This window comes from Nomascus leucogenys, chromosome 17 (assembly GCF_006542625.1).
Source record: "Nomascus leucogenys isolate Asia chromosome 17, Asia_NLE_v1, whole genome shotgun sequence".
Classification (NCBI taxonomy): Eukaryota; Metazoa; Chordata; class Mammalia; order Primates; family Hylobatidae; genus Nomascus; species Nomascus leucogenys.
In genome coordinates this window covers 35930650-36000948 of record NC_044397.1, presented here as the reverse complement: position 1 = coordinate 36000948, position 70299 = coordinate 35930650, and the positions used below count along the sequence as shown (strand labels likewise).

The 70299-nt window shown below is 49.4% G+C and overlaps 2 protein-coding genes across 5 annotated transcripts; both read left to right on the top strand.

Annotated features, from left to right (window-relative positions):
* Positions 1-23435: 23435 nt before the first annotated feature.
* IFT22 (intraflagellar transport 22) lies at positions 23436-30752 on the top strand. 4 transcript variants are annotated; one of them, XM_030796768.1, is made up of 5 exons: positions 23438-23713; positions 26341-26417; positions 27149-27238; positions 28881-29083; positions 30133-30752. In XM_030796768.1, exons 1-5 carry the CDS (start codon positions 23675-23677, stop codon positions 30279-30281), a joined length of 558 nt encoding a protein of 185 aa, XP_030652628.1. In that variant the 5' UTR covers positions 23438-23674; the 3' UTR covers positions 30282-30752. The 4 variants fall into 4 exon arrangements, with proteins under 4 accessions (XP_030652629.1, XP_030652628.1, XP_030652631.1 ...); XM_030796769.1 differs by lacking the exon at positions 27149-27238 and having other exon boundaries at positions 23436-23713; XM_030796770.1 differs by lacking the exon at positions 26341-26417 and having other exon boundaries at positions 23444-23713.
* A 26390-nt stretch (positions 30753-57142) lies between these two features.
* LOC100603878 (zinc-alpha-2-glycoprotein-like) lies at positions 57143-60576 on the top strand. The gene is made up of 2 exons (XM_003282756.3): positions 57143-57223; positions 59482-60576. Exons 1-2 carry the CDS (start codon positions 57148-57150, stop codon positions 59748-59750), a joined length of 345 nt encoding a protein of 114 aa, XP_003282804.2. The 5' UTR covers positions 57143-57147; the 3' UTR covers positions 59751-60576.
* The last annotated feature ends 9723 nt before the right edge of the window (positions 60577-70299 follow it).

Below are 70299 nucleotides of genomic sequence, written 5' to 3'. Positions count from 1 at the left end.
TGCAATTTACTGTTATGGCGTGTCTGTTTGAAGTTGAAACAAGTTCTAGATAAGCCCTTTGTTGAGCAACCAGAAAATAGACAGGGAGCAAGCAGTTAGACTGGAATGCTGATTAGAGTCATTAATTAGGACCATGAAAGTCCCACAGAGTTACCTTCCATTGGAAACCTAGATGACTGCGGAATTAAAGGCTTTGGGCGGGGGGGAGTCCTTTCATGCTAAAGAGAGCCAAAGATTATTTCAAGGATTTTTAAATTAAGGCATTATTAAAGCTGAGGCTTTAGTTGTGACCAGAAGACCCTGACGATTTAATCAAAATCTTATGGGGAGGAGGGGACTAACGAGGGAACCCGTTTGGTTTCCAAGCCCCATGCAGCTGTTTGGTCCCCCTCTAACATGCCTTCAGGCTGGTCAGCATGGCCTCCCAGAGCCACCCAGAGTGACACTGCCATAGGGAGGCAGCCCTCCAGTTCAGTGTGTGCCTCTTGGATCCACCCAGAGGCTGCTACCTGCCTGGTGCAGGTGGGAGTGCCAGCCTTGTCCCACCCTAATCTCTTTTTAATAGAGACAGGGTCTTGATATGTTGCCCAGGCTGGTCTTGAACTTCTGGAGTCAAGCAGTCCTCCTGCCTTGGCCTCCCAAAGTGCTGGGATTACAGGCCGAGGCTACTGCACTTGGCCATCGACTCTCCCTCTGACTTCCCTGCTGTCCCCTCCAGTCCCTCCAGGGTGTCCTGACAGGACTCCAACTCAGACACTGACGATGGGGTGCTCTGGGAAACTTTTTTTTTTGAGACGGAGTCTCATTGCGTCACCCAGGCTGGAGTGCAGTGGTGCGATCTCGGCTCACTGCAACCTCTGCCTCCCGGTTTCAAGCAATTCTTGTGTTTCAGCCTCCCAAATAGCTGGGACTATGGACACGAGCCACCTCGCCTGGCTAATTTTTGTATTTTTAGTAGAGATGGGGTTTCACCATGTTGGCCAGGTTGGTCACGAACTCCTGACCTCAGGGGATCCACCTGCCTCAGCCTCCCAAAAGTGCTGGGATTACAGGTGTGAGCCACTGCACCCGGCCTGGGCAACTTTCTTAACCTTTCTGAACTTCAGTTTCCTTCTCTGTAAAGTGGAAAGAATACTTTCGCCTTAGGGCCACTGGGAAAATTTATACCTTGATATATTTCCATATATAATATTTGAAAAGGGGGCTGGGCACAGTGGCTCATGTCTGTAATCCCAGCACTTTGGGAGGCCAAGGCAGGAGGATTGCTTGAGGCCAGAAGCTCAAGACCAGCCTGGGCAACATAACGAGGCTCTGCCTCTACAAAAAATTTTAAAATCAGCCATGTGTTGTGGTGCCCCTGTGGTCCCAGCTACTCAGGAGGTTGAGGTAGGAGGATGGCTTGAGCCCAGGAGTTTGAGGCTGCAGTGAGCCATGATTGCACCACGGCACTCCAGCATAGGTGATAGAGTGAGACCCCATCTTGAAAGAAAGAGAGAGAGAGAGAGGAAGGAAGGAAGGAAGGAAGGAAGGAAGGAAGGAAGGAAGGGGAGAGAGAGAGAGAAAGGAAGGAAGGAAAGAAGAAAGAAAAGAAAAAAGAAAGAAAGAAAGAAAGAAAGAAAGAAAGAAAGAAAGAAAGAAAGAAAGAAAGAAAGAAAAAGAAAAAGAAAGAAAGAAAGTTTCAGAACACATGGAAAAGGGCAATAAAGAAAAATAAAGAAGGGGAAACAAAGATAGAGAAGTAAGGAAAGAGAGATAAAGAGAGAGAAAAGAGAAAAGAAAAGTATAAAGAGGCTGGGTGTAGTGGCTCACCCCTGTAATTCCAGCTCTTTGGGAGCCCAAAGTTTGCAGATCACTTGAGGCCAGGAGTTCAAGACCAGCCTGGCCAATATGGCAAAAGCCCTTCTCTATTAAAAAAAAAAAAAATACACTCGTGCCTGTACTCCCAGCTACTTAGGAGGCTGAGGCATGAGAATCTCTTGAATCCAGGAGTGGAGGTTGCAGTGAGCCGAGATTGCACCACTGTGCTCCAGCCTGGGCAACAGAGCAAGACTCCATCTCAATTAAGAACAACAACAAAAAATGGCCAGGCGAGGTGGCTCACGCCTATAACCCTAGCACTTTGGGAGGCCAAGACGGGTGGATCACTTGAGGTCAAGAGTTCAAGACCAGCGTGGTCAATATGGTGAAACCCCATCTCTACTAAAAATACAAAAATTAGCTGGGCGTGGTGGCATGCACCTGTAATTTCAGCTACTCGGGAGGTTAAGGCAGGAGAATCTGGGAGGCAGAGGTTGCAGTGAGCTGAGATTACATGCCACTGCACTCCAGCCTGGGCAACAGAGTGAAAAACGAAAAATGCAAAAATGAGCCAAGTGTGGTGCTGCATACCTATAATTCCAGCTACTCAGGAGGCTGAGGTAGGAGGATAACTTGAGCCCAGGAATTCAAAGCTGTAGTGAGCTGTGACCATGCCACTGTACTGCCTGGGCAACAGAATGAGACTCTGTCTCAAAAAAAAAAAGAGAAGAAAGAGAGAGAGAGAAGGTAGGAAGGAAGGAAGGGAGAGAGGAGGGAGGGAAGGAAGGAAGGAAGGAAGGAGGGAGGGAGGGAGGGGAGGGAGGGAGGGAGGGAGGGAGGAGGAAGGGAGAGAGGGAGGGAGGGAAGGAAGGAAGGAAGGAAGGAAGGAAGGAAGGAAGGAAGGAAGGAAGGGAGGGGAGAGAGAAAACAAAAGGCTTGATATTTGCAACTGTGAATGAAATGAAAGAATGAACTGTAAGGATTTGTGATCTCTGCTCACTGCAACCTCCGCCTCCAGAGCTCAAGTGATTCTCATGCCTCGGCCTCCCGAGTAGCTGGGATCACAGGTGCTAGCCACCATGTCCGGCTAATTTTTTTGCATTTTTAGTAGAGATGGGGGTTTCACCGTGTTGGTCAGGCTGCTCTCGAACTCCTGACCTCAAATTATCTATCTGCCTTGGCCTCCAAAAGTGCTGGGATTACAAGCATGAGCCACTGTGCCCGGCCTGTAAAGATTCTTAGACCTAATTTCCAACTCCCAGTCTCCCGATTCCCTGAGGTAATGCTTTTCCTCTGTTTGACGCCGTCCCCTGCTCCAGAGCCACTGCCTGCCCTTCTCTGTCCTGCTCAGAGCCCTGGGAGGCTGAGCCCAGTGGATGGCATCGCCTGGCTGCCTTACTCATTGCACTCTGCGGTGGATTCAGCCAGTGGGAGGGATCAAGAGAAAAGATCAGGAGGAGAGTGAGCTTCAGATTAGGGTCTTCTCCCTCCAGCCTCGGATGCCTAAGTCTCTGGCGATAGCCGCACCCCCTCCAAGACTACAGCTCTCACTGGGCCCCAACAGCACCATGCCGTTCCTCCTTTGCTTCCTTAGCTCTGTCCACACCACTGTAAGGGCCTTTTTTTTTTTTCGAGATAGAGTCTCACTCTGTCACCCAGGCTGGAGTGCAGTGGCACGATCTCAGCTCATTGAAGCCTCCGCCTCCTGGCGTCAAGCAATTCTCCTACCTCAGCCTCCCAAGAAGCTGGGATTACAGGTGCGTGCCACCACGCGTGAGCTACCGCGCCCAGCCAGGGCTTCTTTATTGAAGCTTCTTCATTTGAACCATCCAGGTTCCGTTCTTTCCTGCCAAGACCCTGCTTGGTTCAGCCAGTTTAAAGAAATGAAACTGGAAGGCGGACAGATCGCTTTGAGCTCAGAAGTTCAAAACCAGCCTGGGCAACGTGGTGAGACCCTGTCTCTACAAAAAAAATACAAAAATTAGCCAGGCATTGGTGGCTTGCGACTGTGTTCCCAGCTACTTAAAAGGCTGAGGCTGGAGAATCACTTGAGCCTGGGAAGCAGAGGCTGCAATGATCCGTTACTGCTCCATTGCACTCCAGCCTGGGCAGCAGAGTAAGACCCTGTCTCAAAAAAAAGAAAAAAAATGAAAGAAAGAAAACTGGCCTGGGGGCCAGGCGCAGTGGCTCATGCCTGTAATCCCAGTGCTTTGGGAGGCCAAGGTGGGTGGATCACCTGAGGTCAGGAGTTCAAGACCAGCCTGGCCAACATGGTGAAACTCCGTCTCCACTAAAAGTACAAAAAATTAGCCGGGCGTGGTGGTGGGTGCCTGTAATCCCAGCTACTCGGGAGGCTGAGGCAGGAGAATGGCTTGAACCTAGGAGGCGGTTGCAGTGACCTGAGATTGTGCCATTGCACTCCAGCCTGGGCAACAAGAGCGAAAATCTGTCTCAAAAGAAAAGAAAAGAACAAAAAGAAAAAGAAAACTGGGCTGGGCACAGTGGCTCACGCCTGTAATCCCAGAACTTTGGGAGGCCAAGGCAAGAGGATGACTTGAGGCTAGGAGTTCAAGACCAACCTGGGCAACACAGGAAGACCCTGTCTACACAAAAAACAAAAATTAGTCAGGCATAATAGAGCACATTTGTGGTCCCAGCTACTCGGGAGGCTGACTTCAGCCCAGGAGGTTGAGACTGCAGTGAGCTATGATCACGTCGCTACACTCCATCCAGCCTGGGCAACGGACTGAGACCTTGTCACCCAAAAAATTAAATAAATAAATGAAACTGGATTGCCCAAAGCAGGAGTTTGGGATCAGCATGAACAACATAGCGAGACCTCCATCTCTACAAAAATACAAAAATTAACCATGCATGGTGGCACATCCCTGTAGGCCCAGCTACTGTAGAGGCTCAGGGGGGAGGATTGCTTGAGCCCAGGAGATTGAGGCTGCAGTGAGCTATGATTGTACCATTGTACTCCAGCCTGGAGCGAAACCCTATCTCCCAAAAACGAAAAAACAAAAGAAACACCTGGGACCTACAGAATGTTGTATAAGGTCCCAGAGTGGCTACATACCCTTGTTCAGGTTGTAGACTGCACAACTCCAAGCATTGCCATGCACTTTGCAATCTGTGAGAATGGTGTACTCTGGATTTATACAGCACACATTGTAGCTGAGCCTTAATGGTGCCGAATTTGCCTAAGGTCAACCAGCTATTTGGAGCTACTTGGGACTTGCAACAGAGTCTTAACCCACGTCTCGTGGCTATTATACCACCCCAAGATGGCTCTCCACTCTGCCATATCACCCTTGAGATGAGTTAAGCAGAGCTGCAAAGTATTATGTTGGTGCAAAAGTAATTGCGGTTTCGGCCCTTTTCTTTTCTTTCTTTCTTTTTTTTTTTTTTTTTTTTTTTTTTTCAGACGGAGTCTCACTCTGTCACACAGGCTGGAGTGCAGTGGTACGATCTCGGCTCACTGCAACCTCTGCCTCCTGGGTTCAAGCAACTATCCAGCCTAAGCCTTCCAAGTAGCAGGGACTACAGGTGCGCATAACCACGCTCAGCTAATTTTTGCATATTTTAGTAGAGACGGGGTTTTGCCATGTTGGCCAGGCTGGTCTCAAACTCCTGACCCCAGGTGATCTGCCCACCTCGGCCTCCCAAAGTGCTGGATTACAGTCTTAAGCCATCACATTCGGCCCTTTTATTTATTTATTTATTTATTTATTTATTTATTTACTTTTATTTTTGAAATGGAGTCTCACTCTGTCACCCAGGCCGGAGTGCAGTGGCACGATCTTGGCTCACTGCAAGCTCTGCCTCCTGGGTTCACGCCATTCTCCTGCCTCAGCCTCCCGAGTATTTGGGACTACAGGCACCTGCCACCACGCCCGGCTAATTTTTTGTATTTTTTTAGTAGAGATGGAGTTTCACACCGTGTTAGCCAGGATGGTCTCGATCTCCTGACCTCGTGATCCACCCACCTCAGCCTCCCTAAGTGCTGGGATTACAGGCGTGAGCCACGGCGCCCGGCCTATTTTTATTTTTTATTTTTTTTTAAGATGGAGTCTCGCTCCGTCACCCAAGCTGGAGTGCAGTGGCGTGAACTCAGTTCATGCAACCTCCACCTCCTGGGTTCAAGCAATTCTTCAGCCTCAGCTGGGATTACAGGCACATGTCACCATGCCCAGCTAATTTTTGCATTTTTTAGTAGAGACAGAATTTCACCATGTTGGGCAGGCTGGTCTCAAACTCCTGGTCTCAACTGATCTCCCACTTGGGCCTCCAAAACGCTGGAATTACAGGCGTGAGTCACCACACACAGCCTATTGGGGTTTTTGTTGTTGTTGTTGCTGTTTGTAAGAGATGAGATATCACTCTGTTGCCTTCGCTAGAGTGCAGTGATGCAATTACAGCTCACTGCAGCCTCAAACTCCTGGGCTCAAGTGATCCTCCCACCTTAGCCTCCAGAGTAGCTGGGGCTACAGGCATGCATCACCATGCCCAGCTAATTTTTTTAAATTTTTGTACAGATGGGATCTCACTATGTGGCCCAGGCTGATCTCAAACACCTTGCCTCAAGCAATCCTCCCGCCTCAACATTGCAAAGTCCTGGAATTACAGGAGTGAGCCATCATGCGCGGCCTTCTGACCACTACTAATGAGAAAAAACTATGAATACGTTTATTTTAAGGGCCGAATGACTAGCATCAATAGTTTGCCCCAGCAAGATTTGATTAGGAAAACTTCTTAACCAGGCATCTAAAAATAAAAAGAAAGAAAGAAAGAAACTGTGTAATCCACAAACACTAATCCAAAGAGATAAAACTGGCTGGGCATGGTGGCTCAGGCCTGTAATCCCAGCACTTTGGGAGGCCAAGATGGGTGGATCACTTGAGGTCAAGAGTTCAAGGCCACCCTGACCAACATGGTGAAAGCCTGTCTCTACTAAAAATACAAAAATTAGCCGGGCATGGTGGTGCACACCTGTAATCCCAGCTACTCGGGAGGCTGAGGCAGGAGAATCGCTTGAACCTGGGAGGTGAGGTTGCAGTGAGCTGAGATTGCAGCACTACACTCCAGCCTGGGCAACAGAGCAAGACTCTGTCAAAAAAAAAAAATAAAAAAAAAGGGCCGGGCACAGTGGCCCACACCTGTAATTCCAACACTTTGGGAGGCCAAAGTGGATGGGTCACTTGAGGTCGGGAATTTGAGACCAGCCTGGCCAACATGGTGAAACCCTGTCTCCACTAAAAATAAAAAAAATTAGCCAGGTGTGGTGTCGCATGCCTATAGTCCCAGCTACTTGGGAGGCTGAGGGAGGCAGGAGAATTGCTTAAACCTGGGTGGTGGAGGTTGCAGTGAGCTGAGATCGCACCACTGCACTCCAGCCTGGGCGACAGAGTGAGATCCTGTCTCAAAACAAATAAATAAATAAATAAATAAAAACAACAACTGGAAGTGGGATCTCCAGACATTAGGAGCCTTTTAATGCAATCCAATAGGAAAAACAACAGCACCATCAACAAATAATTTTAAAAAAAAAAAAAAAAAAGGCCAGGCATGGTAGCTCATGCTTGTAATTCCAGCACTTTGGGAGGCCGAGGCAGGTGGATCACTTGAGCCCAGGAATGCAAGACCAGCCTGGGAGATGTGGTGAAACCCTGTCTCCACAAAAAAATACAAAAGTTAGCCGGGCATGGTGGCATGCACCTGTAGTCCCAGCTACTTGGGAGGCTAAGGTGGGATGATTGCTTGAGCCCAGGAGGCAGAGGTTGCAGTGAGCTACGATCATGCCATTGCACTCCAGCCTGGGCAATAGAGTGAGACCCTGTCTCAAAAAATAAGAAAAATATGGCCAGGCACACTGGCTCACACTTGTAATCCCAGCACTTTGGGAGGCCAAGGTGGGTGGATCACTTGAAGTCAAGAGTTGGAGACAAGCCTGGCCAACATGGTGAAACCCCATCTCCATTAAAAATACAAAAATTAGCCGGGCATGGTGGCATGTGCCTGTAATCCCAGCTACTCAGGAGGCTGAGGCAAGAGAATAACTTGAACCCGGGAGGTGGAGTTTGCAGTGAGCCGAGATCACGCCACTGCACTCCAGCCTGGGCGACAGAGCGAGACTCCATCTCAAAAAATAATAAGAATAAGAATAAATTATATATAAAACCTCAATCTAATCAAGCCTCTACCTCTAATCATCAATTTGTAGGAAATATAGGGGGCAGAAGAGCAAGTTAAAAAACGCCATAAGAAAGCAATTAGCCAAGTCTGGATACAGGATGTTCTATGGGCCACATGTCCTGGTTTCTCCAAACATCAAGGTCATGAAGGAAAAAACAGAGGTAGACTGATAGATTAAAAGGGACTTACTAATGCAGCATGGATTGGATCATGGAATGGAAAAAGGACATTGCTGGAAAAACTGATGAAATCGAGTAAATTCTGAAGCTTAGTTAACGGTAATGTTCCAATGTTAATTTCTGAGTTCTGACAGATGTATCATGGTTGTGTAAGATTTTAACATTAGAGAAAACTGGATGAAAGGTATACAAGAACACTCTGTACTAGCTTTTCTGTAATCTAAAATTATTCCAAAATAAAATGTTTATTTAAAAGAGAAAGATGGATTTCAAAAGTGTAACAGGCAAATGCAGTGGGTGGTTCTTGGTTGGATCCTGGTTTGAACAAATCAATTGTGAAAACATATTTAAGACGATCAGGGAAGTTTGAACATGGACTGGATATTGGATGACAGCAAGGCATTGTTGTTTATTTTATTAGGTGTGATAACAGCATGGTGGTTATGGGTTTTTAAAATGTCTATCTGGTAAACACATGTATTCACTGGTGAAATGATGTGATGTCTGGGGTTTGCTTTAAAATACTCCAGAGGAGGCGGGGCGTGTTGGCTTATGCTTGTAATCCCAGCACTTTGGGAGGCCGAGGCAGGTGGATCACCTGAGGTCAGGAGTTCGAGACCAGCCTGGCCAACATGGTGAAACCTCGACTCTACTAAAAATACAAAATTTAGCCAGGTGTGGTGTCAGGCGCCTGTAATCCCAGCTACTTGGGAGGCTGAAGCAGGAGAATCGCTTGAACCTGGGAGGCAGAGATTGCAATGAGCCGAGATAGCGCCCCTGCACTCCAGCCACCGCACCCGGCCCATTTCTATTTTTAAAAAGGGAGAATTTGGCCAGGCGCAGTGGCTCATGCCTGTAATCCCAAGCACTTTGGGAGGCCGAGGTGGGCAGATCGCCTGAGTTCAGGAGTTCGAGACCAATCTGGCCAACATGGTGAAACCCTGTTCATACCAAAAATACAAAAATTAGCCGGGCGTGGTGGCGGGCCCCTGTAATCCCAGCTACTCGGAAAGCTGAGGCACGAGAATCGCTCAAACCTGGGAGGCAGAGGTTGCAGTGAGCCGAGGTCGTGCCCCTGCACTCCAGACTGGGCAACAGAGGGAGACTCCATCTCAATAAATAAATAAATAGAATGCGAAATGAGATGTGCGAAGTACTTACAGTTGGGCATGGAACAGGGTAGGGACTGGAGTGTCAGTTGATATCATTATGGCTGATGCAGGTAGCTTTATCCCACCTACCGCCTCCTCTTCCCACATCACAACAGCTTGAGGACCTGAGTGTTACGTCTCTTTCCTCCCAGCCTGTCCTTGGATCCCTAACATGTCCCATATGAATGGAAGAATCGCCTTGAGTCATTTGGCCACAACAGGGCCTTTTAGATTTCACATGCTTCTCAATTTCACATTAGATTCTCTTGTTTTCATGGTCTTTGTCAGAAACAATTTCATGAATCCCTTTCACAACATTTTGAAAGCCTTTGGTTGGGTCAAAGGGATCTCTTTTCAAATAAGAATTTTTTTTTTTTTTTTTGAGATGGAGTTTCACTCTTGTTGCCCAGGCTGGAGTGCAGTGGTGTGATCTCTGCCCACTGCAACCTCCACCTCCCGGGTTCAAGCGATTCTCCTGCCTCAGCCTCCTGAGTAGCTGGGATTACAGGCACGCACCACCATGCCTGGCAAATTTTTGTATTTTTAGCAGAGACAGGGTTTCACCATGTTGGCCAGGCTGGTCTCGAACTCCTAACCTCAGGTGACTCACCCACCTTGGCCTCCCAGAGTGCTGGGATTACCGGCATGAGCCACCATGCCTGGCCTCAGATAAGAATTTGCCAGTCCTCTCTGCCTTTCCTTATAACTGGCTGGTGACAGACGTGAGGTGATGTTGAGCCTCAATTCCTCATTTCCCTGGGGACACAGGCCCGTCTTTTTGTCCTGTGGGGCTGGGTGCACTGTCCTGATGGCCATGTAAGACAGTGCACACTGCTGATTTACGATCTGTTCCATGGATCTGATGCAGGGCAGGCAAGCCCTCAAGTGGAGCTTAGCCCACAAGTCTTCTCAGCTTTGCCCAGGAAAGACTTTTCAAGGACAAGCCAGAGGTAGAAGAAAACAGCTTTGTTGAAGAGGCAGGGCTACCCTGTAGGCAGAGAGTAGCAGCTCAGGGCAATTCTGCAGTCATGTTTATACCCACTTTTTTTTTTTTTTTTTTTTTGAGACCAAGTCTAGCTCTGTTGCCCAGGCTGGCGTGTAGTGGGAAACCCCGTCTCTACTAAAAATACAAAAATTCGCTGGGCGTGGTGGTGGGCGCCTGTAGTCCCAGCTACTCGGGAGGCTGAATCAGGAGAATCACTTGAACTGGGGAGGCAGAGGTTGCAGTGAGCCGAGATTGCACCACTGCACTCCAGCTTGGCCACAGAGTGAGAGCCTGTCTCAAAAAAAAAAAAAAAAGTGAGTATTGCCAGGTGCAGTGGCTCACACCTGTAATCCCAGCACTTTGGGAGGCCGAGGCGGGCAGATCACCTGAGGTTAGGAGTTCGAGACCAGCCTGATCAACATGGCGAAACCCCGTTTCTACTAAAAAAACACAAAATTACCTGGGTGTGGTAGTGCAGGCCTGTAATCCCAGCTACCGGGGAGACTGAGGCAGGAGAATTGCTTGAACCCGGGAGATGGAGGTCGCAGTGAGCGGAGATTGCGCCATTGCACTCCAGCCTGAGCAACAAGAGCAGAACTCCATCTCAAAAAAATATATATATATATAGGATTTAAAGGAATCCACCCCAAATAAATTAATCCTCATATGTGCACACTAGCTATTTGCAGGGCAGGTATTTCGCTAGTCGGTTTACCTTTAATTGTACCGCACAACACAATCAAGACACTTCCTGGCTCTCCAGTGGTTCTAATTTGTAGTGCTCTTAAATGCCATTCTTTGCAAGTTTGCATGCCTGAAGAGAAAGACTGGTTCATGAAACAGCATGCGATGCTGGCGCGCAGCCAGGTTTTCACAGTCATAAAAATCTAACATTGATGGGCCCCTTTCATTGTGCCAAAAGCTGAGCTGAGCACCTTGGATGAGTTAACGCATGTATCCTCCAAATAATTCCACAAGCCGGATGGGGTGGCTCACTCCTGTAATCCCAGCACTTTGGGAGGCCAGGGCGGGAGGACCACCTGAGGTCAGGGGTTCGAGACTAGCCTGGCCAACATGGTGAAACCCCATCTCTACTAAAAATACAAAAATTAGCTGGGCGTGCTGGGGGTTGCCTGTAATCCCAGCTAGTCAGGAGGCTGAGACACAACAATCACTTGAACCTGGGAGGCAGAGGTTGCAGTGAGTTGAGATTGCGCCACTGCATTCCAGCCTGGGCGACAGAGTGAAAGACCATCTCAAAAAAAAAAAAAAAAAAAAAAGGGAATTCCACAAAACGGGTTTTTTTTTTGGTTTGTTTTTGGTTTTGGGGTTTTTCATTTATTTATTTGTTTTGTTTAGTTTCGTTCTGAGACAGAGTCTCCCTCTGTTGCCCAGGCTGGAGTGCAGTGGCGCGATCTCGACTCACTGCAACCTCCACCTCCCAGGTTCAAGCGATTATCCTGCCTCAGCCTCCAGAGTAACTAGGATTACAGGCATGTGCCACCACGCCTGGCTAATTTTTTTGTATTTTTAGTAGAGATTGGGCTTCACCGTGTTGGCCAGGCTGGTCCCGAACACCTGGCCTCAAGCAATCCACCTGCCTCAGCCTCTCAAAGTGCTGAGATTACAAGCATGAGCCACCATGCCTGGCAAGGGTGTTGTTATTATGGACATTTTACAGGCAGAAAAACTGAGGTCAAAGCACTTAAGTAACCAGTCCGGCGTCGCCCATCAGGAAAGTGGTGGAGCCAAGCTTTGAACTCAGGCCTTCTGGCTGCACAGATCCAAACCCCATGTACCTTCATCACTGCCTCTCACAGCAACCCACCCAATGACAGCTGAAACAGCCACACTCCAGCCTGAATTGTGAAGATTTTCGGATAGCACTGAACTGATTGAATTAATCCATTTTTTTATTATTGCTGCTGCTGCTGTTGGGTTTGTTTGTTTTGGGTTTTTTGTTTTGTTTTGTTTTTTTGTTTTTGAGACAGAGTCTCATTCTGTCGCCCAGGCTGGAGTGCAGCGGCACAATCTCAGCTCACTGCAACCTCTGCCTCCGAGGTTCAAGCGATTCTCCTGCCTCAGCCTCCCGAGTAGCTGAGATTACAGGCACATGCCACCACGCCTGACTAATTTTGTATTTCTAGTAGAGACAAGGTTTCTCTGCGTTGGTCAGGCTGGTCTCAAACTCTCGACCTCAGGTGATCTGCCCACCTCGGCCTCCCGAAGTGTTGAGATTACAGGCATGAGCCACCGCCCCTCGCCAAATCCCAGCTACTCGGGTGGCTGAAGCAGGAAAATTGCTCGAACCCGGGAGGTGGAGGTTGCAGTGAGCCGAGATTTCACCATTGCACTCTAGCCTGGGCAACAAGAGTGAAAACTCCATCTCAAAAAATAAAAATAAAAATAAAATATCAAAAGACTTATAGTTACCCTAAGTCACATTGGTAGTGTTTAGACTGAACGAAACCCCTTCATTGGCAATGGCTACAGATGAGGGCTTTCAGCTCGTAGACTAGGGAACGTGACTTCCAGCCCCCATTTCCACCCAGAGATTTGAAGGGAACAGGCCGAGTCCGCAACAGAGCAGGGGACTCTCCCAGGGGCAGCCAATGAGGGGAAAGTCACAGGAAACAGCCTCCTGCTCCTGGTTGCATTGTCTTGTACTGTCCTGACTTGCAGGCACCATGACTTGAGGAAAACCATCTTCCCTTCCAAAACCTGCTCTGGAGATTGATTAGATAACTGTGGCAAAGTGCTTTGAAGACAAGGGAGGTAGGAAATGTTCTGTGTGGGTGGATTCCCAGGGCGCTTCAGATGAGATTAAGGCCCACGAATGGGTCTGCTCAGTTGGCTGGGATGCTTTGTGTGGAAAAGGAGTCTTTCCCAAAACATTTCTCCTAGAGGGGCTGCCAAAATCCGCCCAGCTCTGCTCCACACCCAAGCGTGTCTTCCTTCAGCGTGGCTGTCACATGACGAAAAGGAAACTTCTACACTCCGTTCAATCGTGGACTGGTCCATGCGATGTTGACATGCACTGAGATATCAAAGTGTGTCTTTGATGAGAAACAGCTACTGAATGTTTTATTTGTGCCTGTATTTTTTAAAGTGTTTTATTTGTATATAAAAAAAAGAGATTAGGCGTGGTGGCTCAGGCCTGTAATCTCAGCACTTTGGGAGGCCGAGGCGGGCTGATTACGGTGTCAGGAGTTCGAGACCAGCCTGGCCAATATGGTGAAACCCCATCTCTACTAAAAATACAAAAATTAGTCAGCATAGTGGTGCATGCCTTTAGTCTCAGCTACTCAGGAGGCTAAGGCAGAAGAATCGCTTGAACCCAGGGGGCAGAGGTTGCAGTGAGCCGAGATCACACCACTGCACTCCAGCCTGGGAGACAGAGGGAGACTTTGTCTCAAAAAAAAAAAAAAATTAGCCGGGCATGGTGGCATGTGCCTGTAATCCCAGCTACTTGGGAGGCTGAGGCAGGAGAATCACTTGTACCTGGAAGACGGAGGTTGCAGTGAGCCAAGATGGTGCCACTGCACTCCAGCCTGGGCAACAAAGTGAGACTCCATCTCAAAAAATAAAATAAAATAAAATAAAAACAGAGATCAGGTGCGGTGGCTCATGCCTGTAATCCCAGCACTTTGGGAGGCCAAGGCGGGCAGATCACCCAAGGTCAGGAGTTTAAGACCAGCCTGGCCAACATGGTGAAAACCCATCTCTACTAAAAATACAAAAATTAGCCAGCATGAGGGTGCACATCTGTAGTCCCAGCTACTCAGGAGACTGAGGCAGGAGAATCGCTTGAACCTGAGAGGCAGAAATTGCAGTGAGCCGAGATCACGCCACTGCACTCCAGCCTGGGTGACAGAGCGGGACTCTATCTCAAAAACAAAAAATAAAAATAAAATAAAACAGCTTTATTTGAAGGCAGCAATTTTATTCAGGGAAAAAAAAGACTCTAGAATTATCCTGGTTAAATATCAGATTAAAGCCTGACTCAAGAAGGAGTAATGTGACCAATTTGAAATGGCATTAGGAAAGTAAGTGTTACTGGATATGGTGGCTCATGCCTGTAACCCCAGCGCTTTGGAAGGCCAACAGCAGGATCATTTGAGGTCAGGAGTTCAAGAACAGCCTGACCAACATGGTGAAATCCTGTCTCTACTAAAAATACAAAAATTAGGCTTGATGCAGAGGCTGTCGCCTGTAATCCCAGCACTTTGGGAGCCCGAGGCGGACAGATCACCAGAGGTCAGGAGTTCGAGACCAGCCTGACCAACATGGAAAAACCCCATCTCTACTAAAAATACACAATTAGTCAGGCGTGGTGGCGCATGCCTGTAATTCCAGCTACTTGGGAGGCTGAGGCAGGAAAATTGCTTTAACCCAGGAGGTAGAGGTTGCAGTGAGATGAGATCAGGCCATTGCACTCTAGCCTGGGCAACAAGAGAGAAACTCCATCTCGAAAAGATAGATATATATACAAAAATTAGTAGGGTGTGGTGGCGGGCACCTGTAGTCCCAGCTACTCAGGAGGCTGAGGCAGAAGAAGCACCTCTGCCTGGGAGGCGGAGTTTGCAGTGAGCCCAGATCTCATCACTGCACTCCAGCCTGAGCGACAGAGTGTCTGTCTCAAATAAATAAATAAATAAATAAATAAATAAAAGCAAGTCTTTCTGTGAATGTATAAAGTTGCAAGCCCAGTAATGCAGGTGCTCTAAGCAGTCCACAGGTGTGTCAGTCATTCCTGGGCACTATCAGATATAATTTCGTGTGCCTATAGGATCTCATTTGCCCTTGACCATAAACGCAGTGTGGAGGGTATGTATATCAAGACTTTTTTAGGTCATGAGTGTAGTTGGACTTTGCAGCTGCCTGTTTCATGTACTGTAGACTTCACTTTAAGCAGATAAAATATATAGAATTTTGAGCAAACTAAGTTGAAAAAGCAGGAAATCAGCTCACATTAGCAAGCACAGAATGGCTATATATAAATAAGTTTCAGGCCAGGCATGGTGGCTCATGTTGGGAGGCTGAGATGAGAGGATCACTTGAGGCCAGGAGTTGGAGACCAGACTGGACAACTTAGGGAGACATCATCTCTACAAAAAATGTTTTTTTAAAGAATGAGCCAGGCATAGTGGTGCACACCCTATGGTCCTAGCCACTCGGGAAGTTGAAATGAGAAGATTATTTGCATCCAGGAGCTCGAGGATGCAGTAAGCTGTGGTCTCGCCACTGCACCCCAGCCTGGGTAACACAGTGACACCCTGTCCCTAAAAGAAAAAAGAAATTGGCCGGGCGCGGTGGCTTACGCTTGTAATCCCAGCACTTTGGGAGGCCGAGGCGGGCGGATCACGAGGTCAGGAGATCGAGACCACGGTGAAACCCCATCTCTACCAAAAATACAAAAAATTAGCCGGGCATGGTGGCGGGCGCCTGTAGTCCCAGCTACTCGGAGAGGCTGAGGCAGGAGAATGGCGTGAACCCGGGAGGCGGAGCTTGCAGTGAGCCGAGACTGCACTACTGCACTCCAGCCTGGGCGACAGAGCAAGACTCCATCTCAAAAAAAAAAAAGAAAAAAGAAAAAAGAAATTTCAGCAAGCATGCATCATATGTTAGAGACATTAATTTATCTGCAGTAAGTTAAACATATAAGTGTTTTTTCCTGGGAGGGCAATGAAGGGAGGCAGAAAAAACCATAAAGTTTTAGTGCTCAAAAGATATAATCAATGTAGCAGGACAGCCCGGCGCAATGGCTCACGCCTGTAATCCCAGCACTTTAGAAGGCCAAGGCAGGCGGATCGCTTGAGTTCAGGAGTTTGAGACCATCCTGGGCACCATGGCAAAACCCCATCTCTACAAAAAATTTAAAAATTAGAAGCTGAGGTGGGCGGATCACGAGGTCAGGAGATCGAGACCATCCTGGCTAACATGGTGAAACCCCGTCTCTACTAAAAATACAAAAAATTAGCCGGGCGTGGTGGCGGGCGCCTGTAGTCCCAGCTACTCAGGAGGCTGAGGCAGGAGAATGGCGTGAACTCGGGAGGTGGAGCTTACAGTGAGCCGAGATTGCACCACTGCACTGCACTCCAGCCTGGGGGACAGAGTGAGACTCCGTCTCAAAAAAATAAATAAATAAATTAGCTGGGCATGGTGGCATGTACCTGTGGGAGGCTGAGGCACAAGGATTTCTTGAACCTGGGAGGTGGAGGTTGCAATGAACTGAAATCACGCCACTGCACTCCAGTCTGGGTGGCAGAGACAGACCCCAAAAAAAAAAAAAAATGCAATGGGAAAATTCTGTGGGTGTGGAGACATTAGTCAAAAGCATCGTGAGGCCGGTCATGGTGGTTCACGCCTCTAATCCCAGCACTTTGGGAGGCCAAGGCGGGCAGATCACCCGGGGTCAGGAGTTTAAGACCAGCCTGACCAACATGGAGAAACCCCATCTCTACTAAAAATACAAAATTAGCAGGAGTGGTGGCACATGCCTATAATCCCAGCTACTCAGGAGGTTGAGGCAGGAGAATCACTTGAACCCAGGAGGTGGCCGTTGCAGTGAGCAGAGATCGCGCCATTGTATTCCAGCCTGGGCAACAACAGCAAAACTCCACCTCAAAAAAAAAAAAAAAGCATCACAAAAATATTCTAAAGGCCTGTGAGTGTATAAGTGATCATAGCTATCAGATATCAACCATCTGTCATGTGCTGGGAATTAGACTAAATAACTTGCATGCCTCAGCACATTCAGTCCTCATAACCACCCTATAGGATTTGTTTTAGGATCCTTATTTTATTTTATTTTATTTTGTTTTATTTTATTTTTGAGACAGAGTCTCACTCTATTGCCCAGGCCAGAGGGCAGTGGCACTATCTTGGCTCACTGCAACCTGTGCCTCCTGGGTTCAAGCAATTCTAGGATCCACATTTTAGTGAGAGAAAAACTGAGGCTTGGCTAATTTTATAATTTTTTCTTTTTTTGAGAGGAAGTTTTGCTTTTGTCACCCAGGCTGGAGAGTGCAGTGGTGCAATCTTGGCTCACTGTAACAGTTGCCTCCTGGGTTCAAAAGATTCTCCTGCCTCAGCCTCCTGAGTAGCTGGGATTACAGATGTGTGCCACCAGGCCCAGCTAATTTTTGCATTTTTAGTAGAGACAGGGTTTCACCATGTTGGCCAGGCTGGTCTTGAACTCCTGACCTTGTGATCTGCCCACCAGCCTCGGCCTCCCAAAGTGCTAAGATTACAGGCGTGAGCCACTGTGCCAGGTCTAAACCTCTTTTCTTTATAAATTACCCAGTCTCAGGTATGTGGTTGTTTGTTTGTTTTGTTTTGTTTTGTTTTGAGACAGGGTCTCACTCTTGTTGCCCAGGCTGGAGTGCAATGGTGCAATCTCGGCTCACTGCAACCTCCACCTCCTGGGTTCAAGCGATTCTCCCGCCTCAGCCTCCCGAGTAGCTGGGATTACAGGCATCTGCCACCACACCTGGCTAACTTTTGTATTTTTGGTAGAGACGGGGTTTCACCATGTTTGCCAGGCTGGTATTGAACTGCTGGCCTCAAGCGATCTGCCCACCTTGGCCTCCCAAAGTTCTAGAATTACAGATGTGAGCCACCACACCCGGCCTCACTCACCTAATTTCAAATTGTCTTACTCCAAAATCGGTACTCTTTCCATGGCACAACACTGCCTCCCAAAATCCCTTCTACAGGACACGGCCAAATGCAGGCTATAGGCTGCTGGTCCAGCCATATCCCTGTTTCACTGCTTTGCCAAAAGCTTTACCTTCAGTCGGCTGGGAAATATTTTTTATATGGAAAGCATAGCTCAGGCTTTCTAATGAGAATTGATGAAAAGTAATTTTTACATCATTGATTTTGTCCTAAACCAAACTTGCTGGACATCATCTCTGGCTAGAGCTTTATTCCTTTCTTTAAATTAAAAAAAAAAAAAAGATGACAGCATTCACAGGGGACAAAATATTTCCAGGTTACAAACCATTTTGTGAAATTCCTGTCTTCAAGAGTTGAACGGAGAAGATTCAAATCCTCCCACTGCAGGAGAAGGTAATTGAAGGGCATTTGATTCCCTTGAGTCACGGGAAACCCACAATTTATTCTTTAGTAATAAAAACTGCATGTGTAGTCATTGAGACCATGGAGGGTCAACTCAAATTAAAGATTTTATGGCTGGAGGTTATATTAAATCTTTTCAACAATTTATAGAAGGGATTTGAAATATGTCAAACTTATTTCTTTAGGTTTTTTGCAAGAGAAAGATTTTATTGCATTGAATCACAGAAGGAGGAGAAAAATGACTCTGAGTTCATCCAGTTCTCACCCCCGCTAATGATCTATTGCTCACTTTACAATCAAAGCCTGGGTATTAAGCTGTCTGAAGTCAACCTCTTCTAATTAAAATGAAAGTCATAAAGCAAAACTATTTCAATAATTTACAATAATCATCCCAAATGTATACAGCACATATATTGAAGAAATGTAAAGCATTTCATATTTTTTATTTCTCTCACCTGGACCAAAAACTAAAGGTTCTTGGCAAGATTAAGGGAACATTCATTAACTTAAATATTTATAGAGTAAATGAATATGTATGTGTTTCTATGTGTGTGTTATGAAGGGGAAGATGAAACTGACACTTCTTTTATCTTTTTTTTTTTTTTTTTGAGATGGAGGCTTGCTCTGTTGCCCAGGCTGGAGTGCAGTGGCATGATCACAGCTCACTGCAACCTCTGCCTCCCGGGTTCAAGCGATTCACCTGCCTCAGCCGCCTGAGTAGCTGGGACTACAGGCGTGCACCACCACACCCGGCTAATTTTTGTATTTTTAGTAGAGACGGGGTTTCGCCATATTGGCCAGGCTGGTCTCAAACACCTGACCTCAGGTGATCCACCCACCTCAGCCTCCCAAAGTGCTGGGATTACAGGCATGAGCCACCGCACCTGGTTTTATCTTATTTTTTTGAGTCAGGGTCTCGTTCTGTCGCTGAGGCTACAGTGCAATGGCATGATCTTGGCTCACTGCAGCCTCAAGCTTCTGGGCTCAAGCGATCCTCTCACCTCAGCCTCCCCAGTAGCTGAGACTACAGGCATTCCACCATACCTGGCTGAGTGTGAGAGAGAGAGAGAGAGAGAGAGAGAGAGAGAGTGTGTGTGTGTGTGTGTGTGTGTGTGTGTGTGTGTGTGTGTGTGTATAGAGACAGGGTCTTGCTTATTGCCCAGGCTGGTCTCAAACGCCTGGTGTCAAGTGATCCTCCCACCTCAGTCTCCCAAAGTGCTGAGATTACATGTGTGAGCCACTGCACTGGCCCAGAACCAGCACTACTGAGCATCTGTGGTGTACCAGGCTTAGAGTTGTGATCAGTGGACCCAAACACCAGTGAGACCCTTCAGTGAAGGCATGTGTTGTTAGGAAATGTAGCACACAAACTACCTCCCAGTGCAATGAAGTAAACACTGAGGTGAGGAAGCCTGGACTCTGGACCTGGCAAGAGGCAAAACCATTACTGTACATAGAGGGGAAATGGCATCTTTACACATAGAAAGGAGAACCGGGCTGGGGGCGGCAGCTCACACCTGTGATCCCAGCACTTTGGGAGGCCAAGGCGGGCAGATCTCATGAGGTCAGGAGTTTGACGCCAGCCTGGCCAACATGGTGAAGCCCTGTTGCTACTAAAAATACAAAAATTAGCCAGGCATGGTGGTACGTGCCTGTAATCCCAGCTACTCGGGAGGCTGACGCAGGGTAATCACTTGAACCGAGGAGGCAGAGGTTGCAGTGAGCCGAGATCTCGCCACTGCACTCCAGCATGGGCGACAGAGCAAGACTCCATCTCAAAAAAAAAAAAGGAAAAAAAGAAAAGAAAGGAGAACCGGAGCTGCTGAAAGCCCATGGTTCCTGCCTCCTCCCTGACATCAATTTAGGATACTCATCACTTTTTCCTTACTGTAATAGCTCCATTTGCAAATGAAAATTAAACTGTACATGGGGCTGGGCTCCATGGCTCAGGCCTGTAATCCCGGCACTTTCAGAGGCTGAGGCGGGCAGATCAGAGAGGACTTGAGGTCAGGGGTTCAAGACCAACCTGGCCAACATGATGAAACCCCGTCTCTACTAAAAACACAAAAATTAGCTGCACGTGGTGGCACGTGCCTATAATCCCAGCTACTCAGGAGGCTGAGGCAGGAGAATCACTTGAACCTGGGAGGTGGAGGTTGCAGTGAGCCGAGATCACACAACTGCACTCCAGCCTGGGTGACAGAGGGAGACTCCATCTCAAAAATAAATAAATAAATAAATAAAATTAAAATAAAAATAATAAAAAAAACCTGTGCATGGGAATGTGCATGGGAAAACATTTGACAAGCTGCATTCTGCAGGTTGGTCTCCCCATCTGGCCTAGAATCTACCAGCACGAAGGGACTGTGCAGAACCACCTCCAGAACCCAGCACCTACCTCTGTGTCTGGCACCACTTCTCCCAAAGCCAGAGCCAGAGACCTAAGAGTGTATGTCTCATGCCAAAAGTAGGAGGGGCAAAATTTCCCCCAATTTTCCCAGGTGTGAAAAGGAACAACTTTTTTTTTCATTTCCTTGGATTTCTGACACTAATTTTTTTAATACATAGAAAAGAATGTATACAGTATATGGTGATTATGAAGCAATAGTAATAAAATAACCCCCTGGGAACACATAGGGGCGCCAAAAAAGAAAGGAAGAGCTCACGGAAAGATATTTCAAAAAGATGCAGAAACTGGCCTGAAGACATTCCCAGTGGCCATATCAACGGCAATTTGAGCATTAAAGTGAACCCAGATTGTAAACCAGTGTATAAAACAGGAAAGCAGAGCCAGGCGAGGTGGCTCACACCTGTAATCCCAGCACTTTGGGAGGCTGAGATGGGAGGATTGCTTGAGGTCCGGGAGTTCGAAACCAGCCTGGGCAACATGACAAGACCCCATCTCTACAAAAAATAAAAACTTAACTGGATGTGGGGCACATGCCTGCAGTCCCAGCTACTTGGGAGGCTGAGGTGGGAGGGTCTCTTGAGGCCAGGAGGTCGAGACTGCAGTGAGCTATGATTGCACCGCTGCACTCCAGCCTGGATGACACAGCAAGACCCTGTCTCAAAAAAAAAAGGGGTACATTTCAAAATGAGGACTGGCGGGCCAGGCACGGTGGCTCAGGCCTGTAATCCCAGCACTTTGGGAGGCCGAAGCAGGTGGATCACGAGGTCAGGAGATCGAGACCATCCTGGCTAACATGGTGAAACCCCGTCTCTACTAAAAATACAAAAAATCAGCCAGGCGCGGTGGCGGGCACCTGTAATCCCAGCTACTCGGGAGGCTGAGGCAGGAGAATGGCGTGAACCCGGGAGGCGGAGCTTGCAGTGAGCCGAGATCGCGCCACTGCACTCCAGCCTGGGCGACAAAGCGAAACTCCGTCTCAAAAAAATAAATTAATTAAATTAAATAAATAAATAAAAAATAAAATGAGGACTGGCCGGGCATGGTGGCTCACACCTGTAATCCAGCACTTTGGGAAGCCAAGGCAAGTGGATCACGAGGTCAGTAGTTCAAGGCCGGCCTGGCCAACATGGTGAAACCCCATCTCTACTAAAAATACAAACATTGGCCTGGCATGGTAGAGTGTGCCTGTAATCTCAGCTACTCGGGAGGCTGAGGCAGGAGAATCGCTTGAAACCAGAAAGTGGAGGTTGCGGTCAACCAAGATGGCGCCACTGCACTCCAGCCTGGGCAACAGAGCAAGACTTTGTCTCAAAAAAATAAAATAAAATAAAATAAATAAAATAAAAATAAATATATATATATAAATTTAATCAATCAACAACGACATCTTGAAATTGAGAACTCTTCCTTACTGTTCACTTAGCAGTTATTTTTATTTATTTATTTAGAGACAGAGTCTTGCTCTGTCACCCAAGCTGGAGTGCAGTGGTGCCATCTCGGCTCACTGCAACCTCTGCCTCCTGGGTTCAAGTGATTCTCCTGCCTCAGCCTCCTGAGTAGCTGGGATTACAGGTTCGTGCCACCACACCCGGCTAATTTTTGTATTTTAAGTAGAGACTGGTTTCACCATGGGAATGTGCATGGGAAAACACTTGACAAGCTGCACTCTGCAGGTGGGTCTCCCCATCTGGCCTAGAATCTACCAGGACGAAGGGACTGTGCAGAACCTCAAGTGATCCATCTGCCTCGGCCTCCCAAAGGGCTGGGATTACAGGCCTGGGCCACCGCGGCCAGCCAAGCAGTTCTTTTCAATACAAAGACTATGTAACTATGTTACCGAAGGTTAAAGATTTGATAGGGGGTTGACTAGAAATTTTTGTCATTTCAGCCCTTTTGTGGGCTAGCATATTTTGAACCGGCACTCTCGGCACATAGACATTTAATATAATGGCTTATCCGAAATTCTGACTTGACTCTGTATTTTCAGACTGACCTAACCGATTGAATTTAGCAGCAATGTTTCTAGACACCTGCACTGACTAAACGATTCCAGTCATCATCTCTTTGGTTTCTCCTAGGTCAGACGAATGATAATGAGCGGTGAATCCTTTTACAGAAACCAGACTTTCACCTGATTTTTTCTACGCTGTGCCACGGCAGTGATAAATCGGCTCCCAAGTGGACGGCCACAGTGATATCATGCCACAGTGATAAAGGAGTCAAGGCCTGGTTCCAAGGCCAGCTTGGCACTTGTATGGCCTGTCTGAGCTCTCGGGATTACTGGGAGAAACAAAGGTTTGGAAACGGCCATTCCGCCCCCTCCTGGAGTCTTGCCTTCCGCGTCTCTGCCGAAACTGGTGGAGCGGGCCTGCAGTCCCAGAATTTTGGGAGGTGGAGGTGGGAGGCTCGTTTCAGCCCAGGAGTTCGAAAACAGCCTGGGCAACACAGCAAAACCCAGTCTTACAAATAGAAAAATTTCAAAAATTAGTCGGACGTGATGGCGCGTGCCTGTAGTGCCAGCTACGCGGGAGGCTGAGGCAGAAGGATCGTTTGAGCCCAAAAGTTGGAGGTTGCTGTGAGCCGAGATCGCGCCACTGCGCTCCAGCCTGGGCGAGAGAGTGAGACCCTGTCTCTAAAAGAAATACAGGCCAACCCTGCAGAACCGCGTCTGCAGCCCGGGCTTTGTGGCTTCTCTCCGACCCCCTCCCAGTAGCAAACGCGCCCGCTTTCCGCCCTGCGCGCCGGAAGTGGCCGAGTCCCGTCGGCCCCTGCGGGCCGCTCGCCGTCGCCATGGAAACGAAAGTGGCCAAGTAGCGCTCCGCCCTGACACGCTGGCTCTGGTGGGCTGCGGCCGGCTACGCCGCGGCGGACAACGATGCTGAAGGCCAAGATCCTCTTCGTGGGGCCTTGCGAGGTGAGTCCCGGCCCGGCACGGCAGAGGGAGCGGGGAGCAGGCCTCGGGACCTGGGCGAGCGCAGGTCCCCACCGGTCTGATCTGCGGCTTGCTCCAGGAGGCGGGAACCCGGGCCCACCGCGCCCATCCCGGCTGGCGCCCCTGCCCTTTCCGTGAACTCCGTGCTTTCAGACCTTGATTCCAGAGGAGGTAGTGGAGGCGAGCCCGGTGTTAATGAGCCCCGAAGGCCCAAGGTACTGAGTGGCATCATTGGAACCACAGCCTAGGTTTCGTGACTCTTTCTGTTGCCCCCGAGATCCCCCTAATGAATGCGTCTGTGGGTCTGGACTTTTGTTTGAGACAGGTTGTCGCTGTGTCGTCCAGGCTAGAGTGCAGTCGTATGATCATAGCTCACTGCAGCTTCGACTTCCCTGGGCTCAAGCAGGCCTCCTGCCTCAGCCTCCTGAGTAGCTGGGACTACAGGCGTGCACCACCACGCCCGACTAAATTTGTTGTTTTTGTTTTGTTTTGTTTTGTTTGAGACAGTCTCACCCTGTCACCCAGGCTAGAGTGCAGTGGCATGATCTTGGCTCAGTGCAAACTCTGCCGCCCGGGTTCAAGCGATTCTCCTGCCTCAGCCTCCTGAGTAGCTGAGATTACAGGCCCACACCATTACCCCTGGCTAATTTTTGTATTTTTTGTAGAGATGAGTTTTCACCTTGCTGGCCAGGCTGGTCTCTAACTGCTGACCTCAAGTGATCCGCCCGCCTCGGCCTCCCAAAGTGCTGGGATTGTAGGGATGAGCCACCGCGCCTAGCCTTAATTTGTTAATTATTTGTAGAGACAGGATCTTGCTAATGTTGCCTAGCACCTAGGCTGGTCTCCAACTCTTGGGGTCAAACAGTCCTCCCGCCTCAGCCTCTCAAAGTTCTGGGAATACAGGCGTGAGCCATTGCTCGAGGCCTGGGCGTTTTACTATATGGTCCTGGAACCACTGGCTATTAATGTGTGTGTTGGGGGCATGGTAGTGGGGATCACATCTACATGTATACTTCACATCATCCACAGAATAAAGCTCAGATGGACTAAAGCTAAATGCGTTTAAAAAAAAAAAAAAAAAAGGTCGGGCACGGTGGCTCACGCCTGTAATCCCAACACTTTGGGAGGCCGAGGCGGGCGGATCACAAGGTCAGGAGATCGAGACCATCCAGGTTAAACATGGTGAAACCCCGTCTCTACTAAAAATACCAAAAAATTAGCCGGGCGTGGTGGCAGGGGCCTGTAGTCCCAGCTACTCGGGAGGCTGAGGCAGGAGAATGGCGTGAACTCGGGAGGCGGAGCTTGCAGTGAGCCGAGACCGCATCACTGCACTCCATCCTGGGCAATAGAGTGAGACTCCGTCTCAAAAAATAATAACAATAAAAAAAAAACAGCCGGGTGCGGTGGCTCACGCCTGTAATCCCAGCACTTTGGGAGGCCAAGGCAGGTGGATCACCTGAGGTCAGGAGCTCGAGACCAGCCTGACTAACATGGTGAAACCCCAGCTGCACTAAAAATACAAAAGTTAGCTGGGCTTGGTGGTGCATGCCTGTAATCCCAGCTACTCGGGAGTCTGAGGCAGGAGAATCACTTGAATCCGGGAGGCAGAGGTTGCAATGAGCCAAGATCACGCCATTGCACTCCAGCCTGGGGAACAAGAGCGAAACTCCATCTAAAAAAATAAATAAATAAAACCTGTAGAAGTCTTAGGCCAGGCGCAGTGGCTAACACCTGCCAGCACTTTGGGAGGCTGAGGTGGGGAGACCACTTGAGCTCAGGCATTCAAGACCAGCCTGGGCAACATAGGGAAACCCCATCTCTACAAACAATACAAAAATTAGCCGGTCGTGGTGGTGCACACCTGTAGTCCCAGGTGGCTCAGGAGGCTAAGGCAAGAGGATCATTGGAGCCCTACAGATCAAGGCTGCAGTGAGCTATGATCACGTTGCTGCACTCCAGCCTGGGCAACAGAGCAAGACCTTGTCAAAAAAAAAAAAAAATCAATGCGTATTACTCATATAATCAAGATGGACAAACAGCTCCATGTGAGATTATGAGACAGCTAGCCACGAGTCCCCAGGCTGACTTTGATCCTCTCTGTGACCTAAAAGAACTCCTTGGCTGGGCGCAGTGGCTCATCCCTATAAACCCAGCACTCTGGGAGGCCCAGGCGGGTGGATCACCTGAAGTCAGGAGTTCGAGACCAGCCCGACTAACGTGGTGAAACCCCGATCTCTACTACAAATACAAAAGTTAGCCGGGCGTGGTGGCAGGCACCTGTAATCCCAACTACTCAGGAGGCTGAGGCAGGAGAATCGTTTGAACCCCGGGGGTTACAGTGAGCCTAGATCACAGCCTGGGCAACAAGAGTGAAACTCTGTCTCAAAAAAGAAAAATAAAAACTCCTTAATCCCATGCTCCCTGGACCCAGACCAGGGTGTGCCCACTGTACTAGAGCAAGACAGTGAGGTCGTAACCACCCCATTGATCTCAGGGTGCCCATGACCTATACTGCACCATACCGGGTTCCAGGCCACCTCTTGGTGTCATTTTTTCAGTTTCCTTTTCTGCCTTTCAGCAAAGACCTTTGTTTGCACTCATTTTCACAGAGTGGAAAGACTGTTTTGGCCAACTTTCTGACAGAATCTTCTGACATCACTGAATACAGCCCAACCCAAGGAGTGAGGTGAGCCCTGACAAATCTGTGTCCCAAAGAGTGTCCAACTGGCTAGGCAGGGAGGCTCATGCCTCTAATCCCAGTGCTCTGGGAGGTCAAAGCGGGAGGATCACCTGAGCCCTGGGCAATATGGGGAGACCCCATCTCAACTAAAAATAAAACATTAGCCAGGTGTGTTGGAATGTGTCTGTAGTCTCAGCTACACGGTAGGCTGAAGCAGGAGGATCGCTTGAGGCCAGGAGTTGGAGGCTGCAGTGAGCTATGATCGTGCCTGGGTGACAGAGGTGAGACCCTGTCTCAAAACAAAATTAAAATAAAACAATTTAAAAAGACTGCCCAACCATCACCCACCTCCTACTTTTGTTGCTGTTGGCATTCCAAAAGTGTAATGCAGCCTCATTATTGGTGCTGCTGCTGCTCTTCTTTTTTTTTTTGAGATGGAGTCTCATCCTGTCGCCCAGGCTGGAGTGCAGTGGTGCAATCTCGGCTCACTGCAACCTCCGCCTCCCAGGTTCAAGCGATTCTCCTGCCTCGGCCTCCCCAGTAGCTGGGATTACAGGTGCACACCATCATGCCCGGCTAATTGTTTTATTTTTAGTGTAGCGAGGGTTTCACCATGTTGGCCAGGCTCATCTCAAACTCCTGACCTCAAATGATCTGCCCGCCTTGGCCTCCCAGAGTGCTGAGATTACAGGTGTGAGCCACTGCACCCAGCCTACTGCTCTTCTTTTTCCTTTCAGGATCCTAGAATTTGAGAACCCGCACGTTACCAGCAACAACAAAGGCACGAGCTGTGAATTCGAGCTGTGGGACTGTGGTGGCGATGCTAAGTATGTTTCCTTTAAAGAAAGTCACTTCATCAAATGGTTTAAAAATCAGCTGCCCAGGCCAGGGGTGGTGGCTCACACCTGTAATTCCAGCACTTTGGGAGGCCAAGGTGGGTGGATCACCTGAGAAGAAGAGTTCAAGAGCAGCCTGGCCAACATGGCGAAACTCCGTCTCTACTAAAAATACAAAAAATTAGCCAGGCGTGGTGGCGGGCACATGTAATCCCAGTTACTTGGGAGGCTGAGGCAAGAGAACTGCTTGAACCCAGAGGCAGAGGTTGCAGTGAACCCGGGAGGTTCAAGTGGAGGTTGCTTGAACCCGGGAGGCAGAAGTTGCAGTGAGCTGAGATCGCACCATTGTACTCCAGCCTGGGTGACAGAGCTGAACTTCTATCTTAAAAAACAAAACAAAACAAAAAAATCAGTGCCCACCAGGCACCATGAAGTTGGGCCTAGCATGTTTCCTGGCACGTTTGAGGAGCTTGATAAATTATTTGCTGACATGCATTGCTTTATATACTTTGGTGATTAGGTTATGATACAGTTACAAGTCATCAACCTTGGCCAGGCACAGTGGCTGACGCCTGTAATCCCAGTACTTTGGGAGGCCGAGGCAGGCAGATCACCTCAGGTCAGGAGTTCAAGACCAGCCTGCCCAACATGAGGAAACCTCATCTTTAAAAAAAAAAAAAATAGGGGCCAGGCACCGTGGCTCACGCCTGTAATCCATTGCTTTGGGAGATGACCAGAGCTCAGGAGTTGGAGATCACCAGAGCTCAGTAGTTTGAGACCAGTCTGGCCAACATAGCGAAACCCCGTGTCTACTAAAAATAGAAAACTTAGCCCAGTACAGTGGTGTGTACCAATAATCCCAGCTACATCAGGAGACTGAGGCATGAGAATCGCTTGAATCTGGGAGGTGGACGTTGCGGTGAGCCAAGATTGTGCTACCGCACTCAAGCCTGGGTGACAGAGCCAGACTCTTGTCTCAAAAAATAATAGTAATAATAACAATTTTTTTTAATGAAGAAATCATCAACCTTTACCAAAAATAAGATTGACCTGATGTGGTGCATACCTGTAGTCCTAGCTACTCAGGAGGCTGAGGCAGAAGGATCACTTGGGCCCACATTGGAGGCTGCAGTGAGCTATGATCCCACAACTGCACTTAAGCCTAGGAGACAGAGCAAGACCCTTTCTCTTAAAAAAAAAAAAAAAAAAAAAAAAGGAAGTCATCCACCAACTTTTATTTTTTTATTTTTTTGAGACAGAGTCTTGCTCTGTCACCCAGGCTGGAGTGCAGTGGCGCGATCTCGGCTTACTGCAAGCTCCGCCTCCCAGGTTCACGCCATTCTCCTGCCTCGGCCTCCCGAGTAGCTGGGACTACAGGCGCCCACAACCACACTTGGCTAACTTTTTTGTATTTTTAGTAGAGACGGGGTTTCACCATGTTAGCCAGGATGGTCTCGATCTCCTGACCTCATGATCGCCCGCCTCACCCTCCCAAAGTGCTGGGATTACAGGTGTGAGCCACCACACCCGGCCATCATAGACCAACTTTTAATACTAAGATATTATTTTTAAAGTCCACAGTTAGAAACCAGAATGACCTCACTTTCCCTCTTGTTCCTTTTCTTCCTCGCAGGTTCGAGTCCTGCTGGCCGGCCCTGATGAAGGATGCTCATGGAGTGGTGATCGTCTTCAATGCTGACATCCCAAGCCACCAGAAGGAAATGGAGATGTGGTATTCCTGCTTTGTCCAACAGCAGTCCTTACAGGACACACAGTGTATGCTAATTGCACACCACAAACCAGGCTCTGGAGATGACAAAGGAAGCCTGTCTTTGTGTAAGGAAACTGGAATTTCTCTTCCTCTTTTGTCTTGAATGTTTTGGACACCTACATATTGCCCCACGTCCTAGAAACCAGCAGGTCTGTCCAGTTACTGAGCACCTACTGTACCCTAGGCAATTGTTGCCCTCTCCACGTGAATCTACTCCGTCTCTACTAAAAATACAAAAATTAGCCAGGCATGATGGCAGGTGCCTGTAGTCCCAGCTACTCTGGGGGCTAAGGCAGGAGAATTGCTTGAGCCCAGGAGGCGGAGATTGCAGTGAGTTGAGATCTCACCACTACACTCCAGTTTGTGTGACAGGGCGAGACACCATCTCAAAAATAAAAAAGAAAAAGGCCGGGCATGGTGGCTCACGCCTGTAATCCCAACACTTTGGGAGGCTGAGGCGGGTGGATCACTTGAGGTCAGGAGTTCTAGACCAACCTGGCCAACATGGTGAAACCCCATCTTTACTAAAAATACAAAAATTAGCCAGGGGTGGTGGTGCATACCTGTAATCCCAGCTACTCAGGAGGCTGAGGCAGGAGAATCACTTGTACCTGGGATGTAGAGGTTGCAGTGAGCTGAGATTGTGCCATTGCACTCCAGCCTGGACAACAAGAGTGAAACTCTGCTTCAAAAAAAAAGCAGAATACAGAGTGGGAAAATCCTGTTTGTAGCTATTCTTGGGTACAACTAGGGGGGCACTCTTTCTGAAAGAACTTTTCTGGAGAAAAACCACCGATTCACATAACACACATCCCAGAGGTGACACAGTAATCCTGAAAAAGAACTCACAAAATATTCAGAAGCAAAATGAGAATAATAGAGAATCTATTCCTTTCTGGTTTAAGAACAGAAGACCTGGAAAGTGGTTTGTAAGGTTTTCATCCTGTCGCCAGGGGGCAGTATAGCAAACCCATTCTCTGTTCTCTGGTGTCAAGGAAGACAACTTGATCTGTGAACTTCAGAAAGTTAAATTTCTTCTAGAAGTTTCACTGGGAGCTGTAAAGGGCCCCTCATTGAAACTCTTTGCCTAATTAACCTTCTCTTCATTTTCAAGTGCCACCCTTGAACAAGCTGAAGCTGGTGCACTCGAACCTGGAAGATGACCCTGAGGAGATCCGGATGGAATTCATAAAGTATTTAAAAAGCATAATCAACTCCATGTCTGAGAGCAGAGACAGGGAGGAGATGTCAATTATGACCTAGACAGCCTTCACGTGGGACTGCCACAGCCCCAGTGAAATCAGCATGTTTCTCAGTGCAGATCTGAAATCACATCCAGCTCCTGATGTTTTCTTCTCCCTGTGACTGCAGAGGAAGTGTTCCTACGTGCAGGAAGGCACCTGTCACACAGGGCGTTCACTCAGACCATCTGTGCTCTGTCCTGAGTTCAGCTGAGAAAATCCGATTATCGAATTTGGATTTCCTGGCCCCAGAACTTCCCAAAGACCTGTAAAATGGAGGGATTTACCACCTCACATATGTCCAGTTATACAATTTGTGGAGTTGTAACTGTTGCAGCCCAATGATACAACAGTAGTTTAATCCTGTGTATTGGCTTGAATGTGATTTTCATTCCTTGATTCACCCAACGAATACCGACTGGCTGAGCACCTGCTGTGTGTGCACTGCTGTTCTAGCTGCTGACCGTAGACAGCATAAATGAAAAAGACAGAAATCCCCACAGTCATGGAACTCATTCCATTTTCCTAAATACTAGGTTGGTGCAAAACTAATTGTGGTTTTTGCCATTTTTAATTTTTAATGGCAAAAGCCACAATTACTTCTGCACCAACCTAATAGGCAGATTCAGAAACTTGAGTGCAATATCTTGGATATGCAAAAAAGAAAATCAAAACGCATTCTTCATTCTCTATAAGAGTTCTAGGTGGGGCATGGTGGCTCACACTTGTAATCCCAGCACTTTGGGAGGCCGAGGCGGGCGGATCATGAGATTAGGAGATCAAAACCATCCTAACCAACATGGTGAAACCCCATCTCTACCAAAAATAGAAAAATTAGCTGGGTGTGGTGGCACGTGCCTGTAATCCCAGCTACTTGGGAGGCTGAGGCATAAGAATTGCTTGAGCCTGAGAGGCAGAGGTTGCAGTGAGCCAAGATTGTGCCACTATACTCCAGCCTGGGCAACAGAGCAAGACTCCGTCTCAAAAAAAAAAAAAGTTCTAGCCCGGGAGCGGTGGCTCACACTTGTAATCCCAGCACTTTGTGATGCCAAGGCAGGCGGATCACTTGAGGCCAGGAGTTCAAGACCAGCCTGGCCAACATGGCAAAACCCCATCTGCTAAAAATACAAAAATTCACAAGATGTGTTGGCACATGCCTGTAATACCAGCTACTTGAGTGCCTGAGGCATAAGAATTGCTTGAGCCTGGGAGGCAGATTGCACTGAGCCGAGATCGTGCCACTGTACTCCAGCCTGGGCGACAGACACCCTGTCTCAAATAAATTAAATTACATTAAATGTTTAAAAAGAGGTCTAAATAAGTTTCATGTGCTGCCCTCCCTCAGATAATGAGGGAACCTGGGGTACTTAAAATGCCAAATGAACGTATACTTGATCCTTATTCATAGATTTTGTATTTGAGAATTTGCCTACTCACTAAAATATGTTTGTAACCCCCACATCAGTACTGTGGGACTTTCTCAGTTATTCGCAGACACACAGAGTGACAAAAAATTTGAAGTGCCTGGCTGGGCGTGGTGGCTCACACCTGTAATCCCAGCACTTTGGGAGGCCGAGGCAGGCGGATCACAAGGTCAAGAGATCGAGACCATCCTAGCCAACATGGTGAAACCCGGTCACTACTAAAAATACAAAAATTACCTGGGCATGGTGGGGCATGCCTGTAGTCCCAGCTACTCAGAAGGCTGAGGCAGGAGAATTGCTTGAACCCGGGAGGTGGAGATCACAGTGAGCTGAGATCGCACCACTGCACTCCAGCCTGGTGACAGAGCAAGACTCCGTCTCAAAGAGGAGAAAAAAAAAAAATTAAGTGCCTGACAAGTTGCAGTGGGTCACGCCTGTAATCCCAACACTTTGGGAGGCTGAGATGGGAGAACTGCTTGAAGCCAGGAGTTCAAGAACAACCTGGCCAACATGGTGAAACCCAATCTCTACTAAAAATACAAAAATTCGCCAGGCGTGTTGGCACACACCTGTAATAACAGTTACTCATGTGGCTGAGGCATAAGAATTGCTTGAGCCTGGAGGCCAGGCACAGTGGCTCATACCTGTAATCCCAGCACTTTGGGAGGCCAAGGCAGGTGGATCACAAGGTCAGGAGATCGAGACCATCCTGGCTAACACGGTGAAACCCCATCTCTACTAAAAATACAAAAAATTAGCCGGGCATGGTGGTGGGCGCCTGTAGTCCCAGCTACTCGGGAGGCTGAGGCAGGAGAATGGCGTGAACCTGGGAGGCAGACCTTGCCGTGAGCTAAGATCGTGCCACTGTGGTCCAGCCTGGGCGACAGAGACTCCGTCTCAAAAAAAAAGAATTGCTTGAGCCTGGGAGGCAGAGGTTGTAGTGAGCCAAGATCATGCCACTGTACTCCAGCCTGGGCAACAGAGTGAGACTGTCTCAAAAAAAAAAAAAGGCCGAGTGGGGTGGCTCACACCTGTAATCCCAGCACTTTGGGAGGCAGAGGCGGGTGGATTACTTTAGGTCAGGAGTTCGAGATCAGCCAGGCCAACATGGTGAAACCTTGTCTCTACTAAAAGTACAAAAATTATCCGGGCGTGGTGGCGGGCGCCTGTAATCCCAGCTACTCGGGAGGCTGAGGCCAGAGAATTGCTTGAACCCAGGAGGCGGAGGTTGCAGTGAGCCGAGATTGTGCCACTGCGCTCCAGTCTGGGTGGCAGAGCAAGACTCGGTCTCAAAAAAAAAAAAAAGAAAGAAAAAAAAACACGATTGTCTGGGAAATCAAGAATGTGGCAGGCTAGAAAAAGAATGTGGCAGGTGAATATTTTTTAAGTAGTTACAATAAGAAATGCGTTGCTATTTTCATTATAAGCCTAAAAGATTTACCTGGTCACTCGGGATTTTCTCAAATTTTAAGTTACCCTGTTTTTAATGACCCTGTTTTCGTTATCCTGTTACGTAATTATCTATAAACTATACATAACAAAGTTTACCATTCTAGCCATTTGGAAGTGTACGGTTCAGTAGCATTCAATACACTCACATTGTTGTACAGCTATCACCACCGTCCATCCCCAGAACCCTCTATGATCCCTAACTGAAACTATACCCACTTACCAGCTCCCCATTTCTCCTTCCCCAGCCCCTGACAACCACCATTCTGCTTTCCGTCTCTATGACTTTGCCTCCTCTAAGTCCCTTATATAAGTGGAATCCTACAATATTTTTGTCTTTTTGTGACTGGCTTATTTCCCAGAGCCTAATGATCTCAGGGCGCACCTGCCTTGTAGCATGTATGAGAATCTCCTTCCTTTTTAAGGTGGTATAATATTCTATCCTACAGATAGACCACGTTTTGTTTATCCATTCATTTTTTGATGGACATTTCAGTGTTTTTTCACCTTTTGGCTCTAGCGTATACACTGCTAGCAGCATGGGTGTACGGTTCACCCAAGATACTTTGGAAGGTTAAAAGCATTTAATTTCTCCAAAAGGCCGGGCGCGGTGGCTCACGCCTGTAATCCCAACACTTTGGGAGTCTGAGGCGGGCGGAAATCCTGAGGTCAGGAGTTCAAGACCAGCCTGTCCAACATGGTGAAACCCCATCTCTACTAAAAATACAAAAATTAGCTGGGTGTGGTAGCGCTCGCCGGTAATCCCAGCTACCTGGGAGGCTGAGGCAGGAGAATCACTTGAACCCGGGAGGCGGAGGTTGCAGTAAACTGAGATTGTGCCATTGCACTCCAGCCTGGGCAACAAGAGCAAAACTCCATCTCAAAAAAAAAAAGTGCTGAGCGCAGTGGCTCATGCCTGTAATCCCAGCACTTTGGGAGGCCAAGGCAGGTAAATCACAAGGTCAGGAGTTCAAGACCAGCCTGTCCAACATGGTGAAACCCCGACTCTACTAAAAATACAAAAAATTAGCTGGGCATGGCGGCGGGCACCTGTAATCCCAGCTACTCAGGAAGCTGAGGCAGGAGAATTGCTTGAACCCAGGAGGCAGAGGTTGCTGTGAGCCAAGATCGTGCCACTGCACTCCAGCCCCGGCAACAATGCGAGACTCCATCACAAAAAAAAAAAAAAAAAAAAAACTCTCCAAAACATTATATTTATTTAGATGACCTTGATATGGACACTATATCCAGTTGGAAAGTGGAGTACAGACACAATTTTTTTTTTTTTTTGAGACATGATGTCACTCTGTCATCCTGGCTGGAGTGCAGTGGCATGACCACAGCTCACAGCATCTTCAACCTCCTGGGCTCCACTGATCTCACCAGCTCAGCCTCTGAGTAGTTGGGACTAAAGATACACACACCAGAAATGGTCCAGCCCACTAATTAGTGCACGCCTGGCTAATTTTTGTACTTTTTGTAAAGATGGGATTTCGCCATGTTGCCCCAGCTGATCTCGAACTCCTGTCCTTGAGTGATCCGCCCGTCTCAGCCTCCCAAAGTGGTGGGATTACAGGCATGAGTCATTGTGCCCAGCCCATACACAACCTCTAAAAAATTTTTCATAGCACCAAATTGGTAAACATGGTCAAAAGATTTAATGTACAGAATCATTAGATATGGTGAGTTTATGGTTTATTGTAGAAGCAAGTTTGTTTTAATCATCTTAGGAGATTTGTTTTGTTTTGTTTTTCTTGAGACGGAGTTTTGCTCTCGTTGTCCAGGTTGGAGTGCAATGGTGCGATCTTGGCTCACTGCAACCTCAACTCCCGAGTTCAAGCGATTCTCCTTGTCTCAGCCTCCCAAATAGCTGGGATTACAGGCATGTGCCACCACGCCCGGCTAATTTTATATTTTTAGTAGAGACAGGGTTTCACCGTGTTGGCCAGGCTGGTCTCGAACTCTGATCTTGGGTGATCCGCCCACCTCGGCCTCCCAAAGTGCTGGGATTACAGGCGTGAGCCACCGCGCCTGGCCCTGTTTTGTTTTTTTGAGAGTCTCACTGCAATTTCCACCCTCCGGGTTCAAGCGATTCTCTTCCCTCAGCCTCCCAAGCAGCTGGGATTACAGGTGCCTGCCACCACACCCGGCTAATTTTTGTATTTTTAGTAGAGACGAGGTTTCACCATCTTGGCCAGGCTGGTCTTGAACTCCTGACCTTGTGGTCCACCCACCTCAGCCTCCCAAAGTGCTGGGATTACAGGCGTGAGCCACTGCACCCGGCCATGGAGTTATTTTTCATTCATAATTGTTATGTTTGTAATTTTTTAACATAGCCAACAAGAAAATACACTAAGTAGATCAAATGGTAGATGTAGCTCTTTTCAGCTGAGAGCGGGAGAAAAAGTTGAGGCACCTAAGGGAGATGAATAAAAATGCTAGGGTGTCTGTCACTTTCACAGTGAGGAGGGCTGACATGTAGCTGTGTGAGCAGTCTACTGGAGAGGGTGGCCTTTCTAGACCATGACAATTCCCTGGCAATTTAGTTTGAACCACATTCACCTGTTAGGATTACCATGCGTACTATTAATGTCAACTGAACTAAATCATCTTTCCATGACTGCTGCCTAACAAGAATCCATCTCGCAAAATTGACCACCTCAAAAGGAAATTATTTTCATTTCACCTTTAATGATCATTCAAGACCCCAGTATAACAACCCAAAGCCAGGCGCGGTGGCTCACACCTGTAATCCCAGCACTTTGGAAGGCCGAGGCGGGTGGATTACGAGGTCAGGAGATCGAGACCATCCTGGCTAACGGTGAAACCCCATCTCTACTAAAAATACAAAAAATGAGCCGGGCGTGGTGGCGGGCGCCTGTAGTCCCAGCTACTCGGGAGGCTGAGGCAGGAGAATGGCATGAACCTGGGAGGCGGAGCTTGCAGTGAGCCGAGATCGCGCCACTGCACTCCAGCCTGGGCGACAGAGAGAGACTCAGTCTCAAAAAAAAAAAAAAAAAAAACAATTAACCCAGCAGATTTTGTTCACATGAATGGCTAGAGTACAACCCTTTAAATATTTGAATTGAGAAAAAGGCTTCAGATTTTAAGTTTTGAGAGTTTTTTTTCTGCTTGATCTAGTCTATCATTGAAGCTTTTGAGTGTACTTTGTATTTCATCCAGTGATTTCTTCAGTTCCACATTTGCCATGTGCTCTGGAAAACTCTGTATCTGGTTGGTAAATACCTCAACCATATCCAGAATTGCTGTTGACATTTCCTTACTTTCTTTTTCAAAAGTCTCTCGAATCCCCCTAATCTTGGTTAAAATCAGTTTCCACAATTCTCTATATGACATTTCTTGAATTTCTTTTGGATGGGGATGTGTTGCTGGAGAATTACTGGGTTCCTTTGGAGGTGTCCCACTTCCTTGCTTTTTCACCTTTCCCGTGTCCTTCCGTTGAGATCTGTGCATCCTGCGTAAATTGCTTCTTCCAAGTTTGTGAACTCACTTTGTAGGGGAGGACTTCTTCCTGAAAATGTAGATAAGGTGTTGGTTAGGTGGGGCACTGTGGCTTTGATTTGGAGAAGTACTGTAGGCTCCGCATGATTTCTTGGGTGGCTTAGGGTGTGGTTATTAGTGGAGGGTGTGGTTGCTGGGGACTAGGAGACTAAGGTGGGCCAGTCTTTGAGCCCCAGTGGTGAGCTGAGCTTGCCTCTTCTTGAACCCAGGAGCGGTGTAGGCTGGCTCTGGCATTAATGGGTTCAGGGGAGCAATTTGGGGTCCTCTAGGTGCCCTGCTCAAATCCTGGTAGTGGCAGCCCCAGCTAAGCTCGTGGTTGATCTCAGGCCCCGGACCAGCAGGTGTGATGTGGATGAGGACAGTTGCAGTTGGGGGGCAACCCACCAGAACCCAGGCCTTCTCTGCTGGTGTTGGAGGTGGTTGCCACAGGTTGGTCAGGCAGGTGACTCCCCTGGCCTGCAGATGGCCTGTGATGGTATCCCACAGGCTGGGCCCCAGACCCCAGACCCCGGGGAGGAGTGTTCAGGCGCCAACAGCGAGAGAAGGGGCAGAACAGCCACCAATCCCCAGGCCCCTGGCCCGCGTGCTCAAGGTCCTAAGGGGACGGAGGGAGCCGCCAGCGGACTGTCCTCAGGCCCCCGAGGTTTGGGCTCTGGCTGTGACAGGGAAAGGCTGGTCCCCAGGCTGCCGGCGGAAAGCTCAGGCGGGGCAGGGCGGGCGCGCAGTTGGCTGGCGTCTGGGTCCCTCGGCAGTGGCGGGGTTATTTGTCCTTTGGGACTCCTGAGAGCGCCCGGCCTCCCCTCTCCCTCCCTGGCCCTCAGCCAGCGGCGGCGGTTACCGCAGGCAAAGCAGGAGCTGCCTTCGGGGCTGGACTCCAGGTGGCCGGGGCTGCAGTTGCAGCTGCTCAGGGCAAGGAAGCCCGTGAGCTCCACGTGGGCTCCTGCAACGCCGCTGGGGAATCTCTCGGCCGCTGTCCCCTATTCTGGAGGTCTGCGAGGGTCAGGGGGCTGTGGAAGTCCGTGGGGGTACTGCGGAGCCCCGGAGTCTCTCACTCACCCTTTCTCCGCCGATCTGATTTCTCTGCGCAGGCTGCCTGGGTGCCTCTGCTCCGCTCTTCGGGCTCCCCGTGGCTTCTCGGCTGAATCCTGCGTTCTCTTAGCAGATCTGCTGCAAGTGTGAAAACCTACCGGCTCCTTCGGTTCCCGTCAGAGGAGAGGCGCGTGCCGGCTGCATCTACCAGGCCATCTTGAGCCTGTGGTCCTGGGTGGAAACGGGTCCCAAGTGCGGGAGTTACTCAAGTGCGTTCCCTGGAGGGTCTGGGTCGGCCACGCCCCCTTCACTCCCGGGAAGGCCCCGCCCTCCCCTTCCAGACTGGACCGAAAGCTCCGTGTGCACACAGGTGTGTTAGCTGATAGAAATGGGAGCAGACTACACTTTTCCACAAAAGTGTTTTTCACTTTTTTTTTTTTTTTTTTTGAGGCGGAGTGCAGTGGCGCGATCTCGGTTCACTGCAACTCGGGTCCAGGATCAAGCAATTATCCTGCCTCAGCCTCCCTAGTAGCTGGGTTTGTAGGCAAGCGCCACCACACCCAGCTAATTTTTGTATTTTTAGTAGAGACGGGGTTTCACCATGTTGGCCAGGCTGGTCTTGAACTCCTGACCTCGTGATCTGCCCTCCTTGGCCTCTCAAAGTGCTGGGATTACAGGCGTGAGCCACCGCCCCCAGCCATTTTTCACTTTTTATACTGGGGATTTGTGTCAGTACTCACAGAGCCACCTTATTCTTTTTCTTTTTCTTTTTTTTGAGATGGAGTCTGGCTCTTGTTGGTCTGGCTGGAGTGCAACGGCACGATCTCGGCTCACCGCAACCTCCGCCTCCCGGGTTCAAGCAATTCTCCTGCCTCCGCCTCCTGAGTAGCTGGGATTACAGGCGCATGCCACCACGCCGTGCCTAATTTTGTATTTTTAGTAGAGACGGGGTTTCACCATGTTAGCCAGGCTGGTCTCGAACTCTTGACCTCAGGTGATCCGCTCACCTCGGCTTCCCAAAGTGCTAGGATTACAGATGTGAGCCACTGTGCCCAGCCTGCCTTATTATTTTTTACAGCTAAATAATATCAACATAATCATGTATAGTGGAATGTCACATTGTTAGATGTTTGAAAAATCATTTATGTTGAAATATGCATTTTTATAGATGGCCTTTGAACAGTATTGAAAAACATGATTTGGGGGTATAAATATGTTTAAATATGAAATTTCAGAGAGATGATTTCAACAATCATTCCTTTCAAAGGTAAAGATGGGGCTGAGCGCAGTGGCTCACGCCTGTAATCCCAGCATTTTGGGAGGCCAAGGCGGGCAAATCACCTGAGGTTGGGAGTTCGAAACCAGCTTGACCAACATGGTGAAACTCCATCTCTACTAAAAACGCAAAATTAGCCGGGCATGGTGGCACATGCCTGTAATCCAAGCTACTTGGGAGGCTGAGGCAGGAGAATCTCTGGAACCCAGGTGGTGGAGATTGCGGTGAGCCAAGATGGCACATTGCACTCCAGCCCTGGCAACAAGAATGAGACTCCATCTCAAAAAAAAAAAAAAAAAGAAATTTTTTTTTATATTATAAACCTAAAAATTTTAGTCACTCAGGATTTTTTCAAATTTAACAATACTGCTATCTTGTGACAAACTATCCGTAACTTAAAATTTGCCAATCTAACCTTTTTTTTTTTTTTGACGGAGTCTCACTCTGTTGCCAGTCTGGAGTGCCGTGGAGTGCCACCACACCCGGCTCATTTTTGTATTTTCAGTAGAGACAGGCTTTCAACATGTTGGCCAGGCTGGTCTCGAACTCCTGACATCAAGTGATCTGCCCACCTCAGCCTCCCAAAGTGCTGGGATTACAGGTGGGAGCCACCATGCCTGGCCTAAAAAATTTCATAACATCAAATTGATAAAAATGTTTAAGACTTAATGCTCAGAATAACCAGACATGGTGAGTTTATAGTTTTTTGTACAAGCATTTGTTTTCATCATCTTAGGAGTTATCTGTCATTCAGGCTCACTGCAGCCCCAGCCTCCCAGGCTCAAGTGATCTTCCCACATGTGTCTGAATAGCTAGGACTAGAGGCTCACGCCCACCATACCTGCCTAATTTTTGTCCTATTTTTGGTAGAGTTGGAGTCTTTCACTTTGTTGCCGAGGCTGGTCTTGAACTCCTGGCCTTAAGCAACCCTCCTGTCTCAGCCTCCCAAAGTGTTGGGATTATAGGCATCAGCCGCTGTGCCTGCACAATCTTTTTTTTTTTTTTTTTTTTTTGAGACACTCTTTTCTGTCACCCAGGCTAGAGTATGGTGGCATGATCTCGGCTCACTGCCATCTCAGCCTCCTGGGTTCAAGCGATTCTCCTGCCTCGGCCCCCTGAATAGCTGGGACTACAGGCATGTGCCACCACACACAGCTCATTTTTGTATTTTTAGTAGAGATAGGGTTTCACCATGTTGGCCAGGCTGGTCTCGAACTCCTGACCTTGTCATCCACCCTCCTCGGCCTCCCAAAGTGTTGGGATTACAGGCGTGAGCCACCACGCCCACCCTACAATTTTTATATCTATAATTTTTCAACATAGCAAATGGGAACATCGACTAAGTAGATCAAATGGTAAATGTATCTCTTTTCAGCTGGGAGTGGGAGAAAAAGTTAAGGTACCTAAGGGAGATGAATAAAAATGCTAGGGTGTCTGTAACTTTCACACTGAGGAGGGCTGACATGTAGCTGTGTGAGCAGTCTATTGGAGACAGTGGCTTTTCTTTTTTGTTTTGTTTTTGTTTTTGTTTTTGTTTTTGAGACAGAGTCTCGCTCTGTCACCTAGGCTGGAGTGCAGTGGCGAGATCTCGGCTCACTGCAACCTCCACCTGCTGGGTTCAAATGGTTCTCCTCCCTCAGCCTCTCGAGTAGCTGGGACTACAGGCATGCACTACCACACCTGGCTAAATTTTTTTTTTGTATTTTTAATAGAGACAGGGTTTCAGCATGTTGACCAGGCTGGTCTTGAACTCCTGACCCTAGGTGATCCACTCTCCTCAGCCTCCCAAACTGCTGGGACTACAGGCCTGAGCCACCTCACCTGGCAGAGTATCTTTTCCAGACTACGACAATTGCCTGGTAATTTAGCTTAAATTACATTCACCTGTTAGGATTACCATGCGTACTGTTAATGTCAACTGAATCAAATCATCTTTCCATGACTGCTGCCTAACAAGAATCCATCTCAGCCAGCCCAGTGGCTCATGCCTGTAATCCCAGCCCTTTGGGAGGCCAAGGCGGATGGATCAGCTGAGGTCAGGAGTTTGAGACCAGCCTGGCTAACATGATGAAAACCCATCTCTACTAAAAATACAAAAATAAGCCGGGTGTGGTCGTACACGCCTGTAGTCCCAGCTACTCGGGAGACTGAGGCAGGAGAATCTCTTGAACCTGGGAGACAGATTGCAGTGAACCAAAATCATGCCACTGCACTCCAGCCTGGGTGACGGAGCAAGACTCAGTCTCGTAAAAAAATAAAATAAAAACGATCTCACAAAATTGATCATCTCAGAAAGAAATTATTCTCGTTTCACTTTAATGATTATCCAAGACCCCAGTATAAGAATTAACCCAGATTTTGTTCACATTAATGGCCAGAATATAACCCTTTAAATCTTTAAGAAACATGCTTCAGATTTCAAGTTTTGAGAGTTTTTCTTCTACTTGTTCTAGTCTGTCATTGAAGCTTTTCAGTTTACTTTGTATTTCATCCAGTGATTTCTTCAGCTTCAGAAGTGTCGTCAGGTTGCATTTAAGAATATCACTGGAGTTGATAATTTTTTCCTGCAGAATGGTAACTACTTCCATATTTTTTCTCTGTTATTTTCCAAATGATGCTTGTATTATGCCCATCAACTGTATAATATGTATGTTCAATTCTCTCTCCAAAATATCTTCTGTTTCTTTTGGATGGGGATCTGCTGCTGGAGAATTACTGGGTTCCTTTGGAGGCGCCCCATTTCCTTGCTTTTTCATGTTTTCTGTGTCCTTCCGTTGAGATCTGTGCATCCTGTGAAAGTGGCTTCTTCCAAGTTTGTGAACTCGCTTTGTAGGGGAGGACTTCTTCCTGAAAATGTAGATAGGGTGTTGGTTAGGTGGGGTACTTTGGCTTTGATTTGGGTAGTACTGTAGGCTCTGTATGATTTCTTGGGTGGCTTAGGGTGTGGTTATTAGTGGAGGCTGTGGTTGCTAGGGACTAGGAGGCCAGGTAGGCCAGTATTTGGGCCCCAGTGGTGGCCTGATCTTACCTATTCTTTAGCCCCAGAGCAGTGCATTGCTGCTTTGTTATTAGCGGGTTGTGGGGAGTGATTCCTGTGCCTCTAGGTGCCCTGCTCTAATGCTGGCTGGGGGTGTGGCTGATCTCAGGCGTTGGGGCAGTGGGTGTGATGTGGGCAGGGTAGTTGCAGCTGGGTGGGGGGCAACCCTCCGGAATCCAGGAGGTCCCTGCTGGTGTTGGAGGTGGCTGCCCAGCTTGGGCGGGCACGCGAGTCCCCGGGCCTGCAGGTAGCCTTAGGTAGTATCCGCAGGCTGGGCCCCTAAACTCAGACACCGGGGAGGAGTGTTCAGCCGCCAACGGTGGCGGAAGAGGCAGAATAGTCACCAATCCCCAGGCCCCTGGCCCGCGTGCTCAAGCCCTCAGGAGGCAGAACCACCAGCGGACTGTCCTGAGGGTCCCGGGGTTCGGTCGCTGGCTAGGGCAGACAGGGAAGGGCTGGTCCCCAGGAAAGCTCAGGCGGGGTAGAGCAGGCAAGCGGTTGGTTCGCGTCTGAGTACCGCGGCGGTGGTGGGATTATTAGTCCTTTCGGACGTACGAAAGCGTCTGGCCTACCCGCTCCCTCCCTGGCCCTCAGCTGGCGGCGGCGGCGGCGGCCGCTGCTCAGGGCAGGGAAGCCCGTGGGCTCCACGTGGGTTCCTGCAACGCCGCTGGGGAATCTCTCGCCCGCTGCCCCCTACTCTGGAGGTCCACGAGGGTCAGGGGGCTGTGGAAGTCCTTGGGGGACTGCGGGGCCCCCGGGGTCTCTCACTCACCCTTTCCCCGCGCGCAGGGGCTGAAGGCTGTCCCCGCCGATCCGATTTCTCCGCGCAGGCTGCCTGGGTGCCTCTGCTCCGCTCCTCGGGCTCCCCGTGGCTTCTCGGCTGAATCCCGCGTTCTCTTAGCCGATCGGCTGCAAGTGTGAAAACCTACCGGCTCCTTCGGTTCCCGTCGGAGGAGAGGCTCGTGCTGGCTGCATCTACAAGGCCGTCTTGAGCCTGTGGTCCTAGGTGGGAATGGGTCCCAAATGCGCGAGTTACTCAAGGGCGTTCCCTGGAGGGTCCGGGTCGGCCCCGCCCTCCCCTTCCAGACTGGTCCGCAAGCTCCGTGTGCACCCAGGTGTGTTTGCTAATAGAAATAGGACTATTCGGCCGGGCACGGTGGCTCACGCCTGTAATCCCAGCACTTTGGGAGGCCGAGGCGGGTGGATCATCTGAGGTACGGAGTTCGAGACCAGCCTGGCCAACATGGGGAACTACAAATATCAGCCGCGCATAGTCGCGGGCGCCTGTAATCCTGGCTACTTGGGAGGCCGAGTAACGAGAATCGCTGGAACCCGGGAGGCGGACGTTGTAGTGAGCAGAGATCTCGCCACTGCACTCCTGCGTGGGAAACAAGAGCGAGACTCCATCTCAAAAAAAAAAAAAAAAAGAGAGAGAAAGAAACAACAACAAAACAATCATTTACGTTGATGTGTGAATTTTTATGGATGCGTTTTTTATTTTTATTGTTTTTTTTTTTTGAGATGGAGTCTAACTCTGTCACCCAGCCTGGAGTGCAGTGGCGAGATCTCGGATCCTGCAAAGCAAAAACTCCGTCTCCAAAAAAAAAAAAGAAAGATGAATTAACATGCTAGGGTGTGCTTGGCACAGTGTGGTTCACCCCTGCAATCACAGCACTTTGGGAGGCTGAGGCAGGCGGATCACTTTTAGTTCAGGAGTTCAAGACCAGACTAGGCAACATGGTGAAACCCCGTTTCTACAAAAAGTTACAAAAAGTAGCCAGGAGGCTGGGCACGGTGGCTCAGCCCCTGTAATCCCAGCACTCTGGGAGTCCCAGGTGGGCGGATCACCTGAGGTCAGGAGTTCAAGACCAGCCTGACCAACACTGGGAAACCCCATGTCTACTAAAAATACAAAAATTAGCTGGACATGGTGGCAGGTGCCTATAATCCCAGCTAATCGGGAGGCTGAGGCACGAACCTGGGAGGCGGAGGTTGCAGTGAGCCATGATCACACCATTGCACTCCAGCTGGAGCAACAAGAGCGAAACTGATCCAAAAAAAAAAAAAAATTAGTCAGGCATCGTGGCTCATGCCTGTAGTCCCAGCTACTTGGGAGACTGAGACTGGATAATTGCATGAGCTGGGAAAATGGAGGCTGCAGTGAGATTGCACTACTGCACTCCAGCCTGGGATACAGAAAGACCACATCGATAGATAGATAGATAGATAGATAGATAGATAGATAGATAGATAGATAGAATCGACCATCTCTAAAGGAAATTATTTTTATTGCATTCTAACGATTACCCAAGACCCCAGAATAAGAATTAACCCAGCAGGTTTTGTTCACATTAATGGCCAGAGTACAACCCATTAATCTTTAAAGTGAGAAAAATGCTTCAGATTTTATGTCCTGAAAGTTTTTCTTCTATTTGTTCTAGTTTATCATTGAAGCTTTCGACTTTACTTTGTATTTCATCCAATGATTTCTTCAGTTCCAGAAATACTCTTCTGTTGAATTTTAAAACCTCTTTCTGGCAGGTAATCATCTCATATGTCTCCCCAACTCTTTTCCTCATTTCTTTATGTTCTTGTTCAAAAGATTCTTCCATGTTGATGACCTTCTTTACAATCAGTCGGGTCAATTCTCTGCCCAATTCTCTGAGCTTTCCTGAATTTCTTTGGGATGGGGATCTGTTGCTGGAGAATTACTGGGTTCTTCTGTAGGCGTCACATTTCCTTGCTTTTTCATGCCTCCTGGGTCCTTCCGTTGAGATCTGCACATCCTGTGGAATAGTCACTTCTTCCAAGCTTGTGAATTCGCTTTGTAGGGGAGGACTTCTTCCTGAAGATGTAGATATGATGTGGTTAAGTAGGGGACCTTGGCTTTGGTTTGGGGTAGAAGTGTAGGCTCTGTACATTACTTGGGTGACTTAGGGTGTGGTAATTAGTGGAGGCTGTGCTTGCCTGTTCTTGAGCCCCAGAGCAGTGTACGCTGGCCCTGGCGTTAGTGGGTTCAAGGGAGCGATTCGTGGGCCTCTAGGTGCCCTGCTCGAATGCTGGTATTGAGAGTCCCTGGCTGGGCATGTGGCTGATCTTAGGCCCGGGGGCAGCAGGTGTGATGGGCAGGAGGGGCAAGTGAGTCCGTTGGCCTGTCCGTGGTGGTATCGGCAGGCTGTGCCCCAGACCTCAGACCCCGGGGAGGAGTGTTCAGCAGCCAACGGTGACGGACAAAGCCCGCAGCCACCAATCCCCAGGCGCTTGTGCTCCAGTCCTCGGGGTACGGAACCGCCAACGGACTGTCCTCAGGCCCCCGGGGGGTTTGGGCTCTGGCTGTGACAGACAGGGAAGGGCTGGGCCCCAGGCTGCGGACGGAAAGCTCAGGCGGGGCAGGGCGGGCGCGCAGTTGGCTGGCGTCTGGGTCCCGCGGCAGCGGCGGGGTTATTTGTCTTTTGGGACTCCTGAGAGCGCCCGGCCTCCCCTCTCCCTCCCTGGCCCTCAGCTGGCGGCGGCGGTTACCGCAGGCAAGACAGGAGCTGACCTCGGGGCTGGACTGTCGGGGTGGCGGGGGCTGCAGCTGCAGCTGCTCAGGGCAAGGAAGCCCGTGGGCTCCACGTGGGCTCCTGCAACGCCGCTGGGGAATCTCTCGGCCGCTGCCCCCTATTCTAGAGACCCGCGAGGGTCAGGGGGCTGTGGAAGTTAGTAGGGGGACTGCGGAGCCCCGGCGTCTCTCACTCACCCTTTCCCCGCGCGCGGGGGCTGCAGGCTGTCCCCGCCCATCCAGTTTCTCCGCGCAGGCTGCCTGGGTGCCTCTGCTCCGCTCCTCGGGCTCCCGGTGGCTTCTCGGCTGAATCCCCCGTTCTCTCAGCCGATCTGCTGCAAGTGTGAAAACCTACCGGCTCCTTCGGTTCCCGTCAGAGGAGAGGCGCGTGCCGGCTGCATCTACCAGGCCATCTTGAGCCTGTGGTCCTGGGTGGAAACGGGTCCCAAGTGCGGGAGTTACTCAAGGGCGTTCCCTGGAGGGTCCGGGTCTGCCCCACCCCCTTCACTCCCGGGAAGGCCCCGCCCTCCCCTTCCAGACTGGACAGAAAGCTCAGTGTTCACACAGGTGTGTTTGCTAGTAGAAATGGGAGCAGACTATTCACACTTCCACAAAGGTGTGCTTTTTTCACTTTTTATGCTGGGGATTTGTGTCAGTACTCACAGAGCCTCGTTGTTCTTTTTCTTTTTCTTTTTTTTTGTTTTTGAGACAGAGTCTAGCCCTGTCGTCCCAGGCTGGAGTGCAGTCGTGTGATCTCGGCTCACTGCAACCTCCGCCTCCTGGGTTCAAGCGATTCTCCTGCCTCAGCCTCCCGAGTTGCTGGGAATACAGGCGCACGCCACCACGCCTGAGTAATTTTTTTGTGTAATATTTTTAGTAGAGACAAGATTTCGCCATGTTGGCCAGGCTGGTCTTGAACTCCTGATCTCAAGTGAACTGCCCGCCTTGGCCTCCCAAAGTGCTGGAATTACAGGCGTAAGCCACCAGGCCCAGCCTGCCTTGTTCTCTTTTACAGCTGCATAATATCAACATAATCATGTGTATTGAAATGTCACATATTGTTAGATATTTCTAATAATCATTTATGTTAAAATATGCATTTTTTGTGGATGGACTTTTTTTTTTTTTTTGAGACGGAGTCTCACCCTGTTGCCCAAGCTGTAGTGTGATGGCACCATCTCGGCTCACTGCAACCTCTGCCTCTCAGGTTCAAATGATTCTCCTGCCTCAGCCTATGGAGTAGCTGGAATTACAGGTATCTGACACCATGCCCAGCTAATTTTTGTATTTTTAGTAGAGACGAGGTTTCACCATGTTGGCCAGGGTGGTCGCAAACTCCTGACCTTGTGATCTGCCCGCCTCAGCCTCCCAAAGTGCTGGGATTACAGGTGTGAGCCACTGTGCCTGGCCTGGATGGACTTTTCATGATATTGAAAAACATGAGTTGAGGTACAAATATGTTTAAATGTGGAATTTCAGAGTCATGGTTTCAACAATCAGTTCTTCTAAAGGAAAGATCCTGACCTCAGGTGATCCTCCTGCCTCGGCCTCCCAAAGTGCTGGGATTACAGGCATGAGCCACTGCGCCTAGCAGCAGAACCATTTTCTATTCCATGCTGAACAAACCAGTTTTTGCCACACATGTGTTGAGATGAAACAACTTTCTTTCTATGAGAGATGTCGCAGGAGCTCGTGAAACTCACAGAAGTAAAACAGCCCAATCACAGGGACTCTGTAGTGCACCATGGCTCAAGTGAGTGTGAGTGTGTATGTGAGAGCGATTGTGAACATAGGAGGGTCAATGTGGGCATGTATGTTTGTGTACTTGAGCATGAGGGAGAAGATGAGGGACCAGACGGTGAAGAGCACCTCAGGCCAGGCAAGGAGTTTGGCATCATCTTACAGGCATTAATGTGCCACTGACAGATTTTTTTCATGGAAAATTAATGTGGCCAGATCTTTATTTTATTTTATTTTTTTATTTTTATTTTATTTTATTTTATTTTATTTTATTTTAGAGACAGAGTTTCACTCTTGTTGCCCAGGCTGGAGTGCCATGGAGCGATCTTGGCTCACTGCAACCTCTGCCTCCCGGGTTCAAGCGATTCTCCTGCCTCAGCCTCCCAAGTAGCTGGGATTACAGGCACGTGCCACCACGCCCAGCTAATTTTGTATTTTTAGTAGAGACGGGTTTTCTCCATGTTGGTCAGGCTGGTCTCGAACTCCGAACCTCAGGTGATCCTCCTGCCTCGGCCTCCCAAAGTACTGGGATTACAGACATGAGCCACCGCCTGCTGACTTATATTATTTTATTTTATTTTATTTATATATATATTTTTTGAGACAGAGTTTCACTCTTTTTGCCCAGGCTGGAGTGCAATGGCGTGATCATGGCTCACTGCAACCTCTGCCTCCCGGGTTCAAGCGATTCTCCTGCCTCAGCCTCCCAAGTAGCTGGGATTACAGGCACCTGCCACCATGCCGGGCTTTTTTGGTATTTTTAGTAGAGACAGGGTTTCACCATGTTGGCCAGCGTCGTCTCGATCTCTCGACCTCGTGATCAGCCCACCTCAGCCTCCCAAAGTGCTGGGATTACAGGAGTGAGCCACTGCGCCCAGCCTTATTATTTTATTTTTGAGACAGAGTCTTGCTCTGTTGCCCAGGCTACCATGCAATGGCGTGATCCCAGCTCACGGCAACCTCTGCCCCACGGGCTCTCAAGCAGTTCTCATCCCTCAGCCTCTTTTTTTTTTATTATTATTTATTTATTTTGAGATGGAGTCTCGCTGCATCACCCAGGTTGGAGTGCAGTGGCGCAATCTCGGCTCACTGCAAGCTCCGCTTCCCGGGTTCACGCCATTATCCCGCCTCAGCCTCCCACGTAGCTGGGACTACTGGCGCCTGCCACCAAGCCAGCTAATTTTTTGTATTTATAGTAGAGACGGGGTTTCACCGTGTTAGCCAGGATGGTCTCGATCTCCTGACCTCGTGATCCGCCCGCCTCGGCCTCCCAAAGTGCTGGGATTACAGGCGTGAGCCACCGCGCCTGGCCTCAGCCTCTTGAGTAGCTGGGATTACATGTGCCTGCCACCACACCTGGCTAATTTTTGTATTTTGGGGGGTTTCGCCATGTTGGTCAGGCTGGTCTCGAACTCCCAACTTCAGGTGATCCATGTGCCTCAGCCTCCCAAAGTGCTGGGATTACAGCGTGAGCCACCACGCCCAGCTCCCACATTGCCTTCTCTAGGTATCTGTCTCAGATCTCCTTCTCACTCTCTTATACTGACACTTCTAATTGCATCTTCTAGAGCCCACTTGGATACTCCAGGATTATCTTCCCATCTAAAGATATTTAATCGGGCCAAGCGCAGTGGCTCATGCCTGTAATCCCAACACTTTGGGAGTCAGAGGTGGGCGAATCACCTGAGGTCAGGAGTTCGAGACCAGCCTGGCCAACATGGCAAAACCCTGTCTCCACTAAAAATACAAAAATTAACCAGGCCTGGTGGCACGTACCTGTAATTCCAGCTACTCGGGAGGCTGAGGCAGGAGAATCGCTTGAACCCAGGAGGCGGAGGTTGCAGTGGGCTGAGATGGTGCCACTGCACTCCAGCCCATGCGACAGAGTGAGACTCCATCTCAATAAAAAAAAAAAAGATCCTTTGCCGGGCACAGTGGTGCACGCCTGTAATCCCAGCACTTTGGGAGGCCGAGGCGGACGGATCACGAGGTCAGGAGATCGAGACCATCCTGGCTAACATGGTGAAACCCCGTCTCTAATAAAAATACAAAAAAATTAGCCAGGCATGGTGGCAGGAGCCTGTAGGCAGGAGAATGGTGTGAACCCGGGAGGCGGAGCTTGCAGTGAGCCGAGAATGCGCCACTGCACTCCAGCCTCGGTAACAGAGCGAGACTCCATCTCCAAAAAAAAAAAAAAAGATCCTTAATCACATTTGCAGAGACCGCTTTTTCCAAATAAAGTAACGCCGGTTCCGGGGATCAGGACCTGATATCTTTGGGGGCCATTATTTAGCCTTCCTCAGATGTACATACTTAGGCCTTGATGGAGCAGGAAGAGTAGAATTGGGGAGAAGATTAAAAAATGACTAGTCTAGGGTTACCCTGCAAGTTAGAGGAAGGGACAGACCTGGACCCCAGCTCTTTCCACTGTTTCATAGTAGCTGAGCCAAGGATTTCATAAATGAACATGGCTAAGAGTGTTGCCCTCTGAGATGGAAACTGATGAGGCCACAACAACCACAGCAACAACAGCCGGGCCGGTAAAGGAAGTGTTATCCATTTTAGAAGTGGAGCCACCCAGGAGATGCTGGGCAAATATGTTGCAGACAGAACGCGCCTCAAAGATCTTTGGACCAGGTGACCAAGTAGAATACTGAAGCCCTGTGCATTGGAAAGAAAACCATGACTCATTCACTTACATTGTAACTTGAATGCCCATGTCTCAGAACTGTTCAGACAAAGCCCCCGGACAACATTATACTCTGTGGAACACAGAAGACCCTTCTATGGGTAAGGCAGGCTACTCTGCTATAACAAAAGGCTTCGCTGGTAACTAAGGACATACTGGAGTTAATAAAAAGACAGCACTCCTGGCCGGGCACGGTGGCTCACGTCTATAATCCCAGCACTCTGGGAGGCCAAGGCAGGTGGATCACAAGGTCAAGAGATTGAGACCATCCTGGCCAACATGGTGAAACCTTGTCTCCACTAAAAATACAAAAATTAGCTGGGCGTGGTGGCGTGCGCCTGTAGTCTCACCTACTCAGGAGGCTAAGGCAGGAGAATCACTTGAACCCAGGAGAAGGAGGTTGCAATGAGCCGAGATCGTGCCACTGCACTCCAGCCTGGCAACAGAGCAAGATTCCATCTAAAAAAAAAAAAAAAAGGAAATTACTCAAGTATGCTGGGTGTGGTGGCTCATGCCTGTAATCCCAACACTTTGGGAGGCCCAGGCAGGTAGATTGCCTGAGGTCAGGAGTTCAAGACCAGCCTGACCAACATGGTGAAACCCCATCTCTACTAAAATTACAAAAATTAGTCGGACGTGGTGGCGGGTGCCTGTAATCTCAGCTACTCGGGAAGCTGAGGCAGGAGAATCATTTAAACCCAGGTGGTGGAAGTTGCACTGAGCTGAGATTGCGCCACTGTACTCCAGCCTGGGCGACAGAGTGAGACTCTGTCTCAAAACAAGCAACACAAAACAAAAAAAGATAAAATGAAAAAACAAATATGGAATTATTTTATAAACTCTAAACTGTCACGTATATTAGAGATTGTTTCAACTGCCTTCTTCATGAATTTATTGAGTACTGCATTTTAAATCAGAGCTTCTTGGGCTGGGCACAATGGCTCATGCCTGTAATCTCAGCACTTTGGGAGGCCAAGATGGGCGGATCACTTGAGGTCAGGTGGATCATTTGAGGTCAGGAGTTCAAGACCAGCCTGGCCAACATGGTGAAACCCAGTCTCTACAAAAAATACAAAAATCAGCCAGGCGTAGTGGTGGGTGCCTGTAATCTTGGAGCTACTTGGAGGCTGAGGCAGGAGAGGCACTTGAACCTGGGAGGCAGAGGTTGCAGTGAGCTGAGATCTCACCACTGCACTCCAGCCTGGGTGACAGATTGTGACTTTATCTAAATAAATAAATAAATCAGAGCTTCTCAAAGTTCAGTGTGGACACAAATGACCTGAGATCTCGTTAAAAATGCAGACTCCAGACCGGGCACAGTGGCTCAGGCCTGTAGTCCCAGCACTTTGAGAGGCCAAGGTGGGTGGATTCTTGAGCTCAGGAGTTCTAGACCAGCCTGGGCAGCATAGCAAGACTGTCTGTACTAAAAATACAAAAAATAAAAATAAAAAAATAGTCAGATGTAGTGGCATGTATGTGCCTGTGGTCTCAGCTATTTGGGACTCCAGAGGCTGAGGTGGGATGATCCCTTGAGTTTGGGGAGTGGAGGTTGCAGAGTGAGCCAAGATCGGGCCGGGCCACTGCACTCCAGCCTGGGTGACAGGGTAAGACCGTGTCTCAAAAATCAAAGAAAAAAAATCAATGTTTTAAAGAAAAGGAGTTATGGCAGAGTTAAAGGTCTAAATTGGCCGGGCAGGGTGGCTGACGCCTGTAATCCCAGCACTTTGGGAGGCCGAGGCAGGTGGATCATGAGGTCAGGAGTTCAAGACCAGTCTGGCCAAGATGGTGAAACCCCACCTCTACTAAAAATACAAAAATTAGCTGGGTGTGGTGGTGGGCAACTGTAATCCCAGCTATTCACGAGGCTGAGGCAGGAGAATCGCTTGAACCCAGGAGGCGGAGGTTGCAGTGAGCCGAGATCGTGCCACTGCCCTCCAGCCTGGGGGACAGAGCAAGACTCCGACTCAAAAAAAAGAAAAGAAAAGAAAAAAAGGCCTAAGTCATGTGACTGCACCTGTGTCCCTGTATTCAGGGGACTTCGGAGAAGCAGTACCCATGCCTGAAACTCAAGGACATTTAGGAAATGAGAGTTGCTTTTGTGTCGTCATCCATGTCCTTCCTCGGGTGCCCCAGCCTTGAAGGAAGAGGACCCCCAGGTGAGGATAAGTGGGGGTGAGGCTTGTTGTGCTTAGAATAGCCAGAGGCCAGCCCTCACAAGGCCATGTCTAAACAGGGGCACTCCTCTGTCCTGGTCTCCAACTACCCACCCCAAGAATAGAGGCCTCACTCTAGCCTGAAAGACCCTTCTCTGACACCCGACCTTCCCTTTCCACAACCCCTGGTGGGAGAACAGTGAAACTGCCTTTGCGAAATTATAACTAAGGAAATTATAACAGTGAAACGCATCAGACCTAACCAACCCCATCTTGCTTCTAACGTCTAAACTGTCCTCATCCATTCCTGGGTGTAGGCGGAACTAACCTTGGGAAGGAATTTAGCTTGTAGTTTAAACTAAATATAATGGCCCTTCCCCAAAGCTAAATTGTTCCTGTAAAATGAAAGAAAGGCCACCAGCCATCAAGTTAGAATAAGAAGGGCTGGAATTCTAAGTATTACCAGCCATTATTCTGGAGGTAATAAGATTTGCAACTTCCCCAATCACTCTTGAAGGTGACATCACTATTGTGAACCTAAGATCGGCCTTTTGAGATGGCTTTTCAGGTTTTTGCATTTCTAACAACCGGATGGCCCCACCTGGACTTGTCAACCAGATCTGTGGCCCCCACGCAGGGACTGACTCAGCAGAAGAGAATAGCTTCTGAGTTCCTGTGATTTCAACCCCCAGCCAACCAGCCAGCACTCCCCATTCACTGGCCCCTACCCACCAAATTATCCTTAAAAACTCTGTAAAAGCTCACACCTGCAATCCCAGCACTTTGGGAAGCTGAGGTGGGTGGATCATTTGAGGTCAGGAGTTCAAGACCAGCCTGGCCAATGTGGTGAAACCCTTTCTCTACTAAAAATACAAAAATTAGCTGGGTGTGGTGGTGGGCATCTGTAGTCCCAGCTACTAGGGAGACTGAGATAGGAGAATCACCTCAAGCTGGGAGGTGGAGGTTGCAGTGAACAGAGATCGTGCCACCACACTCCAGCCTGGCCAACAGAGCGAGACTCTGTCTCAAAAGAAGAAAAATTTAAAAAACTCTGATCCTCGACTCAGGGAGACTGATTTGAGTAATAATAAAACTCCAGTCTCTGGCACAGCTGGCCCTGGGTGAATTATCTTTCTCTATTGCACTTCCCCTGTCTTGATAAATCGGCTGTGTCTCGGCTGCGGGCAAGGTGAACCCCTTGGGCAGTTACAATAGGAGAAGGATGTTCTGAGGTGGGCAGGTCTATGCAAACCTATCCCCAAAGTCCAAGGAAGCTGAGGGGCCCAAGGAAGAGTAGAACTGCCCAACAGGTTCACCTTGTCCGCTGCCTAGGCAAAGCCGATCTATCAAGACAGGGGAATTGCCATGGAAAATAATTCACACGGAGGCAGCTGTGCTGGAGACCTGAGTTTTATTATTACTCAAATCAGTCTCCCCGAGCATTCGGGGATCAGGGTTTTTAAATATAATTTGGTGTGTGGGGGAAGACCAGTGAGTCAAGAGTGTTGATTGGTTGAGTTGCAGATGAATTCTCAGTGAGCTGAAGCTGTCCTTTTGCGCTGAGTCAGTTCCTGAGTGGTGGGGCCACGAGATGGTTGAGCCAGTATATCCATCTGGGTGGTGCCAGCCGATCCATCAAGTGCAGGGTCTGCAAAATATCTCAAGCACTAGGTTGGACGCAGTGGCTCACGCCTGTAATTCCAGCACTTTGGCCGAGGCGGGCAGATCACCTGAGGCAAAACCCTCTCTCTACTAAAAATACAAAAAATTAGCCGGGCATGGTGGTGGGCACCTATAATCCCAGCTACTTGGGAGGCTGAGGCAGGAGAATTGCTTGAACCTGGGAGGCAGAGGTTGCAGTAAGCTGAGATCACACCATTGCACTCCAGCCTGGGTGACAAGAGCAAAACTCTATCTCAAAAAAAAAAAAAAAATGTTCAAGCACTGATTTTAGGAGTGGGTTAGGAAGGGTAAGAATTTTGTAGCCTCCAGCTGCATGACTCCTAAACCATAATTTCTAATCTTGTGGCTAATCTGTTAGTCATACAAAGGCAGTCTAGGGCAGGCACAGTGGCTAATGCCTGTATTCCCAGCACTTTGGGAGGCCGAGGCAAGCGGATCACCTGAGGTCCAGGAGTTCAAGACCAGCCTGGCCAACATGGTGAAACCCCTTGTCTACTAAAAATACAAAAATTAGCCGAGCGTAGTGATGGGCACCTGTAATCCCAGCTACTTAGGAGGCTGAGGCAGGAGAATCGCTTGAACCTGGGAGGCAGAGGTTGCAGTGAGCTGCTATTGGGCCACTGTACTGCAGCTGGCATGACAGAGTGAGACTCTATCTCAAAAAAATAAAATCTTAGAGGCCTTCCCAGAACTAGGGTTAATGACAAGTCAACATGGCAGATCAGCGTCCAAGATAGAGTTGCCTTCACTTCCACAAAGGGATTGAGGAATCTGCCCGGCTTGCCCCAGTCCTGGGAGCTGCCACTTTGCCGCTGCTCCCGCCACAGTCCTGAGGGCAGCACAGGACTGCTCCTTAACCCAATCTCTGGAGCCTTTGGCCTCAGAGGCTGCAATGCTGTGATTCCAGTCACTTTATTTTTCTACTAGTCTATGCACCTGCTGTTTCCTCACTGGGTCTCACTGTAGATGAATCTACATTTTACTACATTTGGGGTCTTGCCTGAGGGGATCTGTACTGTGAGAGCCAGTAAAGCCAATCGGAGTGAGGCCACTGTGGCTATGCTGTGCCCTGTCCTGCAGCAGCCACCTCCAACCCCACACAAAGCCCCTCCCTTACCCGCTTCCTCTGTGTTGGCTCTGCCTCAAAAGCATAAGCTCTAGGATTCAGCCCAAATATAGACCCCCAGGCTGGGCGTGGTGGCTCACGCCTGTAATCTCAGCACTTTGGGAGGCCGAGTTGGGCAGATCCTTGAGGTCAAAAGTTGGAGACCAGCCTGGCCAACATGACAAAACCCCATCCCTACTAAAAATACAAAAATTAGCCAGGCATGGTGGCAGGCACCTGTAATCCCAGCTACTCAGGAGGCTGAAGCAAGAGAATCGCTTGAACCCGGGGGGCAGAGGTTGCAGTGAGCTGAGATTGTGCCATTGCACTCCAGCCTGGGCAACAGAGCAAGACTCCCTCTAAAAAAAGAAAAAAAAAAAAAAAAAGACCGAGCCTCACTCTGTCACCCATGCTGCAATGCAGTGGCACCATCGTAGCTGGGTTCCAGTCATCCTCCTGCCTCAGCCTCCTGTGTAACTGCAACTACAGGCACATGTCACCATGCCTGGCTAATTTTTTTTTTTTGGTAGGGGTGGGGTCTTGCTGCCATGCCCAGGCTGGTCTAGAATCCCTGGCCCCAAGAGATCCTCCCACTTCAGCTTCCCAAAGCACTAGGATTACAGGTGTGAGCCACTGAGCCTGACCCAAGCTCTCCTTTTAAATTAAATAACCCATTTTGTGACTTTTTTTTTTTTTGAGACGGAGTCTCGCTCTGTCAGCAGGCTGGAGGGCAGTGGCGCGATCTCGGCTCACTGCCACCTCCGCTTCCCGGGTTCAAACGATTCTCCTGCCTCAGCTTCCGGAGTAGCTCAGATTACAAGCACGCGCCATGAAACCCAGCTAATTTTTGTATTTTTAGTAGAGACGGGGTTTCACCATATTGGCCAGGCTAGTCTCGAACTCCTGACCTTGTGATCCGCCCACCTCGGCCTCCCAAAGTGCTGGGATTAGAGGCTTAAGCCACCGCGCCTGGCTTTGTGACTTTTTTTTAAGTCAACACCTTCAATGGGCACTTCATTCCAATATACCACAACAGATACCTCAGCCAACTGTTGAAGTTATCACTGCACACCAGGCCTGCCAGGATCCCCCAAGACCCCTGTGTTTTCACTGCGTTCAGCCCCAATCTGGCCCCGTAACCAATCTCAGCTTCCCAGCCCTCCATTTCCCTGAGTAACTATTGCCTGGAAACAATCCTTGTACCGATCTCCGCATCCGCCAGGAGCATTTGTTACTAGAAACCTAATGCAGTTCTGACGCAGTTCTGACCTTAAGCAGAAAATAAACGTATTTATTGGTTAGCTCTCAGAATCCAAAGAAAGGATGGAGAATCCAGGCTCAGAATTCCAGAGGAGCGGAACAGTCAAAATCACACCAGCAACCGGCCTGGTAAACACACAGGAGCTGCCAGCAGGGGGCAGCAGAGGCCACAGCACGGGATCTACAACATCCCCGGGGACTGGAACTCAGAGGCCCCCGCAGCTACTGCAGCCCCACTGCCCCAGGAGCTGGCAGTTGCAGCCGCTGCCGAGACCACCAGAAAACATTGTCCACTGTGCCCTCCTCTTTGTTTCCCTAACACTTGACCCGATATCCAAGGCAGTAGCTTCGACTTGCTTAGCATAAACCCCGTGCACACCTGCTCGTTCTATTGTCAGGGAGGCTGCAAAAGGAGGATGCGGCTATTTCTGCTTCCATCATGGAAGGCTGGGATTCCACAGGCACAGAAAGGAAGGAGGGAGAGATGGGAATGTGAATGTCCTCCAGACAGCTCTGGCAAGATCGGGTGTGGGAGAGTGAGGGTCCCACCTCAGCTGGGGTCTACCCAGGTCCATGTCCTGGACATGTTGAGAGTTTTTCCAGAAGGCAGGGATGAAGTGTGGTCTGACAACACCCAAGTGACCCCAGAGGGTGTCATAATAGACTGGAAGGGTGACACAACCCAGGCACCTGCCACCCATCACACACACCTCCCACACACTGGCATCCTTCCGCCCCAGGCACACACAAATCCTTAGTCCAGAGATCAACTGTGTCAGCTCTGAATTTGCATATCCTGTGTGTAGACTCACTGATCACAATCTCTGGCCAGCCTGGCTCGTGCATACTTCTTTCTTACTGTCAGGGGAGGAGTCCGTCCTGGCACTCTCATTGGCCTGTAGATTCACCTCCCCTGGGCATGGCCCCAGGACCCGGGATAATACCTGTGCCTTCTGCCCAGAACCCTCCAAGCAGGCACAATGGTAAGAATGGTGTCTGTCCTGCTGTCTCTGCTGCACCTTCTGGGTCCTGCTGTCCCCCAGGAGACCCAAGATGGTGAGTGGGGAAAGCAAGGGATGGGTGCTGGAGAGGACTGGAAGGAGGTGAGGAACAGGACATGTGGCTGGGAGAAGGGCTGGATGCAGCTGGGATTCCCTGGCATATGGCAGGAACGGGTGTCCAAGACTGTCAACTCCCTCAGCTCGCACACTTCCAGGAGCATTCAGGGAGCCTGTGCGCTGGCCCGAAATAAGACCTTCAGGAATCTGAATCTAAAACCCCTAGTTTACAGTGAAAACAAAGACCAAGCGACTTGCTTGGGGTAGACAGCCAGGACGGAGCAGGAACCACATGCCTGGAGCTGCTTCTGCTCCTGTTCCTTCCCTCCTTCCGATGGCTGGGTACACCTGCCTGACGCTGAGGGAAAGAGAGAGCAGCCCCAAGGGGAACGTGGGAAGGCAGGTCGGCTGGAGGGATGGTGCTAGAAGGAAACCCGTGCCCTCACCCCACACTCAGACACAGCTGCAGTAGGTCTGGAAGGCGAGTGGCAGGAAGAGAAGACAGTGGGAGCTCGGGGAGATCAAGAGTCACTTATAGGACAAGGGAAGGAGGCTGTTTGTGGCATGAGAATGTGCAGGATAAAGACTTGGAAGCGAATGGCTTCTCAGTTGTGTGAGTTTAAAATTTATGACATTTGCGCCGGGCGCGGTGGCTCACGCTTGTAATCCCAGCACTTTGGGAGGCCAAGGCGGGCGGATCACGAGGTCAGGAGATCGAGACCACGGTGAAACCCCGTCTCTACCAAAAATACAAAAAAATTAGCCGGGCGTGGTGGCGGGCGCCTATAGTCCCAGCTACTCGGAGAGGCTGAGGCAGGAGAATGGCGTGAACCTGGGAGGCGGAGCTTGCAGTGAGCCGAGATCGCGCCACTGCACTCCAGCCTGGGCGACAGAGCGAGACTCCGTCTCAAAAAAAATAAATAAATAAAAATAAAAAATAAAAATAAAATTTATGACATTTGCAAGTTGTCAGAATAGGTGTTCATGTTAGTTTTATAATAATCACATTTATAATATTAATCCCACTCTGCACCAAAATCTTAATTATTCGGGGTTCTCCAGAGAAACAAAACTAATATACATTGTATACACACGCATATATGTATATATGAATATACACTGTATATATACACTAAATATATACGTGTGTGTATACAAAAGAGAGAAAGGGAGGAGTTTTATTTAACATTTCTTGTGGCTCACACAATTCTGAGGGCTAAAAGTCCTAAATCAGCAAAGCAAGCCAGCAGGCTGGAGACCCAGGAAAGAGTCGGCGTTGCGGTCCTGAGTCCAAGGGTAGTCTAGAGGCAGAATTCTTTCTTCTCTGGGGGACCTCAGCCTATTCTCTTGATGCCTTCCACTGATTAGATGAGGCTGACCCACACTGTAGACGGTAATCTGTTTTACTCAAGGTATACTGATTTAAAAGCTAATCACATTCAGAAACTCATGAGCAAGAATGACTTCAGTTCTTAACTTAGAAATCTGCCATATTACTTCCAACATTACTAACACTCGTGTAAATTATATTCTAAATTAACTATGGAACTAATTGTGGAAATGTCCCGCTCTCTCAGCTTCCATCTTCTACCAAACTGCAAGGTACAATGCCAGGAATTCTGAGAGGTAACCTAGCCTTACCCTATGCTGATCCATTCTGGGTCACTTCTTGAGTTTTCTAGTAAATTCACCTTCCTACACTTTCTAACTATATGTATTTGTCCCGTTAGACTAGAAATGTTTATTTCTCATGTCAAGTTCAATGCAGATTGGGCAAGCTTCCTCTCCTCCACAGGGTGACTCAGGGATCCAGGCTGTTTGCATCTTGGCACTCTTCTGTTTCATCCTGTGGCCTCCATAGTCAACGAAAGGGAGAAGAGACAGTAGGGGTAAGCCAGGTGGTAGGGCCTTGGACCAGAAGAAAGACATCAGTCACTTCCACTCACATTCTTGTTTGACAAAACTCAGTCACATTGTTCCAATGTATCTATAAGGAGGCTGAGAAATGTTATCTTCTTCTGTGCCAAGCAGATTAAACTCTGTAGTGAAGGCACAGAATGGTCTCTGAAATATCATCCCCAGCATGAAAGTAGAGCTTGTTTCCTTGAGTGAGGCTCCGATGGTGTGAAGCTGATGGCAGAGGAGAGAGCTGGGGAGGAAGAAGCCAGTGGCCAGGCCTCCCCCGCTGGCCCTCTGCAGCCCCACAGTGGGACTCCCTTGCATGGACCCCAGCCCTCAGAGTCTTTTCTTTTGCAGGTCATTACTCTCTGAACTATCTCTACACTGGGCTGTCCAGGCCTGGCAAAGGCACCCACAGGCTGCAGGGCACTGTCTTCCTCAATGACCGTGCCTTCTTCCACTACAACAGTGAAGACAGGAAGGCTGAGCCCCTGGGACCATGGAAACATGTGGAAGGAGTAGAGGACTGGGAGAAGCAGAGCCAAGTTCAGAAGGCCAGGGAGGACATCTTTATGGAGACCCTGAACAACATCATGGAGTATTACAACGACAGTAACGGTCAGTGAACAACAGACCACGGGGGTGGAAGGTCTAACCCAAGAGGCAGCCCCCCAGGTGTAAATGGCAAGGGGTCAGCAGGATGGAAATAGTCCCAATCCCAGAGGAGGAACAGGAGACACAGCAGAAACACAGACATGTCCGCATCCCACCCACCCCACAGCACAGTGCTGCCCCCTTCCCCATCGATTGCCCCATCCTCATCCCAGGCCTCAGCTCACACAGGAAGTGATGGCAGAGTCACTTCCTATCCAGGCACCTCTGACCTCTCACCTCCACACCCCACCCATCGGAGGCTGATCTCTCCATGAGAAGGCATCAGACTCACCCCTGTCCAAGGAGGTTACCTGGAGAGTGAGCCACTCTGAAAGTCACTCAGACCTGGGCTCACCTGGTGGCTCTGCCAGTCCTACCTGTTGACAGTGAAATGTTCCCAAAATATCTGGTTGAAATCTGCAAACACTGGAGCACTGAGACCTACCTCCAAACAAGTCTGTAATATTTAACTATGTCTATTCTATGAAGGATGCCACAGTCTGTCCTGATCTCCCTTGCAGCTCCATCGCCTAGGACAGAGTGCAGCCAATATTGGCTCAATTGAAATTTGTGGAATCAACAGAGAAAAGCACCCGGCACACACCGTAGCCCATGCTGGGGGCTCAGGAAGTGCTGGATTCCAAACCGTGGGCTGTTAGAGTTCCCTGCAGCCCTAAAGTTCCTCCTCACCATAAGATGCAGACCCAGGAAGGGCACCTGCACTGTGGTCAGAGGAGCTGGTGGCAGAGCCCGCGCAGAGACGGTCCCTGTGCCCCCGGCCCAGCACTCTTTCTCCTAAACCACACTGCCGGCCCCAAGGCAGCCAACCTCAGGCCTGGTGAACTGCTGGTGTTAAATTATCATAGAGTGGGTGTCAAAAGATGGGCTTCTAAGTACAAAACTGCCCAAGGTGCTACGTGGGATCTGAAGGTTTCCAAAAGGAGGCAAGAGATAAGCAGATGTTTGAAGGATGAGGGATAGGAGGTCTTGGTAAGGAAAATGGCCCAGGCTGCATATCAGCAATAGGAGAGGATGGGGCACAGGTGATCAGGAAAGACACTGGGAGAAGCTTTGATGGACAGGAATAGAAATGGCAAAGTGGATAATTATGAGGAAGGAGAGGCCGGGCGCGGTGGCTCACGCCTGTAATCCCAGCACTTTGGGAGGCCGAGGCGGGCGGATCATGAGGTCAGGAGATTGAGACCATCCTGGCTAACATGGTGAAACCCCGTCTCTACTAAAAATACAAAAAATTAGCTGGACGTGATGGCGGGCACCTGTAGTCCCAGCTACTCGGTAGGCTGAGGCAGGAGAATGGCGTGAACCCGGGAGGCAGAGCTTGCAGTGAACCGAGATCGCGCCACTGCACTCCAGCCTGGAGGACAGAGCAAGACTCCGTCTCAAAAAAAAAAAAAAAAAAAAAGGAGGAAGGAGGATGAAGAGATGAACATAGGGTATGAGGAAATAGGAGTAGCTGACATTTACTGAGCACTTACTTTGTGCCAGGCCCATCTATGAGCATATATAATGCTCCAGAATAGTCCCCTGAAACCCTGCTGTTGGCATTGTTGTTTCAGAGCTGAGGAAATAGAGGCCCAGGGAGGTGACTGGCTCCAGTTCACGTAACACACCAGGTGGGGGTGGGGAGAAAACTGGGACCTGAGCCCAGACAGCTTGAGAGCTGTCAGTGTCTATGGCAACAGCACCAACCAGTGCTGGGTAAACACCTGCTTTTATAATCAGAATAAAGAGGCTGTGTCCCCTGCCCTATGAGGTCCATTTCTGAGAGTTGTGGCTAATGGGCAAGAAGGTTGGGAATTTAGAGATTTGGGATAAAGATATCAAACACCAGAAAGGAAGAAAGAAGTGATCAGGTTGGGCACGGTGGCTGATGCTTGTAATCCCAGCACTTTGGAAGGCCAAGTGACCTCGGATCACCTGAGGTCAGGAGTTTGAGACCAGCCTGGTGAAACCCCGTCTTTACTAAAAATACAAAAATGAGCCAGGCATGGTGGCACGTGCCTGTAATCCCAGCTACTCAGGAGGTTGAGGCAGGAGAATCACTTGAACCCGGGAGGCAGAGGTTGCTCCAGTCTGGGCAACAGAGCAAGACTGTCTCACACACGCACACACAAAATAGACCTCTAGATCGCCCAGAACCAGAGGTCAGGTCCACCTGTGTGACTGGGTCAGAGGGCTTTGACTTTGAGGGGAAGGGGAACACATGAGAAAAAGGCCTAGGGGCAGGGACTGCCAAGGTCATGGCCGAGAGAAGCCACAAATGTGTGAGCTGAAGGGACACAAAGGATGTGTCTGGAGAGGTGCGCGGGAAGGGTGTCCTTCAGGAAGCCTGGCGTGGCATTGTCACCACCAGGTATGGAAGAGTGCAGGAGCTGGCCAGGCAGCGGCTCCTCACCAGGACCTGCCTCCACCTTAGTCCCCTCTCGGGCCACTTGTCTGTCACTTCTGCTCTTTTTTCATTTTCTTTTCTTTTTCTTTCTTTCTTCTTTTTTTTTTTTTTTTTTTTTTGAGATGCGGATCTGGCTATGTTGTCCATGCTGGTCTCAAACTCCTGGCCTCACGACATCTTCCCCACTCGGCCTCCCAAAGTGCTGAGACTACAAGCATGAGCCACCATGCTGGGTCTCTTTTCTTTCTTTCTTTCTTTTTTTAGGGGGCGGGGAGATGGGGGGTGGAGTTTTGCTCTTGTTGCCCAGGCTGAAGTGCAATGGGGCAATCGGCTCACCACAACCTCTGCCTCCTGGGTTCAAGTGATTCTCCTGCTTCAGGCTCCTGAGTAGCTGCGATTACAGGCATGTGCCACCATGCCCGGCTAATTTTGTATTTTTAGTAGAGACGGAGTTTCTCCATGTCGGTCAGGCTGGTCTCGAACTCCCGACCTCAGGTGATCCGCCTGCCTCGACCTCCCAAAGTGCTGGGATTACAGGCCTGAGCCACCGCACCCAGGCATTTTTTTTTTTTTTTTGAGCAGAGTCTCGCTCTGTTGCCCAGGCCAGAGTGCAATGGCGCGATCTCGGCTCACTGCAACCTCTGCCTCCTGGGTTCAAGCAATTCTTCTGCCCAAGTAGCTGGGATTATAGGCATGTGCCACCAAGCCTGACTAATTTTTGTATTTTTAGTAGAGAGAGGGGATTTCACCATATTGTTCAGGCTGGTCTCAAACTCCTGACCTCGTGATCCACCCACCTCAGCCTCCCAACATGCTGAGATTACAGGCGTGAGCCACCGCGCCCAGCCTCTTTTCTTTTTTCTCTTTATTTTATTTTTTATTTTATTTATTTATTTTGAGACAGAGTCTTGCTCTGTCGCGCAGGCTGGAGTGCAGTGGCGCCATTTCGGCTCACTGCAAGCTCTGCCTCCTAGGTTCATGCCATTCTCCTGCCTCAGCCTCTCGAGTAGCTGGGACTAGAGGTGCCTGCCACCACGTCCAGCTAATTTTTTTTTCTATTTTTATTAGAGACGGCGCTTCTCTGTGTTAGCCAGGATGGTCTCGATGACCTGACCTCGTGATCCACCCGCCTCAGCCTCCCAAAGTGCTGGGATTACAGGCGTGAGCCACCGTGCCCGGCCTTTCTTTTTTTTTTAAATCATAATACATTTTTTGTCTTATCAACAAAAGTCAGGCATGAAATAGAACATTTTGAAATACATATAAAGAAAGTGAAAAAATTAGTCACATATTCTTGAAAGAATTACTGGTAACATTTCAGTGTGTTTTTTTTGAGATGGAGTCTCGCTCTGTTTTCCAGGGTGGAGAGGCTGGAGTGCAATAGTGCAATCTCAGGTCACTGCAACCTCTGCCTCCTGGGTTCGAGCAATTCTCCTGCCTCAGCCTCCGGAGTAGCTGTGATTACAGGCGCCCACCACCATACCTGGCTAATTTTTGTATTTTTAGTAGAGACGGGGTTTCACCATATTGGCCAGGCTGGTCTCAAACTCTTGACATCAAATGATCCGCCCGCCTCGGACTCCCAAAGTGCTAGGATTACAGGCGTGAGCCACCGCACCCGGCCTTAATCAGATTTTTCTTTTTCTTTTCTTTTTTTTTTTTTCTTAGACTGAGTCTCCCTCTGTCACCCAGGCTGGAGTGCAGTGGCACAATCTCGGCTCACTGCAAACTCTGCCTTCCGGGTACACACCATTCTCCTGCCTCAGCCTCCCGAGTAGCTGGGACTACAGGCGCACGTCACCACGCCCAGCTAATTTTTTGTATTTTTAATAGAGACGGGGTTTCACCGTGTTAGCCAGGATGGTCTCGATCTCCTGACATTGTGATCCGTCCGCCTCGGTCTCCCAAAGTGTTGGGATTACAGGCGTGAGCCACCGCGGCCGGCAATCAGATTTTTCTTAAAAAGAAGCGGGAAATCTCGTGGGGTCCACAAAGTAGATGCGGCCCCTGGCCTATACCTTGGGGTTTTCAGGTTGAGAGCGTGGAGGAGGTCCCCAGACGGTCTCTTCAGCGGCAATACCTCTCTCGACCACAAGAGGGGGATGTGTGCTCAGGAACGTCGGCCCCAAAGCTGGAAACCGCAGCCCTGGCACCTGGTGCTGGCAGCTCCCACTCGGATCACCCGTAGTCACTCCTAGCTTTACTGCTCACTGCTCAGTGCGCCTCTTGGAAACCTTGGTTCGTGAGGGAAAAAAGACAGAACTCATATGCTCACTCTTGCACCGTTCTGCCCGAATTTGGCAAATCTTTGGACAGCTCTGCCCTCGTGTTGCAGCCTCGGGCTTCGCAGGCCATCGCCCCCAGCCTCACACCCTTCACCAATATCCCATCATTGCCTAGGACCCATAAGGCCTGTCGGGCCCAGGATACCCTGGTCCAGCTTCCGGTCTCCTTCCCTGCTGCCTGCCACCCCATAGACTCTGTTTTTGGACAGCAGTGGGCTTATGTCAGCTGCGATTGTGATCACTCACCTCTGCCACCTGCAGACCTTCCTGCATACTGCTTTTTTCTTTTTTTTTTTGTTTTTGTTTTTGTTTTTGAGACGGAGTCTTGCTGTGTTGCCCAGGCTGGAGTGCAATGGTGCAATCTCGCCTCACTGCAACCTCCACCTCCTGGGTTCAAGCGATTCTCGTGCCTCAGCCGAGTAGCTGGGATTACAGGCACCCACCACCATGTCTGGCTAATTGTTTTTTGTTTGTTTGTTTGTTTGTTTTTGAAACAGAGTCTCGCCCTGTCACCAGGCTGGAGTACAGTGCAGTGGTGCAATCTCAGCTCACTGCAACCTCTGCCTCCTGGGTTGAAGCCATTCTCCTGCCTCAGCTTCCCGAGTAGCTGGAACTACAGGCATGCACTACCATGCCCGACTAATTTTTGTATTTTTAGTACAGATGAGGTTTCACCACGTTGTCCAGGCTGGTCGGGAACTCCTGACCTCAGGTGATACACCAGCCTCCGCCTCCCAAAGTGCTGGGATTACAGGCGTGAGCCACTGCGCCCAGCCAGAATTTGGCGAACCTTTGGACAGCTCTCCACTTGTGTTGCAGCCACGGGCTTCACAGGTCATCACCCCCAGCTTCACACCCTTCACCGGTTTCTCATCATTGCCTAGGACCCAGTCTGAACTCCTTGTATCTGTTGGGCCCCGGATGCCCTGGTCTCACTTCCGGCCTTTTTCCCTGCCACCCGCCACCCCATATACTGTTACCAGACAGCACTGGGCTCATGTCAGCTGCGATTGCGATCATTCAGCTCTGCCACCAGCAGACCCTCCTGCATGCACCTTTCCAGAAGGCTCTTCCCAGCATTTATTTTCTTTCTCTCTTTTTCTTTCTTTCTTTTTTCTTTTCTTTTCTTTCTTTCTCTCTCTCTGTCTCTTTCTTTCTTTCTTTCTTTCTTTCTTTCTTTCTAAAAAAAAAAAAAAAACAGAATCTCGCTCTGTGGCCCAGGCTGGAGGGCAGAGTGGCACGATCTCTGCTCACTGCAACCTCTGCCTCCCAGGTTCAAGCGATTCTCCTGCCTCAGCCTCCCAAGTAGCTGGTACTACAGGTGTGCGCCACCATACCCAGCTAATTTTTGTATTTTTAGTGAAGACGGGGTTTCACCATGTTGGCCAGGATGGTCTTGATCTCTTGACCTCATGATCCACCCTCCTTAGCCTCCCAAAGTGCCGGGATTACAGGCGTGAGCCACCTCGCCCGGCCTTCCCAGCGTTTCATAAGCAGTTATCTCTTCCCAGAAGTCTCCCTCCACCCTGCAAGTCTGTGTTACGTCATTCTCTGAGCTTCCATGGGGCCCAATGAGCCCCTGTCACACCACTTAGCGTGCTGGAGTGCCTGCCTGCCTTCTCAGATGGAAGCCCCATGAGGGTAAGCACGTGTCAGCCTCACGCACGCAAATCCCCAGCACCTTAACGCTGTGCTTGGCACCCCCTAGGGCTCAGTAAGGATTTTACTAAATATGGCCAGGTACAGTGGCTTGCACCTGTAATCTCAGCACTTTGGGAGGCCAAGGTGGGAGGATCGCTTGAGGCCAGAAGTTTGAGACCAGCCTGGGCAACATAGTGAGACCCCATCTCTTCAAAATATTAAAAACTTAGCCAAGTGTGGTGGCGTGCCTGTAGTCCCAGCTACTCAGGAAGCCGAGGTGGGACAGTCGCTTGAATCCAGGAGCTCAAGGGTGCAGTGAGCTATGATTGTGCCACTGCACTCCAGCCAGGCTGACAGAACGAGATCCTGTCACTGCAAAAAACTGACGAAATGTGTGAATGAAGGAATGAATGAGTGTATTCTTCCCTGTTCCCCGAGGAGGGTCTGCAAAAGCCAGTAGATTTCCTTCCACCCCCTTTCCTCCCTGTTCCCTGGGTGCCTCTCATTGTCTCCCAAGCCTCTGCAGACACATCCCAAGGAACAGTGCTGCTGAAGGACCAGTTCTGTCCCTTGTGATGGTAGAAAGAAATGGGATTTGGGCCGGGCGCGGTGGCTCACGCCTGTAATCCCAACACTTTGGGAGACTGAGGCAGGAGGATTGCTTGAGGCCAGGAGTTTCAGGCCAGCCTGGGAAAAATAGTAAGACCCCCATCTCTACAAAAAACAAAGATTAGCCAGGTGTGGTGGTGCATGCCTGTAATCCCAGCTGCTCGGGAAGCTGAGGCAGGAGGATAGCTTGAGCCCAGAAGGTTGAGGCTGCAGTGAGCCATGATCACGCCAGTGCACTCCAGCCTGGGTGACAGAGTGAGACCCTGTCTCTAAAAAATTTTTTAAAAAGAGGCCAGGTGAAGTGGCTCATGCCTGTAATCCCAGCACTTTGGGAGGCCGAGGCGGGTGGATCATGAGGGTCAGGAGTTTGAGACAAGCCTGGCCAATATGGTGAAACCCCATCTCTACTAAAAAAACAAAAATTAGCCAGGCTTGGTGGCACGCACCTGTAATCCAAGCTACTTGGGAGGCTGAGGCAGGAGAATCGCTTGAACCCAGGGGACGGAGGTTGCAGTGAGCCAAGATCACGCCACTGCACTCCAGCCTGGGTGACAGAGCAAGACTCCATCTCAGAAAAAAATAAAAATTAAAAATAAATAAATAAATAAAAGAAATGGGATTTGGAGTGAGGCCGACCCAGCCTCAGTACCGGCTCTACCACTTACCAGTGCCTTATTTTCTCCATTCGCAAAGTGAAGAAAACAGGATCAAGTTTGCAGGGTTGCTGTGAGACAGCACCTGCCAGCCTAACACGTGGTAGGCAGTCATTAGATCAGGGTCTTCCTCTCTCTTTCCCAGAGCCCCCACCTAAGCTCCCTCCCCTCTGGAACCTTGGGACACATACACGCCTGTAATCTCAAATAGCAGCTGCTACTTCCCTGACCCAACTCTGTCCTCCCCAAGGTTGCTCTGTCCTCTATCCCCCCACAAAGAGTAGTGTCAGGCACAGAACAGATGCTCCAAAGATATGAAAAGAATGGAGGAATGAATGAAGCAGCCACCACCGCAGTTTCTCATGGGGCGTGTTCCCCAGTAGCCACCAGCCTCTTTTTTTTTTTTTTTTTTTTTTTTTGAGACAGATTCTCACTCTGTCACCCAGGCTAGAGTGCAGTGGTGTGATCTCGGCTCACTGCAACCTCTGCCTCTGCCTCCTGGGTTCAAGTGATTCTCCTGCTTCAGCCTGCCAAGTAGCTGGGGCTACAGGCACACACCACCATGCATGGCTAATTTTTGTATTTTTAGTAGAGACGGGGTTTCACCATGTTGGCCAGGCTAGTCGGAACACCTGGCCTCAGGTGACGCGCCCGCCTTGGCCTCCCAAAGTGCTGGATTACAGGCGTGAGCCACCGCACCTGGCCTGGGCCTGGATTCTTGTACATGGCATTAGGGCACCCCTGTGAGTTGCCCCAAGGATCACACATGCACAACTGTGTCATCTGAGCAAACTCCCTCAAAGGGTGTCTGCATTCCCCACAGCCATTGCTGGTGCTAACAGGACAAGTTCCAAAAAAGAAAAGCTTTTTAAAATGTTTTATTGATTTATGTTTGATTTTTGGTAGAGATGGGGTCTTGCTATATTGCCCAGGCTTGTCTTGAACTCCTGGCCTCAAGTGATTCCCCTCCCCCGCCCCAACTCAGCCTCCCAAAGTGCCGGGATTACAGGTGCAAGCCACAGTGCCCGGCCCGAAATCACTTTCTAAATTTGCCCTTCATCATGTTTTCCTCTTGTGAACGTTTTATGTCACGTGTACCCTGAGGCCCCCCTGACAGGCCTCCTCGGGCCCCCTCTGCAGCCTCTTGTGTTATATATGATCGGAACACCCCCCAGAGCTTCGTCATCCGTGACGAGCACCCGCCCTCTCTCCAGTCAGAATCATCAGCTGATGAATAAGGGCTGATTTCTTCTCAAATGATCACCACCCCCAATTCATTACATTCCAAAGACTGAGCTCAGAATGGCTTATCTGATGCTTGGTGCGGTTGTGCTTTTTTGGAACGCCGTTCATTGAGGACGCAGGTTCTCTCCCGTGTGATGCTCTCGGGCGCAAGCTGTGACGTGGGTTCCACGCTCTTCTGTGCACGTCCTCCCCTCTGATTTTCGCATCTCCGATAACTGCTTGCCTCCGTCTGAGGATTTTCCTCCGCTGGTGCCATTCATTGGGAGTCTCTCTAGTATGAATTATGAGATGAATGGAAATTTTCCCTCATTCATAATATTCAAAGCTTTCCTCTGCCCTGTGAATTCTTTGATATTCTCCCAGAATCCTGACCAAATGTTTTGCCTTGTGTATTGGGCCAGTAGAGTTTAGGCTTAGAGTCTGCAATTTCCCCAAAGTGGTAACTTTTTTTTTTAAGAGATGGGGGTCTTGCTCTGTTGCCCAGGCTGGAATGCAGTGGCATGATTATAACTCACTGCAGCCTTGACCTCCTGGGCTCAAGTGATCCTCCCATCTCAGCTTTCTGAGTAGCTGGGAGACTGCAGGCACACACCACCATACCTGGCTATTTTTTTTTTTTTTTTTTTGAGACAAAGTCTTGCTTGTTGCCCAGGCTGGAGTGCAGTGGCATGAACTCAGCTCACTACAACCTCCACCTCCTGGGTTCAAGCGATTCTCCTCCTGCCTCAGCCTCCCAAGTAGCTGGGACTACAGGTGCGTACCACTATGCCCAGCTAATTTTTTGTATGTTTAGTAGAGATGGGGTTTCACCGTGTTAGCCAGGATGGTCTCGATCTCCTGACCTCAAGATCCACCCGCCTTGGCCTCCCAAAGTGCTGGGATTACAGGTGTGAGCCACCGCGCCTGGCCCCATTGAGGAATTTTAAAATTCCATTTGCTGGAAGAACCAGTCCGTTTTCTGTCTGTTACATGTGGCCATCTTGAAATAATCCTGCCTGGAATCGCTTGAACGTGGGAGATGGAGGTTGCAGTGAGCTGAGATCGTGCCACTGCACTCCAGCCTGGGTGATAGAGTGAGACTCTGTCTCAAAAAAAAAAAAGGAAAAAGAAAGAAAGAAAGGAAAAAGAATAAGAAAGAAATAGTCCTGCCTGCCTCCACAGTCCCTTCTTCAGCCTGTTAAAGCCAAAAAGTTTCCCAAGATCCTAAGTCTAGTAGGCAAGAAACACTTCCAATCCCTATTAAAGCCATGTTCATGAGGGAACTTAAGCTTTCTACCCACAGGCACTGGAATTTCTGCTGTGGGAATTGGGGGACATTCTTGAGCCATGGAAGCCTTGAGGCCATTGAGACTCAAGAATGTGTGATGATGCCCTCAGTTCCGGGAGTCTTGTATTCTGGTTTATTTCTGCTCCACTCCTCTTCTCACAGCAGCTATTGGGGCTGAAATGTCCAAAGTGGCTTTTGCAGTCACATGACTGGTGCCTCATGTTCTTCCACTTGGTCTCTCTTCCCAACAGAGCAGCCTTGTCATCTAGTACAGTTGTTGGGCTCTGAGAACCCTCTATGGTTGCTGTACACCATTGCGCCATTTCCTCTATGGCAACCCTCTATGGATGCTCTAGGCCATTGTGCCATCACCTGTGCTACCCCTGGCCCCTCCATGGAAACTGCTGCCCA

Coding starts and splice junctions, on each gene's coding strand:
- IFT22 (XM_030796768.1), top strand. CDS start 23,675: ATGCTGAAGGCCAAGATCCTCTTCGTGGGGCCTTGCGAG. Junction 23,714..26,340: donor TCTTCGTGGGGCCTTGCGAG/GTGAGTCCCGGC, acceptor TCATTTTCACAG/AGTGGAAAGACTGTTTTGGC. Junction 27,239..28,880: donor GACTGTGGTGGCGATGCTAA/GTATGTTTCCTT, acceptor TCTTCCTCGCAG/GTTCGAGTCCTGCTGGCCGG.
- LOC100603878 (XM_003282756.3), top strand. CDS start 57,148: ATGGTAAGAATGGTGTCTGTCCTGCTGTCTCTGCTGCACCTTCTGGGT. Junction 57,224..59,481: donor CCCCCAGGAGACCCAAGATG/GTGAGTGGGGAA, acceptor TTTCTTTTGCAG/GTCATTACTCTCTGAACTAT.